This window comes from Tenrec ecaudatus, chromosome 12 (genome assembly GCF_050624435.1).
Source record: "Tenrec ecaudatus isolate mTenEca1 chromosome 12, mTenEca1.hap1, whole genome shotgun sequence".
In the NCBI taxonomy this organism is placed as follows: Eukaryota; Metazoa; Chordata; class Mammalia; order Afrosoricida; family Tenrecidae; genus Tenrec; species Tenrec ecaudatus.
This window is the reverse complement of record NC_134541.1, coordinates 55,380,345-55,452,433: the sequence shown is the minus strand read 5'-3', so window position 1 is coordinate 55,452,433 and position 72,089 is coordinate 55,380,345. Positions and strand designations below refer to the sequence as shown.

At 38.4% G+C, this 72,089-nt stretch overlaps 4 protein-coding genes and 1 pseudogene across 4 annotated transcripts; 1 reads left to right on the top strand and 4 right to left on the bottom strand.

The window, feature by feature from the left end:
• Nucleotides 1-17,466: 17,466 nt before the first annotated feature.
• On the top strand, nucleotides 17,467-18,432 carry LOC142422495 (olfactory receptor 8D2-like). Its single transcript, XM_075527864.1, has one exon. The coding sequence runs from the start codon at nucleotides 17,497-17,499 to the stop codon at nucleotides 18,430-18,432; it is 936 nt and encodes a 311-aa protein (XP_075383979.1). The 5' UTR covers nucleotides 17,467-17,496.
• Nucleotides 18,433-34,974: 16,542 nt separating this feature from the next.
• Nucleotides 34,975-37,448, bottom strand: LOC142422680 (olfactory receptor 8A1-like). Its single transcript, XM_075527989.1, has 2 exons — nucleotides 36,561-37,448; nucleotides 34,975-35,007 (listed from the first exon to the last, which is right to left on the bottom strand). Exons 1-2 carry the CDS (start codon nucleotides 37,446-37,448, stop codon nucleotides 34,975-34,977), a joined length of 921 nt encoding a protein of 306 aa, XP_075384104.1.
• A 13,471-nt stretch (nucleotides 37,449-50,919) lies between these two features.
• Nucleotides 50,920-51,867, bottom strand: LOC142422679 (olfactory receptor 8G3-like). The gene has a single exon (XM_075527987.1). The coding sequence runs from the start codon at nucleotides 51,865-51,867 to the stop codon at nucleotides 50,920-50,922; it is 948 nt and encodes a 315-aa protein (XP_075384102.1).
• A 1,097-nt stretch (nucleotides 51,868-52,964) lies between these two features.
• LOC142423501 (U2 spliceosomal RNA) lies at nucleotides 52,965-53,121 on the bottom strand (annotated as a pseudogene).
• An 11,320-nt stretch (nucleotides 53,122-64,441) lies between these two features.
• Nucleotides 64,442-65,410, bottom strand: LOC142422678 (olfactory receptor 8G5-like). Its single transcript, XM_075527986.1, has one exon. The coding sequence runs from the start codon at nucleotides 65,378-65,380 to the stop codon at nucleotides 64,442-64,444; it is 939 nt and encodes a 312-aa protein (XP_075384101.1). The 5' UTR covers nucleotides 65,381-65,410.
• Between the last annotated feature and the right edge of the window lie 6,679 nt (nucleotides 65,411-72,089).

The window sequence follows — 72,089 nt, the reverse complement described above, 5'->3', positions numbered from 1 at the left end:
TTCCAAGTTACTGGTCCATGTCCAGATGTTGGTGAGACAACCAGGAGACCAGAGGATGGCAAGTGAGGATGAACAGTCTGCAGAAGAGATTCCAGGTTGGCTAGTGTGTCAGTCTGGGTAGACTAGAGAAACAAATTCATAGACACATATGTATATAAGGGAAAGTATTATATAAAGGGTAATTGTACATTAAGAAAGCATCCCAACCCAGTCCAGTCCAAGCCCTTATGTCTGATATTAGCCCATATGCCCAATCCCAATTTATAAAGTCCTCTTCAGACTCAAAAAACACACACAATGACGTCGAATGCAGAACCGTCACAGGCCAGTGGGTAGAAAGTCTTTGGACCCAGTGGTGTTGTAAGCATATGAGCACTGCCAGGGGCCTCCACTTGACTTCTTCATGCACCTAGGGCTGCAACAGGGGTCCCCATGTGGCTTCTCCTTAGTGATGTCTCACAGGGAGTCGGCAGAGAGGTGTCTCTCTAGACTTCCCAGAATTCTCAGGAGAAGGCCATACCCACACATAGACCTCATTGGCTATGACCCGATTGACAGACTACATTCCACCCCTTCACTCTTAATCCTCTCAAGTCCCAAATTGACACCAGATTATGTAACTACCACAGCCAGTGTGTTTCATGCGGGGTAGCTAACCTATGTGCTCAGTGTCTGTAGATTATCACACGTGTACCAGCACCCCCCCTAAAATGCCAGACTGTAAAATACAGGTATGGGAGAATGTGTGGTTTTCTAAGCTCAGAGGAAAGTAGTAGCAGCGGGGAAAGTGGCTGCATCTCTGGACAATTCAGCGAGCCATCAACACCCGATGAATCTCTGAAGTACATAATAAGATCACTCCAGGAGGGACTACAGTTGGGAAGGAATATGACAGTTTTGGGTGCCCCCGACTGACATTTTGAATAGCCATTTTCATAAGCAGGGCTGAGCAGCTAAAGAAGCTCAGCTGCACAAGCGAATTAAAAAAATAATTAAAAGGAAATGAGAAAGAAACTAGATCAGGGATGTTGAGCAATAAGCTAAAACTATGAATACAGAGTGAGGAAGCCCAGCTACCTGCCGGTCTGCTTCCACCACCACTTTTTTATGAGTTGGAACCCCAGTGAAGATGTGTTGTTTTGCCCTAGACTCACCCTAATTTTAAACTCCTTCAGCCACTGCAAGTAAGCAAAGGGGAAGGGAAGCAAGTGCCAGAAGAAAGTGGCTTGACCTAGCAAGCAATTGTGCATGGCACGTTTCAGTTGAGGAAGCCTTTGCCCATCTTTTTTGGTTTCTCCTTCCCTACTTCCTGGCTTGCTCATGGAATAGCACTGTGTTGGCATCTATGGCCAAACTCAGTAAAAATGAATTCCACTTCTACCATGATGGAGCTAGACAATGAATGAATTTATACAGGAATGAAAGCGGAAATCTTAGAGGACATCCCACCCTCTAACAGTGAGTATACACGGTTCAGGATAGTCAACCTAAATTACAATGAGATTGTTAAAGAGAAGGTGATGTGAGCCCTGAAAGACAAAGTACTTCTCTCTCTCTCTCTCTCTCTCTCTCTCTCTCTCTCTCTCTCTCTCTCTCTCTCTCTCTCTCTCTGTCTACTGAAGCATTGTAGAACTTTAAACCAGAGCAACAATGCTGTGCTCTGGAACAGGCTGTTCCCTTCTAGGAGAATGTGACCCTTTCCCTGGTGAAAGATAATGGATCTGCAGGCTAATGCAAACTGCTACCTTAGCAGAATGCACGCTTACATGTGGGAACCCTAAGTGATTTCAAGGGCTCTCCCTGAAGCAATGGACATTCTAGAGGTGGATGCCCTTGTGGGATAGTTTTTGATCTTCTGTGTGGGAAATTCCAAGTGCTGGTAAAAATAATGATAATCGTCCTGAAGTGGGAAACAGCATGGGAACCAGTAACCCTGATGCCAACATGAAGAGACATAAACATCAGACAACATAAAGGAGCTTTAAAAAGATCATGGCAGTTTCCATCTACTTGAATTTCATTTTCTATGAACTTTTTTACAACCCCCTCATATAAGCTCACAGGAAAGCCGTGTCTCAGGGTTGTATCCTCACCATATTTATTCATTCTGTTAGCTGAGAAAACAATCAGAGATGTCTGGTTACATGAGGACAAATGTGGCATTCAGGTTGAAGGCAGGCTTATTAACAAGGTGTGTTAAACAGATGACAAGATTGTTTGCTGAAAGCAAGAAAGACTTAAAGCTTGCTGATGAAGATCAAGGATCGCAGTCTTCTGTAAGGATTACAACTCAATATAAAGAAGAGCCAAATCCTCACATCCAGACCAATAGGTAACATTATAATAAATGGAGAAAACTTAGAAAGTGTAAAACATTTGTTTTGCTTGGATCCAGAATCAATGCTCATGGAAGCAGCAGTCAGTAGAGATTTAGCCATGGCATTGAGTAAATCTTCTGCAAAAGACTTTAAAGTATTGAACAACAAGGATCTTACTTTCTGGACTAATGTGTACCTGACCCAACCCATGCTATTTTTAATGCCTTATGCATGTGGAAGCCAGATATTGAATAAGAAGGATAATTTGTACATTTGAATTATTGCGCTGATGAAGAATATTTAAAGACTGCGAAAAGAACAAACAGATCTGTCTTGGAAGAAGGATAGCCAGAGTGCTTCTTAGACTCTTGTATGTGGACACTGTATCAGGAGCGACAAGTCCCTGGAGAAAGACATCATGTTTGCTAAAGTAGAGGAGCCGTAAACAAAAAGGAACAGTTACAACCAGATGGACTGACAGGCTGTATCGGGCTTAAACAGAAGTACAATTGTGAGGCTGGGACAGGACCTGGCAGTGTTTGGTTCTGTTGTACATAGGGTCGCTATCAGTCAGAACCAACTCCATGGCACTTGACTAAGCAACTATTGTTATGGTATGTTGAGGCTTATTTCCCCTAAAATGGCACACTGACATGGCTGTGTGAGCATTGTCATGGTGGCAAAACCAGGTCCCCATCTGCCACAAATCAGGCCTTTTTTTGTTGCACACTGTTATGCAATTTTCTCAGGACCTCTAAATAAAAAGCTTGATTAACAGTATGACCTGGTTGGACAAAATCCAAATGCATGATCTCCTTCACATCAAAAAACAAAACAAATCATCTTGAGCATCGTTTTGATCTTTGATTTCACTTGATGTGCTTTTTTATGAATGAGGCGATGATTCCATCTTTCACTGGCTTGATTAATGCTTGATTTGGGGTTCATAGAATAGCACACCGTCTCATTGCAAATAATGACTGTGGGGAAAATATCTGGGTCACCTTGGAGTTATTCTTTCAAATCACAGCATGTTTCCATTAGATGTTCTTTTTGCTTGTCAGTAAGAACCTGAGGCACACATTTTACAGCAACCATTCGTATCCCTATATATTCTGGTAAAATTTGCTGCACCAAGCTCTAAGATAGTCCAGATAACTTCCTCATCTCTTCAATGGTCCAACATTTGTCAATATTTTCTCCTGTTCAGGAAGTTGATGGATGTCCAGAATGAAGTTTGCCATTGTGGTGGTTACATAATCTGGTGTCACTTTTGGACTTGAGAGGATTAAGAGTGAAGGAGTAGAGTCTAGTCTGTCAATCTGGTTTCAGCCAAAAAGGTCTCTGTAGGCATGGCCTTCCCCTGAGAATTCTGGGAAAACTCTGGAATTACCTCCTTGTAGGTGGGACACACAATCTCTCTCTGCTCACTTTCTGCAAGACATACCTGTGGATAATCCACATGGACCTACCCTGATGCAGCCTTTGGAAATGGATAAGCTACATAGAGACCCCTGTCAGCACTGAGATGCATACACCACTGGATCCAATGACTTTCTATCCACTAGCCAGTGATCATCCTGAGTTTAGCATCATTGCATGTGTTTCATGACTCTGAAGAGGAATTTATAGATTGGTATCTGACATATGGCCTAATATTGGACTTACTGGCTTGGACTGGACTGAGTTGAGATGCTTCCTTAATGTACAATTACCCTTGACACAAAACTCTGTCTTATACACATGTGTCTCTGAATTTGTGTCTCTAGTCTAACTGGACTAACACAGTCATCAATCGACATTTCACCTTGATTGAAATGAGAAACCCACTCATACATTTGAGCTTTGCCAATAGTACTGTTCTTGTAAACTGTTCAGCATCACAAGAGTTTCTGTAGCATTTTTCCTGAGTAGGAAACAAATTTTCACAGCCAATGCTATTCTCTTAAATTGGGCATGAAAAAATGAGGGTTGAGTAAAATTGGTTTCACAAAAAAAAATCACTGACCAGAGACAAACTTCCCAGGAGATGCCACTAAGAGCACTAATTCAGAGCAAGCTGTTCAAAGCTTGCCTAGTGGGGAAACATGCATACTACAACAGTTTTGCTCCACCCAGCGCAAATCCAGATTTTGGGGGTACCCCTTGTACTACTTAAAACAACTGAGTAATCAATTAAATAAGGGATGAAATTAAGAAATTCCTTGAAACAAACAATAATAATAGCACATCATACATTAGGGACAAAGAAAAAGCAGTTATCAGATAACAATCAACATACATATGGTAAAAAGAGGAGAGACCCAAGTAAACATTTTAACATAACTTTATAACCATGAGAACAAGGGCAACAACATAAAACCTCCAAAAGCAGAAGAAAAGTAATCATAAATATCAGAGCAGATGTAAATGAGGTAAAAAAGAGGAAACTATGAAAAAATCAACAAGAAGTTATATTTAAAAAGGGTTAACAAAATTAACAAATCACTGGAACAATTAGAAAAGGAAAAAAAAAGAGAAGATGCAAATATCTAGAATTAGAGATGAAAAGGGTGATTTAACAACAGATCCAAATGAAATAAAAAGAAAATAACACAGTACTTATAAAAACTGTAGTCCAGCAAATTTGATAATCTAGAACAGCGATTCTCAACCTCTGGGTCATAACCCCTTTGGGGGTCCAATGATTCTTTTACAGGTGTCACCCAATTTATAACCATAGAAAAATTACAGTTATGAAATAGCAACAAAGATAATTTTATGGTTAGGATGGTGTCACCACAAAAGGACTGTATTAAAGGGTCACGGCATTAGGAAGGTTGAGAACCACTGATCTAGAAGAAATGGACAAATACCAAGAAATACATCATCTACCCAAGTAACTCAGATGGATGTAGAAAACCTGTACAAACCCAGAACAAGTTAAGAAATTTAGAAGACCATCAAGAAATTCCAATCAAGATGGCTCCAGGATATTCTAAAACAACACATAAACAGCAACCAGTCCTAACAGTTTCAACAAAAAAGCAGGAGAAACAGACGACAATGTCAGAAGTCATGAACTTAATGATGTAAATAGAAGAAGCAGATATTGATCTGCCACAAAAAGAAATTTTCAGAATGCTGTTTGGAGTCATACAGGATATGAAGGAAGCAATGCATAAAAAAGGATAAAATGATAGAGAATTTAAAGGCAACACACTAAAGAGAAATACAAGACTTAAGGGATGAAATAACAAAATCCAGCGGCAAATAGACTGTACCAACAGACTTGATGAGGCAGAGAACCACACTGGCGACCTAGAGGACAACAAAGTAGACCTCAGTAAACAGGAAAAGCAGTCAAATGAGACAATCAGAGAAGCTGAAGAAAACTTGAGAGCCATGTTTGATGCTATGAAGAGGAATAATATTAGAATAATTGGGCTACCAGAACAAGACCCAACAAAGAAGTAAAGAGATGTGTGGTGGGGGAATAGGACACTGGCCCACCCAAGGGGAGGGTATTGTTTGTGTCTCCACACGGAAAGAGGGACCAGAATTAAATCCAGTGTTCTGGGATCCAAATGCAGCATGCTGGCATGGAGAGGTGAGCCAGTGGAGGGGCCTGAGGGTCCAGCCTCAGTACCAGTTACGTGGACAACTGCCTCTACCCACCGAAGAAATTACTTTAGCGGATGGCCCTAAAGCTGCAGCTAGCGGAGAGGGACATGTCTTATCAGAGCACAAAGGAGCAAATGAAGGGGAAGGAAGAGAGAGTGGAGCACATCCTGGTCCACCAGGTCTGGAGGATGATATCCCTGCTTTGAAAAGCCAATGCATAGAGTGGACCATATGGCTGATCCCATTATGAGACACTCCATCCCTTGCTGGCCCAGGGCCCTATGGGGGACAACACTGGAGACTCAGTGTCTGGACTGGCCTGGACTGATCCTGCAACACTGAGGCAAAACACTAAAGGTGTGCGGCAGAGCAACAGGGGAACAGAGCAGGGAGCTTCTGAGGTAGTGCAGAGGATAGAATCTGGGGTCAGAGGGTGGCAGCCCATTGAACGTGACTGGAGGACATACCTAGAGGTCAAATATCAGACCTTGATCCATTTATAGATTTTTCTCTTTTTTAAAATTTTCATTCTTTTTAAAATTAATTTAATCTTATATGGGTCATTGGTTGTTTTTTTTTTTCAAAACATTTTATTAGGGGCTCATACAACTCATCACAATCCATACATATACATACATCAATTGTATAAAGCACATCTGCACATTCTCTGCCCCAATCATTCTCAAAGCATTTGCTCTCCACTTAAGCCCTTTGCATCAGTTCCTCTTCTTTTCCCCCTCCCTCCCCGCTCCCCCTCCCTCATGTGCCCTTGGTAATTTATACATTGTTATTTTGTCATATCTTGCCCTATCCAGAGTCTCCCACCCCCCTTCTCTGCCGTCCATCTCCCAGTGAGGAGGTCACATGTGGATCCTTGTAATCAGTTCCCCCTTTCCAACCCACTCACCCTCCACTCTCCCAGCATCGCCCCTCACACCCTTGGTCCTGAAGGTATCATCCACCCTAGATTCCCTGTGCCTCCAGCCCCTATATGTACCAGTGTACAACCTCTTCCCTATCCAGCCCTGTAAGGTAGAATTTGGATCATGGTAGTTGGCGGGAGGAAGCATCCAGGATCTGGGGGAAAGCTGTGTTCATCGGTACTACCTCGCACCCTGTCTGACCCATCTTCTCTCCTAAACCCCTCTATGAGGGGATCTCCAGTGGCCGACACTTGGGCCTTGGGTCTCCACTCTGCACTTCCCCCTTCATTCAATATGGTATGTGTATATATATATATATATATATATATATATATATATATATATATATATATATATATATGGTATGTGTATATATATATATATATATAAAAGATATGTATATATATATGTGTATATATATATATATACACACACATATATATATATACATATCTTTTTTTTTTCATGATGCCTTATACCTGGTCCCTTTGGCACCTTGTGATAGCTCTGGCTGGTGTGCTTCTTCCATGTGGGCTTTTTTGCTTCTGAGCTAGATGGCCGCTTGTTCACCTTTAAGCCTTTAAGGCCCCAGACACTATCTCTTTTGATAGCCGGGCACCATCAGCTTGCTTCATCAAATTTCTTATGTACTCATTTGTCTTCAGCGATCCTGTCATGGAGGTGTGCAGCCAATGATATGATTTTTTGTTCTTTGATGCCTGATAACTGATCCCTTCAGGACCACTTGATCACACAGGCTGGTGTGTTCTTCCATGTGGACTTTGTTGCTTCTGAGCTAGGAGTCAAAGGGCATTTATGGAGGTCTAGACAAAGACATGTACATGCAAATATATATATGAGGATGGGGAAATAGATCTATGTGCCTATATTTATAGGTTAAGTATTAAGGTGGCAGAAGGACCTTGGGCCTCTACTCAAACACTCCCTCAATGCATGAATACTTTCTTTTATTAAATTGGAACTCTATGATGCTCACTCTCCCGACACAACTGCTGACGCCAAAGTGGGTGAACAAGTAAGTGTGGTGAAGAAAGCTGATGGTGCCCGGCTATCAAAAGAGATAATGTCTGGTTTGCTTTTTTGTTGTCATCGTTGTGTTCTTTTTTTTATCACTTTGTCTTGCTATGCCTTGTTTTTAGTGCATATTATTATATCTGAAGCTCTATCTAGATGAGATAGGCTGGACGAACAGTCTAGAGGAGTAAACAACGGGACCAATGGTTGTGGAGGGACATGGGAGAGGTGGAGGTGGGGGTAAGGTGGTGGTGTTGACCAACCCAGGGACAGGGGAACAACATGTGATCCAAAATTAGTGGCAAGAAGGGTGTGAGAGATGTGGTAGGAATTCAGCAAGGGCAATGTAATAGAGAGAAATTATTGAAACCCAAATGAAGGCTGAGCATGATGGTGGGACAAGAGGAAAGTGAAAGGAATTAGAGGAAAGAACTAGGAGACAAAGGGTATTTATAGAGGTCTTAACACAGGAATGTACATATGCAAATATATTTATATAGGATGGTGGGGAAATAGATCTGTGTGCATATATATATATATATATATATATATGTTTAGTATTAAGGCAGCAGATGGACATTATACCACCACTCAAGTACTCACTCAATGAAGAAGAGTTTGTTCAATTAAATTGGCATTCCATGATGTACACCTTCCCGACACAATCACTGAAGACAAATGTATGCATAAGCTAATGTGGTGAAGAAAGCTGATGGTGCCCAGCTATCAAAAGATATAGCATCTGGGCTCTTGAAGGCTTGAAGTAAAACACGTGGCCATCTAGCTCAGAAGCAACAAAGCCCACATGGAAGAAGCACATCAGCCTGTGTGACCATGAGGTGTCGAAGGGATCAAGTATCAGACATCAAAGAAAAAAAATTCATATCAGTGGGTGCCTACCTTCCCGATATGATCAATGAAGACAAACATGTGCATAAGCAAATGTGTAGAATAAAGCTGATGGTGCCCGGTAATAAAAAATATATAGCGTCTAGGATGTTAATGGATTGAAGAACAAAAAATTATATAGTTGTAAATGACAATGAGGGAGAGTGGAGACCTAAAGCTCATCTGTAGGCAACTGGACACCCCCTTATTGTAGGGTTGTGGGGAGGAGATGAGCCAGTCAGGGTGCACAGTAGTAATGATGAAACATACAACTTTCCTTTAATTCTTAAATGCTTCCTCTCTGCCTCCCTCCCTCCCCCCCTATCATGATCCCAATTCTACCCTACAAATCTTGCTAGACCAGAGGATGTACATTGGTACATATAGGAACTGGAGACTCAGGGAATCCGTGACAGATGACCCCTTCAGGACCAGTGATGAGAGTGGCGATACCTGGAGGGTGGAGGGAAGGTGGGGAAGAAAGGGGGAACTGATAACAAGGATCTACATATAACCTCCTCCCTGGGGGATGGACAACAGAAAAGTGGGTGAAGGGAGACGTTGGACAGTGTAAGATATGACAAAGTAATAATAATTTATGAATTATGGACGGTTCATGAGTGAGGGGGGAGTGGGGAGGGAAGGGGAAAAATAAGGACTGATATTAGGGACTCAAATGGAAAGCAAATGTTTAAGTATGATGATGGCAACAAATGTACAAATGTGCTTGACACAGTGGATATATGTATGGATTGTGATAAGAATTGTACGAGCCCCCAATAAAATGATTTACAAAAAAGAAATAGGAGGAGATTCATAGTTCACGGAAGGAGAAAAGATTGCAGTTTTAAAAAGAACAAAAGAAAAGACACTAAGAAAAGCCTCTGGGACTACAAATTATAGTACAATATCTGGAATTAAAAGTGAACAAAAGGATAGAAGTATGGGACATTTCCCAGAGATAAATGAAAAACAGAGTCAAGATAATAAGAAAATCAGAGATGGAAGTAAAGGAATAAGGCAATGAAAAAAGGGCTAGAGCCTCCCATTACTTCTAAGAGTGTCAACAGTGATATCTAAATGTACTTCGGTAATATTGATTGTCTAACTGTATTCTTTAGAAAAAAGGGTCATCAGATAAAAAAGGACCTTTGGAAAGCAAAATGCAAGTGGGGAAAGTAGTAGAGCAGTGGCTTGCTAATTTTCATGTTTTTTGTGAGATTTTATTTTCAAATCTTTGCATATATATTACTTGGATAAAAATAAAATTTAAAAAGTTTATTCATCTCCTGCTTTAAAAAAAAGAAAGAAATTCCAATCAAGAAATGTGCAAGACCAGATGGCTTCATAGGATAATTCTACCATATATTCAGGGAAGATCTTTCACCAACTCTACACAGACTATTCCAGAATACAGAAATGGACAGGAAACTCACAAACTCACACTATGAAGTCAGCATTACCCTGAAGCCAAAACTATACAAAGACCTCACAAAGACAGAATGTCCCTATGAATATAGATGCAAAATTTCTCAACAAAATTCTAGCCAATAGAATCCAACAATATATCAAAAAAAATTTCATGATGACCAAGTGAGATTCATACCAGGGATGCAAGGATCATTCAACTTTTGAGAACAACTTGATGTAATTCATCATATAAATAAGACAAGTATGAACCATGTGATCATATCAACATGCAGGAAACGCATTTGACAATATCCTAACCCATTTCTTATAAAAGACACCCAATAAGATAGGAATATAAAGGAAACCCTTCAATGTAATAAAGGCCATATACAAAAAAACCAATGTTCAATATCACACTCAGTAGGGAAACACTGAAAACACTTCCCCTGAAATAGGAACTAGGCAAGGGTGTCATTTATCACTACTCTTATTCAACATTGTGCTGGACACCCTCTCCAAAAATATTAGAAAACAAAAAAGAAATGAAGGGGATACAATTGGGCAAAGACATGATGAAGATGATATGATTTTATAGAGAGAAAATTGCAAGGACTCCACAAAAAAGAACTTTTAGAAACAATTTAAGGCTTTGGTAAAGACGCAGGAGGCAAAATCAATAAAAAGAAATCGATTAAATACCTATATCCTGCTTATGAGATCTCTGATAAAGACATCAAGACAACAATACCATTTGCAATAGCCACATAAAAGGTGAAATAAGTATTGTGTTAGTCTGGGTACTTTAGAGAAACAAATCCTTAGAAATTCATACGCATAAGAGAGAGTTTTATATAAAGCATAAGTGGACATCAAGAAAACACCCCAGTGCTGCCCAAGTCCACAAGTCCAACATTAGCCCATAAGTCCGACACCAATCCACAAAGTCCTCCTCCATCTCACAAACCACACACAATGAAGCCGACTGCGGGAGGAAAGCTGAATCAGTGACTGTGTAAGCATCTCAGTGCGTACAGGGGTCTCCACACAGCTGTTCCAGCACCCAGGGCTGCATTGGGATAGGTCCATGTGGCTTCTCCTTGGGGATGTCTTGCAGGAAGTGAGCCTTGTCAGCTGTAGCAGGGAACTGGCTAAGGCAGCTGCACCTTGATCCGACCATCACAAAGCTAGAGACCCAAGAACTAGAAAGGTGAGGCTTACTGAGCCACTGCTCTCTCTGCCCTTCAATTAACCTCACATATGCTTATCGGCCAGGTTGGCACTATAAACATTAACTAGCTCAACTAGGAATAAACTTAATTTTAAAGACCTGTACAAAGAAAACTATAGAACATTATTACAATAAATGAAAAGCGACCTACACAATTAGAAAAAGATCCTGTATTCGTGCATACAAAGACTTAATCTTGTGAAAATGTCAGTGCTAACCTAAAGCAATCTACAAATGCAACACAATTCTGATCAAAACCCCAACATCATTCTTTAAAGAAATGGAAAAGCAAATTAGCAATTTAATACGGAGTAGGAAGATAACTAGGATAAGCAAAGAACTTCTCAACATAGAAAACAGCAAACAAAAGCACTCAGTTACAGACAACTGATTTTTGACAAAGGACAAGAAAACTTTAATGATATGCAAGTTATATGCCAATAATACTGTTGGAAAATATATATTTTTGCCTCCATTCTAGCCTATGTTAAAAATTTAATATGGAAACTAAGTAGAAGTGTTTTCTATGGCTGAGCAAGAAGAACATTTTCTTGTAGAATGGTTGTTTCTAATTGGAGTTTTCCTGAAGAATAACTAGGACTGCTAATGTATGTATCTATTCCAAAAATTACTAGAGTGAACTTCCTGATAGAACCAAAATGACATGGACCAAACAACTGTAAATTATGATTTTGTCTATTATTGATTAGGAATATTATTACTGGGAAGTTACTTAAACAACGTTACAATCATTTTTAAATAATACCTTTTTTATGTTGAATTTTCACATGGTGTTTTAGAAGCCTCAAAAGAATTATTTTTCTTTAGCAGAGCAGTTTATACATTCGAAAGTATAATTTAAAGATGTAATATATGTTATGCTGTATTTTTCCTAACAGGGACAAAAACCCACGGGTGATTAAATCATACTGAGAACATGTGAAACCCTAATTTGCTTTTTCATAATTGTGCAATGTACACGAGGCCAAATCCTGAGAGATTTATAGTCTTTTGGGAATTATCAGTTGTGTATATATATATAAGCTTTCAGCATTACAAAATAAGGTCAAAATCCCAGTTTATTTTAAGGTAAGTTAACCTCACCTTCTCACTAAATCATAGAAGAAATATTACATGACTTTTTGGATAGTTTTATATAAACACTGTAATTTTTCATTAACCATTCAAGGTATTAAAGCAATAATAACATGCAACCCTTATGTAACTTATGTAACACTTAACAGATCCCAATTTTTAGCCACCATTATCTCATTTGGTGCTTTGAAATCCTATGAGATAAATATCAAAAATAAAGATGAGTCAGACGTCATATTTTTGGTCAGAAGCCACATTTGAACTATGACAGCTTGTAGCTCAAGAGCAGGAAAAGCAAAATAAACCTCCCTCGATAGAGAAACATGGAAATCATGTTTAGTTATCTTCTAAAGGAGTGTCAAAGAAAATGTTCCAAGAACTGGCAACTTGTTTGAAATAATTTGCCTGGGTAGAGGTAATTCTGAATATTTGACATTTCAGTTTGTATATACCTTCAATTGCAATTTATTTCATTTGTTTTCCCATTCCCTTGTTTTTTTGATTTAGTATTTCTTCTTAGAACCACCAATTAAACAACAGCAAGTGCTCTAGAGCCCCCAAATCAGTTTCTATTTGTCCTGAAACATATCTGGTTTTCTGCCAGCAGGCTTCAGTTAATTAGTGTCCAATCAAAGTCACAAATGTCAAGGGCAGTCCTACATTTTCAAACTTAATTTACAACTACGGAGCCTTGCTAGCATAATGGGTTATGAATTTGGTTGCTAACTGCAAGATTAGCAGTTCAAACCCAACCGCTGCTCCAAGGGTAAAAGATGAACTATTTGCTCCTGCAAAGATTTCAGCCTCAGAGACCTTCCGTGGTGTCTCTATGAGTTGGAATTGACCTGATGGCAGTTTTTCTGTTGGTTTGTTTTTGTTTATTTTAATGGGCTATTATCACATCCATAAATTTAAATCATAATATCATATGTATTTATATCCTTGTATTCCACCCAGCTTTTCACAATTCTTTACAAAAACCCACTGCTGTTCAGTCGATTCCCACATGTTGTGATCTTGTAAGAGAAAGGAGAACGTTCACTTTGGGTTTGGGAGGCTGTACATCTTTATGTGAATAGACAGCCTCGTCTTTCTCCTGCAGGGAAAGCGGGGTTCCACCTGTTACCCCTGCAGGTAGCAGCCCCGCTCATAACTTACGACGCCAGGGGGCCTCCTTTTAGGGATCTAGGCACCACCACCATCCAAAAAAATGCCTGATTATGTGCTTTCAAAAGGCTACTTGTTATGCATTTTTAAATTTCCCATTTGAAACAGAATATTCTGCATTATAAGAGCCATATAAAAACAATGCTTTTCTTCTGATATCAATGTAAATACTAACCAACTTTCTTATTCTAACGCCTGGGTAATGAGTTCTGTCACTTGGGGGATCTTGTGAATAAGGCAGAAAATACCCTTAGAAAGTATATTATAAATATAAAACATACTACAATAATAACAAATAGACATGTGTGGTTTACAGTTTGCAAAACTTTATAGGGATGTTTTTGCTCTGCATGACTACTGTTTTATAGATGAAGAAATAATGAATCAGGGAGAGGAGCTGATTTGCTGTAATCACAAAGTCTTTGCACTAAGGAGTAAAGTCACACTTTCAGTCCATATCTTCTGACCCCAAATGCAAAGCCTCTCTTTCAATGTCATGATACAGTCATACAGGAAAATATTTGAAGAGAGATTTTATTCTGACAGAATTCACAGAGACATATTACATTTACCTTGTTTATGTAAAAAACATAAAACTATCACCTTTCCAGAACCTTAACATCTGATGAAACCTTAAACATTATGCTCTAGCAATAAGATTAAACTTTATGAAGTCAATTTTCTTGGCCACAGCATCAGCTTTATCAGATTTCGAAATGACTGCTGTGTTCCCAATTGTGTTTCAGATGTCTAATCAATTTTTTATTGTCTCCTGCATGAAGTTACAAGAAACAAAAATATTTCACCAGTAAATATAGCACTGTATTACAGGGTGAAAAACACATTAGTTTAGTTGGCTTTTAATAAATCTTCCTACTCAAAGACAAGAATAAACTAGTATTTTCAACCCACAGTTCTATGCTTAAAAAGTTGGGTTTGAAATTACCTTAGTATTGAATGTCTCTGTTAAATAAAAGAAGAAGCATTCTAGAGCATTACATGGGTACACTAATTTTCCACACATATATTTTATTCATATAAATAAGGATATTTCACGGACACCTCAAAAAAGTTTCTAGTGGACACTGTTATCTCCTCATATCCTTGATAGTACAGGAAAACTTACCCCCTGGGGTTATTATAAAGTCATAAAAGCAATAGTATTGTAAATCACTAGACAATAGAGAAAAAACTGGAAGGAAAATGCCTTTTTCTTTTCCCACTGAAAAAAACATTAGCTCAATTTTCTTATGGGGTCTGAGATTTTCTATTATTGGGTCATATCTACATAGGGAATTTTACTTCTTTGCCAATTTAGATGTCTTGAATTTCTCTTTCTTGCCTTTTAGCTTAGGCTAAGACTTGCAACACAATAATGTGTTGGAATGATAAAGGGCATCTTTACCTTGTTCCTGTTCGCACGGAGAATGCTTTCAGGTTCTCTCTGAGACTAATGTCAGCCGTTGGTTTTGAACATATGCCTTTTATTTCCCTTCTATTCCAAATTTGTTAACTGTTGTTGTTGTTGTTTGCAGTATTGGGTGTTGATTTTGTCCAGTGCCTTTTCTACATTAATTAATATAATCACAATTCTTTTCTTCATTTTATTTATGTGTTGGATTACATTGATTTTTTCCAAGGTTGAAAACCCCTTGCAAATCTGATATAAATCACAGTCATAATATGTTATTATTTTAAAATATATTTTAGATTATACAGACAAAAATTTTATTTGGAATTTTTGTTTATATTCATGAGGGATATTGGGCTATACATCTTTAAAGTCACGCTGGTTTAATTTTGTTATCAAAGTATGTTCACATCGTAAAATAAATGCAGTATTTTCCCATCCCTTTATATACTTTGGAATAGCTAAAGTTGAATGGATATCAGGTTGCCACTACATGTTTCATAAACTCACCAATGAAGTGCTGGACCTGAGCTACATTTTTGTTGGGATTTTTTAAATTACTGAATTTCTTATTACTATTATTGCTTTCTGAAGATTTTCTACTTTAATCTATTTTGGTTTGGTACATAGTGTGTTTCTAGAAATTTTTCATTTTTCTAAGTTTTCAAATTTATTGGCACGTAGCTCTTCATAATATTATATTACTATTCATCTTAATTCAATTAGCTATATCATAATTTAACATCACACACTTCATTTCTTATTTGCATTCTCTGCCTTTATTTCCTTCAGCAGTCCCTGGTGGCACGGTGGGTTGGGTGGTCAATTACAAACTACTAGCTAACTGTCTACAGGAGAAGATGAGGTGTTGGCTCCCCCAAATAATTAAAGTCTTGGAAACAGTATACAGATTCGTTATGAGTAGGAATTCACTCAACCACAATGGATTTGAAATGGGGTGGGAGGGCGATTATTCAGCCTTTTCCCCCAATGGGTTTCAAGAAGTGTAGACTTCTATAAAGTGTCAGATCTCGTTCCTATTGCTATTATTAGCTGGAAAAGTTCACAGTATTGATCTGGAGTTGGTATACTCAAGCAGTTATTACTAAAGGGACTAATTAACATTGTATCCTGGATACTTTGACTCCTTTTATCTTTAGAATTATATCTAATTCCATGAATCCACAAATATTTTCTTTTTTATACATTCTTGCAGATAACTATACCTATACAATTCAGTCTTTAAATGAACACACCACATAGATTAAACATCCTTAAAATTATTGAAGGTATAGATAAAAATACATAGTGCAATAGATTTTCATGTCACTTTGCTTATAACCATAGAAAATTATCACATGCTGAATGAAAATCAAAAGCAAGTTTTGTGTCATCCTGTGCATATAATTTTACTTCCTTTCATATTTAAACAGTTTGGGAAAATGTAATACAAATTCATAACAAGGTTTAATTCTCAAATATTGTGTGTGTTGTCTATAAAGTGTATCATAAATCAAAGAAAGACTATGTGTAAAATTATAGACTTATCTCCTTAAGTAATACGTAATGTATAACTAAAAGTAGTAAATACTTTTCCCACAATTTTTCGCTTGTTCTTTAGGCTAGCAAAGTCAGTAAATGAGATTTCCTCCACTTGTGATACAACAACTTGGAGAGAGAAAGATCAGTAGGATTGTGGCTTATAAGGATGAGCAGAGGCGAGGGGTATTCATGTTGGCTGGTAGTTCTGGTACCACACTACCTGAATTGCTTTGTCTTTCCTGAGATGGGAAAAAGTAATGGCCTAAGAACAGGCTTTAGCCCCTCATTTACTCTCAGCTCCATCGACATTGAAAAGAAGGACATTTTGGCCTATTCAAGTTTTCTATCAAGAGAACATAAAGGAGAAAGTGAGAATTTAAATTAATTAGGGCTATTTGTAAGAGTTTTTATTTCATCTACAGAGTCTCTTTATATACTTATATGGATCTAAATACCCACTTTTAGAAAGTGCTGATTATGTTGATTCATGGAGATGGGTTAATGAAGTGAAATGGACTACTTTTATGTCATCTCAGTTAGATTTGAAACCATATAGCAGCAGAGCCTGCTCTAGTTAAAGAAAAAATTAAGCATGTCTGAACATTTTGGACTTTGTCCAAAGTGAGGTAGTAATTGGCTTAAGATTTGAAATGAAAAGATGCTGACTTCAAGAGGAATCATTCAGCTTTAAGAGATTGAACAAAGACCAGGTGACATTCAGAGTTTTTGTGAAAAGCATAGAGTTTTAGGATAGGAGAGACTAGCAGGGAAGAAATCGTCTAAGGCAGGGTGTGGCATTCTGAATTAAGAATTAGAGACTCATTTGATTGCACCTTTTTTCTCTTATTTCTTTCTACAGATAATACATTCCAAGAAATGGCCGCTTCAAACCATTCCTCACTAACTGCATTTGTCCTTGAAGGGTTAACGAAATGCCCAGAGCTCCAACTGCCACTCTTTCTTCTCTTTCTTGGAATATATGTGATCACAGTGGTTGGGAACCTGGGCATGATCACATTAATTACTGTCAGTTCTCAACTTCATTCTCCAATGTATTATTTTCTCAGTCATTTGTCATTCATTGATCTCTGTTACTCCTCTGTCATTACCCCTAAGATGCTAGTGAACTTTGTGTCAGAAAAGAACATTATCTCCTTCCAGGAGTGTATGGCTCAGCTTTATTTCTTCCTTATTTTTGTAATTGCCGAAGGCTACCTTCTTACAGCCATGGCCTATGACCGCTATGTTGCTATCTGTAGCCCACTGCATTATAATACCATTATGTCTCACAGGGTCTGTTCTATAATGATGGGGATAGTATATTCACTGGGTTTTTTGGGGGCCACAGTCCATACTACTCGCATGTCAATGTTGTCCTTTTGTGGGTCTCACATTATCAGTCACTATTTTTGTGATATCCTTCCTCTGTTGACTCTCTCTTGTTCCAGCACCTACATTAATGAGATTTTGCTATTTATTATTGGAGGTGTTAATACTTTAGCGCCCACCCTGGCTGTACTCATTTCTTATGCTTTCATTCTCTCCAGTATCCTTCGGATTCATTCCACTGAAGGCCGATCCAAAGCCTTTGGAACTTGCAGCTCCCATCTCATGGCCGTGGGGATCTTTTTTGGGTCTATCACGTTCATGTACTTTAAGCCTCCTTCTAGCAATCATATGGAACAGGAGAAAGTATCCTCAGTGTTTTACACTACAGTGATCCCCATGCTAAATCCCTTGATCTACAGCCTGAAGAACAAGAATGTGAAGGATGCACTGAGGAAAGTAGTTGGGGGAAGGGAGTCATCCTGACAATTGGAACTTTTAAAGGGAACTGACGAAAATGAGCCAAGAGAAAAGTAGTCATGGACGCTATGTAATTTTATTTATGTTCCAAATGAATATATTGCTTTTATAAAATATCTATTTTTACTTGAGAGTGATTGAAACATTTTGGAGCTAATAAGAATTTCTGAAATTCAATATAATCTCAGAAATATTTCATGTACTGATGGGACATGATTTTGCAGGAAGGGAAGGACAAATAAACCAAGAATATATTTAAAAAGGCAGTTCCCACATGATGAACTTTCATTCTTCAGTCTATTTTTAATTTAAATTTTTACATAAATCAGAAGAGCTGGGTATGTTTTGCATCTCACTTAAGGTAGCCAAATATTTGTCTTAATATGTAATGTACCGTTGTAACGTCATACCTGTTTGTTATTGCAATTCATTGTACATAGCTCAAATTTTTAATACAATCTACTTTATGGAGATTGGTTGTCTACTATATTTGTAAAATGAATATTAATAAGCTGGAAAATGCCTGAATAGTAATTTTGAAAATGCTCTAAGGATAAGGGGTTGAACAAGGGTTGTATTTGAGAAGGTATAATGTTCATTAAATGAAAATTCCTACATATTTGACACTTTTTGAGTTTCCAGACTCCAAACTTTCAGAATATTGAAATGGGGCTGAGAAAGGTGTAATACTCAATGTTTTTTTAAAAAAAAGAAGAAAGAAAGAAAAGGGAAAATGCTTATTGGTGGATTGTGGCTTACATGTATTTCTATGGAACTGAAAAAGTGAACCAATTTAGGGGATTAAACCCATAAAAACAGTTTCTAGTAAGGGATCCCTATCCTGGTGAGCAATAAACAATTCATAAAATCAATGACAAGTGAAGGCATGGTGGAGCACCAGTCCTACAGAGTTGCATCAGGAGACAGACTTGCAGACTGTCAAATCAAAATGGATAATCTCTTGAAACAGTCCAACCATTAGTTTCTATTTTGTCCAGATAAATTCTTCTTTGGACTCGGTACAATTGGCATAACCCCTTAGCATTCTAACAGAGAAAAGTTTCGCATGTTGATGCATGATATTGAGAGGCAGTGGGGAGCTGGGGCTAAAGGCGAAACCTACGGTAAAAAAAGAAAATAGAGGACAAAGGCAGATAACTATCTTGAAATCCTCATTGTACCTCTTTGGGTGTCTTCATTTAGGCGGTGATTAACAGTGTCTTGCAGAGTGTGCCTACAATGAATTAATTCCTTGATTTTGTATTAGGATAACCGTTGTTATGAAGCCAGAGCTGTCTCACGGTTTCCATCAGTGCTGTCCCAGTTAGATAAAGATTGTGTCAGCTCCGGCTTTGTTCACCTTGTAACTTTATCTATAGCCAAAATTTCTTTTTGGTGGAGATCCCACCCTTGGAGAAAACATGAATGAAATCCTCCTGGTGAGTTCACGTTTGGGGACATCGCTCCAGGCATTGTCCCATTGCCATTGAGTCCATGCTGATTCCAAGTGACCCCATAGGAACACGTAGAACTGCCGAGATTGCAGATGTCTATGAGAGTAGAAAGCCTCAGCTTTCTCTTGAGGACAAGCTGGTGGCTTCAACTGCTGACCTTTTGGGGCAGCAACCCAGTCCTGGTGAAACAGTGGTTAAGCACTGGGCTGCTAACTTCAAGAGAAGCATTTCAAAAGCACCAGCTGGCTGATGAATAAAGAAGAGACTTTCTAATTCGGTCAAAAGGACAGTCTTGGTAACTCACAGGGCAGTTCTCACCATGTCCCACAGGATCATTATACAGCAATATCCCTATGGCAGTGAGAGTTAGTGAGTTCCCAACGTCAAGACAGAGCCCCTTTTCACTCTACTAAATGTGGAACTCTGTACTGGAGCTATATGTTCGAGGTATCTGAATTTGTAAATGATTTTAATGAGCATATTAGAGATGTTTGAATCAGATTTTCACATGATGTGAAGTTGTAAGTGCAATTAATGCAACAGATTTCAGAATTATGATAAACAAAGAACCCTAGAGGTCAGTAACATTGTTATATTTAATGAAATTATTTTTCCTGGGTAATGAGAACATCTATATTTCTGGTAAAAATAAGTAGTGGGAGAGATATTCATTAACTGCAGATAATTACGAGTTTTTGTTAATAATATAATAACCCCCTGACTGTGTACCATCAAGAAGATTGTGACTCAAGGGAATCCTATAACTATCTGAATGTTAATAGTACCGTGTCTGCACCAGCTGCCTTTCAGTATTTAGCATGAAAAGAAGAGGAAATTGGTATTTTGTCATGTACTTGGAGGAGTATGACAACAAGGGAGAAGAGTTTGGCAATGATACATTCATTTATCCACTATAATTTTAGATATTCATCTAATAGCATTGTTTTGAATGTCTAATACATGGCTGGGCGTATTCCCCAGCCTGGTCATAAAGAGATTAACATAGCTATAAATTTCTTGCCTTTGTTGGATTTAGGACTTAGTCACATATGAAATATCGTCTCAAATCATTAAGTGCTTTATAAAGAAAGGTGTGGGCTAGACTTTCATTACAGATATTGGGGAAAGATGAGTACCTAGTAGGGCTGAAGCCTCGCTGTATAAATTTTGGTGTGTTTTTTCACAAGGAACAACTAGGTTTAATCAGAGAAAGCTTTGCGGAGGCGGAGTTTTTCTCAACTTACGTAAGAGTATGTCAATAGAATCATACAGAAAATAACCAATTATCTTATGAAATTCTGACTTATCAGCAATAAAGGGTTTAGACTAAGTAACTCCCTGTTTGGGATATTGCTTTGGAAACGTTCATATTGGCTGTGGATATAACCAAATTGATCTACTGTTTTCTTCCAACACTGAAATATACTGATGCATTCTACTCCCATACCTTGCCCTCCTTTCATTTCCCATCCCTTCCCTTCCCCTTTTCCCTTCTTTTAGTGTGGATTATTTTGTTATGCCTCCATGCCTTTCTTTCATCTCTCCTTTTTGCCTCTTTCTCTTCTCACCATGGTACAAATTATTCTAGGTCAAAGCTTATTTCTTAACTACGTTTCCCTTTAAAGCCTTTAGGTGCTAGCCAATAAGTGGGTTTGTTTCCATTTTTAAAATAAAAGGTAGTTGAATTGAAATAATACTTACTTATACCTAAAATGAATAAATGATTTTTATTTTACTTCACACATAATAAAAGATGATGCCAACAATTACATATCTTGAGTTGTACATATTCTGGTACTTGGGATAGTTAGATTTTGTATCAGCTTGGCTGGGCCAGAATTCTCAGTAGTTTGGCAGTTTCTTTCTTCCTTTATCACCCCCTTTTTTTTCTTTCTTCTCTCTTTTCTCTATTGTATTCTTTAATTTTACTTCTTCTACTCATATGCGTGTTTATGTTATATATAAAGCCCCTGTGAAGAGTTAAACTTATTCATAGTGGTAATGAAGAATTTGAAGAGCTCTATCAACTTCTTCAGTCTGAAATTGTTCAACTTACATTGATAACTACTAGATATTGCAATGCAACATATTTTTAAAGGAAAAATGATAGTTAAAAAGTAAGGTGCTAGTGATTTGTGCCCCTAGATATTTCATAATAGAATTTTGTAAGGCGAAAAACTTATTCATTGCAAATACAACAAGATAAAATATGTCTCTACTTTGTCAGATTAAATTCACAGTAATAAAATTCGCAAGCCATCAAAAGAAACAATAGAGAAACTCAATATCATTAGCCAAAATATGACCAAGAACTGACTGTGGAACAAAACATTGATTTCTTACAGGCAAGTGAAAGTTGAAGCTGAAGAAACTTTAAACAACTTCACGAGCCAAAATGCAAGTTTGAATATATTCCACCTGAATTTAGAGACCATATCAAGAATAGATTTGACAAGTTGAACACAAATGACTGAAAAGCAGATTGATGGGTGGTGACATTATGAACATTATGCATGAAGACAGGAAAAAAAGAAAATAGCAAATTGGCAGCATTTTATGAAAGATGAAAGTCTTCCCTTGGTCCAGTATCTGGTGGTTTCTTTTGAACTGCTGATCTTGTGATTAGCAGCCCAATGAATAACTGATTATTCACCAGTGCTCCTTTGCTGAAAGCCAATCGGATTTGAATTCCTACATATGAAGATAAAACACTACAGCCTTTATCTTAAATTAGAACTCAATATAAAGACAAAAAATGGAGCGTTTAACATGATTTTGTTGTTGATTTAAATTCTGTTTCTTTTTTTTTAATCCCTCCATATTCCTTATAGCTCAAACTGAACCAAGAAATAACATCATGATATATAGAGAAAAGATTCTGATTTGTTGTCATTCAGTGCCATCAAGTTGGCTCCAAACCATAGCGACCCTATGCACAACAGAATACAAAACTGCCTGGTCCTGCCCCGTACTTGCAATTATTCCTATGTCTGAACCCATCATTACAGCCAGAGTGCCAATCCATCTTGTTGAATGCCTTCCCTATTTTTCACTGCCCATCCATTTAACCAAGCATGACGTCCTTCTCCAGGGACTAGTCTGTCCTGAAAACATGTCCGAAGTATGTAAGATGAAGTCTTGCTATCCTTGAGCACTATGATCATACTTCTTCCAAAACAGATCTGTTTGTCATTTCAGCAGTCCATGGTACTTTCAATATTCTTCTCCAGCACCACAATTCAAATGCATTGATTCTTCTACGTCTTCCTTGCTCAGTGTCCAACTTTCACATGCATATGAAGCAATTGAAAATTGAGTGAAGCTCACATTAGCCTTCAAAATAACACCCTTGCTTTTCAATAGTCTAATGGGGTCTTGTGCAGCAAATTTACCTAATGCAATGTTTTTTCTTGACTTGATATTTCTTGTATCTTGACTGCTGCTTCCATGAGCATTGATTGCGTATCCACGAAAGACACAAATCCTTGACAACATCAACCTTTTATTCCTTTATCATATGTTATCTTTTGGTCCAGTTGTGAGGACTACCTTGAGTTGTAACCCATAGTGAAAGATGCAATGCTTGATCTTCATCAGCAAGTGTTTCAAGTCCTTCTCGCTTTCAGCAAGCAAGGATGTGTCATCCGCATATCTAAGCTTGTTAAAAAGCCTTCCTCCAATCCGGATGCCACATCCTTCTACACATAAACCAGCTTCTCTGATGATTTTCTCCACATGCACATTGAGCAAGTATGTGTGGTGGGGAGGGTGCAAATAATGCACCTTATCCTTTCCTGATTTTCAATCATGCGGCATTCCCTTGTTCTGTTCACACCACTGCCTCTTGATCCATGGACAAGTTCTGCATGACACAATGAAATGTCCTGGAAGTTCCATTCTTTTCAAGGGTATCCATAATGTATTATGCTCCACACAGTAGAATGCCTTTGCATAGGGAATAACACGCAAGCAAACATCTTACTGGTATTCTAGCTTTGAGCCAAGATTCATTTAACATCAGCAATAATATCCCTTGTTGGACCCCCTCTTCTGTCCTTTCTATAATGGAACAAACTCTGCATGGCTGTGTGTTTTTCTCCTAAGTGTTGCTTATCTTTGAGCCCATTGTTTCGGTCATTAAGTCTAATCGTTTGAACTTTTGGAAGGTCCCTGTCAATGCACAGCTGCAAACATTGTTGGATGATCTTAAGCAACATTTTATTTTCAAGCAATATCAATCATATCATCCTACAGTTTTAGCTTTCTGTTGGGTCCCTTTTGTTTGGAATGGACACAAATATGGATCTCTTACAGTCAGTTGGTCAAGTAGTAAACTTCTAAATTTCCTGTCATCTTGCTTATGAAAATACATTTCAATTGGTATTCCAGCAATTCCTGGGGACTTGTTTTGGATGAATGCTTTCAGTACAGTATGAACTTTTTTTTCAGCTCCATTGATTCTTCTTCATATGCTACCTCTTGAAATGGAATTTCAACTACCGTATATACTCCAGTATAAGATGAGGTTTTCAGCACATTTTTTAATGCAGTTTTTTGTGGTAAAATTAGGTGCCTCGGCGTATATTCGGGTCAGATTATACTCGAGTATATACGGTAGTTCTTTTTGAAACAGTGACTGTGAGTCAGGTAAAACCAGTATCAGTCCATTTCAGCTCACTAATGCCTAGGATATTGATCTTGATGCATTCCATTTCTGACAACTTTCAAGTTACCTAGATTCACACTTCTAACATTCCAAATTTCAATCATTAGCAGATTTTATAGTTGTTTCTCCTATCTCAAATCATGCTGCAGCAGCAAATGAAGATCACAAAGACTCCACTCCCACGGGCTTTACCTGACTCACCATGGGTGATCCCCCTTGGAGAAATCAGCTCAGTCACAATTCAAGTGCCTTCAGACTTTAGTAACCCACTCTCTGGCATTATCTCTGACAAGGCTCTGCTTCCATTCAGTAGGCCTTCAATATCTGACAGTGTTTTTAAGCTATGCATAAAGTTTTCAGTAGCTCCTTCCTTCAAAGTAGGGAACAAAGTATTTCTTCATTATCTGTTCTTTGTCTGGAAGCTCTATTGAAACCTGTTTAATTTGAGAGACCCTGCTGGCATGTGGCTACCAGTGACATAAATTCCAGTGTCACAGCAGCATACAAGCCACCGCAGCATGACAAATGGACAAAGGGGTGCATTCTGCTACAGTGACCTCTTGTTCTTTTATTTTGTTTTCATTTTTATTCTCCTTCTATTATGATTACAAAACTAAAGCATTCTTTGTAATCACTTGATTTCCTAAGCATATTTGATTCTTAGAAACAGAGTCTACAAATAATGATTTTTAAACTACTTTTATTCTTTTTTCTTACAATTATTTTGTTGAGGCATTTCTCCTCAATAATATAAGGCTTAATTTGCAAAGTATGATAAATATACTCATTTATAATATTTTAGATATTTTTAATTTTTAAATCGTTCTATTGGGGGCTCATACAACTCATCACAATAAATACATCCATCCATTATGTCAAGCACATTTGTACACATGTTGCTATCATCATTTTCAAAACATATGCTTTCTACTTGAGCCTTCGCTATCAATCAGCTCCTCATTCCATCCCCCAAACCCCCATGAACCGGTGATAATTTATAAATTATTATTTTTGTCATTTCTTACACTGTCTGACATCTGCCTTCACCCACTCTTCTGTTGTCCATCCCTCAGTGAGGGGATTATATATATCTCCTTGTAATCAGTTCCCCCTTTTTACCCCACCGTACCTTCACTCTCCCAGTATCGCCACTCTCACCACTGGGCCTGAAGGGTTCATCTGTCCTGGATTCCCTGTGTTTCCAGTTTCTATCTGTACCAGTGTACATCCTCTGGTCTAGCTGGATTTGTAAGGTAGAACTGGGATCATGATAGTGAGGGGGGCTGGGCAGGGAGGAAGCATTTAAGAACTGGAAGAAAGTTGTATGTTTCATCATTGCTACACTGTACCCTGACTGGCTCATCTCCTTCCCGTGACACTTCTATAAGGGGATGTCCAGTTTCCTACAGATGGGCTTTGGGTCCCACTTTGCAGTCCCCTCATTTTTTTGTTCTTTGATGCCCGTTACCTGATACCTTCAACACCTAGTGATCACACAGGCTGGTGTGCTTCTTCCATGTGGGCTTTGTTGCTTCTCAGTTAGATGGTCGATTGTTTACCTTCAAGCCTTTAAGATCCCAGATGCTATATCTTTTAATAGCCAGGCACCATCAGCTTTCTTCACCACAATTGATTATGCACCCATTTGTCTTCAGCAATTGTGTCGGGAAGGTGAGCATCATGGGATGCCAGTTTAATAGAACAAAGTGTTCTTGCATTGAGGGTGTACTTGAGTAGAGGTCCATTGTCCATCTGCTACCCTAGATCGATGTGCATATATTTATAGGTTTAGTATTATTTCCCCATCATCGTATATAAATATATTTACATATGTACATGCCTTTATTTAGACCTCTATAAATGCCCTTTGCCTCCTGGTTCTTTCCTCTATTTCTTTTTACTTTCCTCTTGTCCCACTATCATGCTCACCCTTCATTTGGGTTTTGGTAAATCCTCTCTGTTATATTACCATTGATCAAGCCCTACCAGGCCCCTTACACCCTCCTTCCCACCTATTTTGAATCACTTGTTGTTCCCTTGTCCATGGGTTTGTCAACACCACACGTTTCCCCCACCTCTCCCTTTCCAATATCCCCCAAGAACCATCATTCCTGTTGTTTCTCCTCCAGATTGTTTATCCAGCCTATCTTATCTAGATAGACCTGAAGAGATAATAACATGCACAAAAACAAGACAGAACATGACAAAGCAAAAAATGAAACAAAACAACAACAACAACAAAAATGACAAAAAAAGAGAGAAAAGCCTGTAAATAGTTCAAGGTCTGTTTGTTGACCTTTGGTATTTTTGGTACTCCCTCAGGACTTCCTTGCTCTGCTCACCTTGCTTTTCTGCTGCATGTCCTTAGTGATTTGCCTTGGTGTGGTGGGATCAGATAGGATGCAATTCTCATATTGTGTCTCCAGTGTTGAGTCAGTAAGAGATGTCGTATCTGGTAGTGAAGCCAGCCATATGGTCCTCTCTGTGCATTGGCTGCTCTGAGCAGGAATATCATCCTCAATGCTTGGTGGGCCAGGATGTGCTCCACTCTCTCTTCCTCCCCATTCATTTACTCCCATGTGCTCTGATCAGACATGTCCCTCTCCCAGTGCTGTCCTCTGAAGTAAATTCTTCTGGGGAGGGGCGCCTGTCATGTAGCTGGGATTGGAGCTGGCCCCTCAGACCTCTCTACTGGTTCCCTGCTTCATGTCATTATGCTGCATTCACATTTTGGAGTTCCAGGTTGAATTCTGGTGCCCCTTTCCCTATGGAGACATAAACAATACTTTCCCCTTGGGTGGGTTAGTGCCCTGTTCCCCCGCTACCCATTTTTTTTTCTTTCCAACCCCCCCCCCCATTTTAGTTGGCTACCAAATGTATCTCTGGATTAGGTCTGGTCTCTGTCATACTACTTGGACCTCACCCCAGAAATGTTTGTATACAGTAACTTTTTTCCTTAATTCTCTTGTGAATTTTTTAAAGCTTACATCAGTGGACTCATGTTGTACTTTTCCTTTTGCTTGGCTTACTTGCTTAGCATAATTTCCTCTACTTCTTCTCATGCAGCGATGTGCTTCATGCATTCATCACTGCTCTTTTTTTGGGGATGTGTAGTACACCATTGTATGTATGTACCACAGTTTCTTAATCCACGTGCCTGTTGATGAAAATTTGGGTTGTTTCCAACTCCTTGAAATTGTGGATTGTGCTGTAATAAATACTGGAGCACAGATGTCTGGCTGAGATTTGTTTCTTGCCTCTTCTGCATATATGCCCAGTAGGAGGATTGCTGGGTCATATGGTAGCTCAATTTCCATCTGTTTTAGATATCACCAAATCAATTTCCACAGTGGCTGTACATGCCTACAGGTCCACCAGCAGTGGATGAATGTTCCGATCTCACCACAGCCCCTCTAACATTTGTTGCTGTCTGATTTTTTGAATTGGGCTATCTTTGAGGGTGTTAGGTGGTATCTCATTGTTGTTTTAATTTGCATTTCTTTTATGGCTAATGATTGGGAACATTTTCTCATATGTTTATTGACTATTCGGATTTCTGCCCTTGGGAAACTTCTGTCAGGTCCTTTGTCCACCTCCTCAGAGGGCAATTAGGTTTTTTTTCTCTTTGGAAGCTAGCAGAGTATTATAGATTTTAGTAATAAGGCCTTTGTCTCTGATGTGTCATTGCTAAAGATGTTTTCCCAGTCCATGGATTTTCTTATTACCCTCTTGGTGAATTCTTTTCATGTACACAGGTGTTTTATCTACAGTATATCCCACTGATCAGTGTGTGTCTCCTCTTTGTTTGTGTCTTTCCCTATTTCTGATAGCCTGTGTATTCCCTGTGCCAAAATTCTCAAGTTGGTCCCAATTCCTTCATTGATGGGCCTAATAGTTTGGGATTTTACTTCAAGGTTGTGATTCACCTTGAGTTTATGCTTGTGCATGGAGTGAGACAAGGATATTGCTTCATTTTTCTGTAGGTAGATATCCATTTTTTAGCACCACTTGAAGAGGGCATCTGCTTCCCATTGGATATTTTTTGTGCCCTTATCAAAGATCACTTGTCTGTATGCTTATGATTTTTTTCTGGGTATTCAGTTCTTTGCAATTGGTCTGAGTATCTGTCATTATGTCAATACCATGCAGTTTTGACCACTGTAACTATATTATATGTACTAAAATCAGGTAAACCAAGCCCTCCAACTGTGTCCTTCTTCTTGGGGAGTTCCCTGCTAATTTGGGGCTTCTTCACTCTCCATATGAAGTTGGTAATGATTTTTCCCCATCCTTTAAAGAAAGATGAGGATAGTTGTATCAGTACTGAATTAAACTTATATAGTGCCTTGGGCAGAACTGACATCTCTACTATATTGAGTCTTCCAATCCACAAGCATGAGATATCCTTCCATTTATTGAGTTCACTCTTGGTTTCTTGTAATAGCGTTCTGTAGTTTTTGTCATTTAATTTTTTTTTATTCTTTTAGTCTGGTATTTCCCTAGATATTTCAATTTCTGCTTGTTTATTGTGAAGAGTACCACCTTTTTGATCTCCTCTTCTGGGGTCTTATCCAGTGTGTATAGCAGTCTGGTAGACTTCTGTTTGTTTGTTTATATCTTGCCACACTACCGTACTCCTCTATTGCTTCCAGTACCCCCCTTGTGGAGCTTTTGGGATTTCCATATACACAATCCTATCATCTGCAAATAACGATAATTTCACCTTTTCCTTCCTCAGGCAAATACCTTTGATATCTTTGACTTATGCTGTTAGGTAAAATCTCCAGTATGATGTAAATAATAGTGGGGACAAGGGGCATCTTTGTCTGGTCCCATTTTTCAGTCAGATTGGGTTGGTCTTTTCTCCATTGACTACCACATTGGCTGTCATTTTTCATATATAGCTTGTATTATCTTGAGAAATCTTGTTCCATTCCTATCTTCTTGATTGTCTTAAACAGGATTAGTGATGGATGTTGTTGAATGCTTTTTCTACATCTATCAATATTATTATGTGGTTCTTACAGTTTTTCATATCAATGTGGCTAATGATACAAATGGTCTTTTGTATGGTGAACCATCACTGCATCCCTGGAATGAATCCCGCTTGGTGATGGTGAATTTTTTTTATATGCTTTTGTATTGGCCAGTATTTTGTTAAGGATTTTGCCATATGGCACAGTGGTCAGAGAAAGATGTCTGTATTATATCAATGTGCTTAAATTTATGCAGATTTGACTTATGCCCCAGCATGTGGTCTATCTTTGAATATGTGCCAATTGGACTTGAAAAGAATGTGATTTTTTTTGTATTTGGATAAAAGACTGTAAATATAAATCAGGTCAAACAGTCTAATTGCATTGTTTAAATTTCTAGCCTCCTTGTTGAATTTCTTTCCCTTTGATCTCTCTTTCTCAGAGAGTGGTGTATTGAAGCCACCTACTATGATTGTTGATACTGTGATTTATTTTTTCATCTTTTGGAGCTTTTGGTTGATCTATTCAGCCGGTCTTTCATTCAGGAAATATATGTTTAAAGTGCTTAGTGGTTGTTTGTCTACCATTCCCTTGAGCATTATATAGTGTGCCTCCTTATCTCTTTTTATGGTTTGCACTTTGAGGTCAACTTTTTCTGAGATTAGGATAGCAATCCCTGCTTTTTTTGAATTGCTATTTGTTTGGTATACCTTTCTCTAGCCTTTGGTTCTCAAACTATTTTTGTCTGTTGGCTGGAGATGTGTCTCTTGTAGGCAGCAGATTTATGGGTTGTGTTTCCTAAGCCAGTCTCCTAGACTTAGTCTCTTAATGCCTGAGTTCAGTCCATTGAAATTTAGGGTTATTATCTCCCTCTGTGGACTCTATGGTTTCATCTTATACCTTTTGTGTTGGATGTTTTTCTACCTCCCTTTCTTATCAGTGTGTCGTGCACATTTGTGTGTGTGGTTAATTATTGACTTCTTTCCACCCTTAAGACAATGCTATCTTGGGGATTGTTTTCTTTGTTCCCCATGGGTTGGGGTTGTTCTATGTGATGGTCTCTTATTTATGCTTGGCGAGTGCTGTTTTTCTGCCCATATTGAGTCAGCAAGGATCTTTTGTAGGCCTGGGTTTCTTCTAATGTATTCTTTGAGTTTTTCCTTCTATGGAAGACTCTTCTCCATCTATCTTGATAGATAATTTGGCTGGGTAGAGAATTCTTGGGATTGCGTTCTTTTCCTTCAATTTTTGGAAAATGTTACTCCACTCTCGCCTCTTCATAGTGTCCACTGATAGGTCTGAGCATATTCTTAATTGGGAACTTTATATGTAACTACTTGCTTTTCCCTAGTTGCTCTCATGATTTTCTTCTTTTCCTCAAAGTTGGATAGTTTAATTATTATGTGCCTTGGTGACTTCTTGGGATTCAGTCTAGTTGGTGTTCTTTCAGCTTCCTGAATGGTTGCCTGGTTTTCATTCATTAATCTGGGGAAGTTTTCCTCCAAGAATTCTCTCACTATTGTTGCAGATAACTTCTTTGTTGTGTCTTCTTCTGGTAATTCAATTATTCTGATGTTGTTCCTTTTCATAGCATCAGACATAGCCCTTAGGTTTTCTTTAGCTTCTCTGATGATATTATTAGATTTTTGTTTGTGTTTGTTAAAGTCTACTTGGTCATTGGTATGGTTCTGTGTCTCCTCTAGTTGTTTGGCAAAGTCCGTGAGTCTGCTACTGATTTTTGTTATCTCGACCCTAAGCTCTTGTATTTCCCTTTGGTGTATGGACTTTATCTCCTCTATAATTTAATCCTTTTTCTGTATTGTTTCCCTCGCATCCTGTATGAATCCAAGCAGCATTCTGAAAATTTCTTTCTGTGGCTGATCAATGTCTGCTTCTTCCATGCATGCCATTAGGTTCAGGATATCTTCTGCCATTGCCTTTTGTTTCTCATATTTTTTCGTTGAGTCCATTGTGCCTGATTGCTGTTTGCATTGCATTGTTTAAGAGGCGTCAGTGTACCACTTTATCTTCCTGTGGCTTCACTCTTTCCCTAGTCAACCAGTATTCTGTTATTTGGAAGGAAAGTTGGATAGTCCTCTCTGGGGACGCTGGTTGGGTTGTTGTGGACCCATGAGGATGGTGCTTCACTTGGTTATCTCACAAGAAGCCATGATATTGTGGCCCACAGCAGCTTGAGACACTGCAGAGGGCATGTGGGTTTGCCTGCTGCAATGGGAGTGCCACAGAAGAATGGTAGGGTGACCACTTTGGTGTAGAGTACCACAAATGGTGAGCAGAATTTCCCTGATCAGTTAGATCAGTGCAGAGGTTGGACAGAGGTTCCCGCAGCAGTGTGGAATGTTGGTGAGTGTTGGCCGAGTTGCTTTAGGCTGTATGAGGCAGGAGGGAGGAAGTTACCTCAGTCACATGGGACAACAGAGGAGGGATAGGAGCTCCTCTAGCCAGGCAAGCAGGATTACAGGATTTTCCCAGCCAAGTGTTAAGCTCTGCGGGAGCAGACCGGCAGAAATTCCCTGGGAAGAAGTTGGGCAGGATATCCCCCTTGTGGAGGGTGGGCAGATTTTCCCTGCTTTGGGTTATGCTGCAGAGGGTGGAGCACTCCCAGCTGTTTGGAGGGCAGGTGCAAATTTCCTAGGTAAAGGGGAGTGGTCTGGAGGTCAGTAGTGGCGTGTGAAAATGGAAGAGAAAAAGAAAAATAATAAAACACCAAGCTTGCTGAGACTGTTGGGCAATAGAGTGAAGTGAGGGAAACAATAGTAACAATATAGCTGAGCCCTGATCCCTGACCATGGGCTGGGTGGGGTGGGGTTATTTCCTGTTCCTAGGTGGCTGCAGGCTATGGCTCTGTTAAGATAAAGCATCTGTGTCAGCTCCAAATGATTCTATCTCTAGCCAAAACATTGGCTGGGCTAAGGTAAAGTCCTAGCTGGCCTCCACTGTGGTAAGCCAAAAGCCCTCTCATCCCCTCAAAACCTAGTGGATCTGTGCCTACTTATCTTTATGATGTTCCTCCTGTGACCCAGCAGTGTGAAATTCCCTTCCTAGTAACTCTCTTGTGTTGATTTCTGTGGGGTCCCTCTGGTATGTGTTACTCAGTTGCCATCTTCCCAGAAGTCTCCCTCTCATGTTTTATTAATATTTCCTAATTTAAGATTGAGCTTCAATTAAGTTGGCAGAAATTTAAATTCCTCTTCAGCACTTAAGTATTAAACAAATCCAGAGGCCATTGTATCCACTTTGAGGAAATGTCATCTTGATTCAGTAGACAAGTCACAAGAGTCTAAGGTTAAGCTCTCTGGTGCTTACGGCCATTGAAAACATGATAAAACAATAACACAACTAAGATCATACTAGTCCTGAGGTGGAATATTTCTTGAAAATATGATTTAAAGTCAAGTGAAAACAATAAATTTTTGTTAAAGTTTGTCCAGTAAGTCCCAACTCATCGTAACCATTCATAAAATTTACTGAAACACTGCCCATTCTTACTGCATCCTCACAATCACCATTATTTGGACCTATTGGTGCAGATACTCATCAATTCATCTTTGAAGGTCTTTCTCTTTTTTTGATGAACCCCTATTTTACCAAATCTGATTTGGTATTTTACCAAATCTGATGTACATTATAGGTCAGATACCTACTTTAAGTAAGATTATTTTTTGTGCTATTTAATTGAGTCCATTGTTGGTGGAAATTTGGTCGTTTCCTTGTAATTTTTTAACAGATGATTTAAAATGTGATTTAAAGAGACAAAAATTTTTTTTTAACATTTTATTAGGGGCTCATACAACTCTTATCACAATCCATGCATATACATACATCAATTGTATAAAACACATCTGTACATTCTTTGCCCTAATCATTTTCTTTTTTTTTCTTTTCTTTTTTTACATTTTATTAGGGGTTCATACAACTCGTATCACAATCCACACATATACATACATCAATTGTATAAAGCACATCCGTATATTCTTTTTTTGAGGTCTTAAAGGCTTGTATTTTTTAAACAATTTATTAGGGGCTCATACAACTCTTATCACAGTTCATACATATACATACATCAGTTATATAAAGCACATCTGTACATTATTTGCCCTAATCATTTTTTTTCTCCTCTTTTCTTTTTTTACATTTTATTAGGGACTTATACAACTCTTACCACAATCCATACATATACATACATCAATTGTATAAAGCACATCCATACATTCCCTGCCCCAATCATTCTCAAAGCATTTGCTCTCCACTTAAGCCCTTTGCATCAGGTCCTCTTTTTTTTCCCCTCCCTCCCCTCTCCCCCCTCCCTCATGTGCCCTTGGTAATTTATACATCGTTATTTTGTCATATCTTGCCCTATCCGGAGTCTCCCTTCCCCCCTTCTCTGCTGTCCCTCTCCCAGGGAAGAGGTCACATGTAGATCCTTGTAATCAGTTCCCCCTTTCTAACCCACTCACCCTCCACTCTCCCAGCATCGCCCCTCACACCCTTGGTCCTGAAGGTATCATCCACCCTGAATTCCCTGTGCCTCCAGCCCTCATATGTACCAGTGTACAGCCTCTGCCCTATCCAGTCCTGCAAGGTAGAATTTGGATCATGGTAGTTGGCGGGAGGAAGCATCCAGGATCTGGGGGAAAGCTGTGTTCTTCATCGGTACTACCTCGCACCCTAATTAACCCATCTCCTCTCCTAAACCCCTCTATGAGGGGATCTCCATTGGCCGACACTTGGGCCTCGGGTCTCCACTCTGCACTTCCCCCTTCTTTTAATATGGTGTGTATATATATATATATATCTATATATATATACACATACACACACACATATACATATACACACATATACACATACATACACACACATATATATACCTACACACACATATATCTTTCTCTTTTTTTTGCATGATGCCTTATACCTGGTCCCTTGGCACCTCATGATCGCACTGGCCGGTGTTAAAGAGACAAAAATTTAAGCTGTCACAGTAGTAGAGATTACAAATTAGATAGTTTATTCCTCCAAACATTTACTGAACATTAGCTACAAGATCAGATGGTTCATTCCTCCAAACATATACTGAATATTAACTGTTAGCAGAATGATGTTTTCTTGGACGGCTTTAGGGTAGGATCTTTCCTTGGTTCTTCCAAGCTTCTAGTGTTTAGGTATCCTTCACCTTGTAGCAGCATAAATCCACCCTATTCTTTCCTCAACATATGATGTTCTCTAAGTAGCAGTCTTCCATATCTCAATTTTCTTCATCTAAAGTACCAACAATATTTGGGCTCATCAATATTCAGCATGATTATATCTGCAAAACCTCTCTTTCCAGATAACGTGAAATTCACAAGTTCCATGTGGACATAAGTTTTGTTGGGAGCACAATTAAGTCCAGTACACCTTGCTTGAGAAACAGTTCCCTCTGCATAGTTCAATTGTAAGCTGCATCAATACTCAGATGAATCTTGAATGGTTTGGACAATTGCTAAGATAGTTTTTATCTACCCTAACTGAGACTTAATAAGGACCATGGAACCAAATGCCTTGTTGAATCTAATTTAGCTCAAAAATGCTCAGAGGATTTAGCCTTTGCTGAGTTATAAATTGTTTCTTAAGATCCTGAAGTAGCATCTTCACTTTCAATGAAATGAATGTATAGCTACATAAAATCATTCACTCACCTCTGAAAAAGCTTGCTATATATTTAATATACTGAGGTTTAAATTTTCCACAATGTATGAGGATAATATCAATAGCCACCTACATGAATCTCAATAGTTAAAAGCTATGTATAAGCTCTAAACTTAAAATAATACAAAACTAGAAAAACATCATAGCATTGTGGTTAAAAATCATTCCACCCATCAAAAGAATGAAAAATTTTAATTATTTTCTTTGTTTAAAGATATAATTATCCTGTTAACTTATTAATAGTCCTGGTGTAATACAGCAGATATCACTTATTTCAAGAAATAAGACAAAGAATACTTGTTCTGAACCCGTTGAGAAAATAAATTGTTAAGCGGAGACCAATATATCTTTATTGTTCCTTTATTACAGGTTTATGATTTGTAAAGCCATAGCTTGAGGCAAGTGGGCACATTAATTAGAGCTCTATTTTAGGAAAACTTGCCACTCTAATATAGAGTCTACTGGTCCCAGTAAGCATCACCTTCAGAGGTACAAATCCACAGACAAGAGTAAATGGGAGTTCTTTCTTTCTGACAAAAATGATATGTTTAAAATAAACAATAAAATGAAGTGAAGCTCAACAGTGTTATATCACTTCATCTACTCAGAAGAAAGGTTGAGTGTGAAGTAGAGACTGTGGTGTTAGAGTAGTAGACATGTCTACACATGAAAGAAAATATCAGGAATGAAGATTAGATGATTCATTCCTCCAAACATATATTGAACATTGGGTAAAATAAAAAACTAGACTTTGAGCTGCCCTGTATAAGCTAATAACAATTCCAAAAGACTGAGAATGTTACTGTGGTCCACCATTCAGGGTAGGGGTTTAGGAAGCTAAAATGACCAATGTAATTAATCTAATTAAATCCCCTATTGATGAAAATAATCAATGGAAATATAGCACAAGTCCCTCTAACAATTGATAAATTGAATCCATGAAGCATTTCTTGAAACTTCTTCTTTAATTGCAAATTAATTTTTAATATGAAACTATCCACATTCAACTGATAATATGTTTAAAAATAAATACACCTGAGTCTCATCACAGACTGTCAAATCACACTGGATTTTCATATTATGGGTCACTTTCTCAGGTTTAGATGTATGTGCTTCTATGGGTGCGTGAGTGTGTGCAAAGAGACTCCCAAAAGATATACGTAGTCAAATGATTGATAATGGACTGTTCATTCGAAGAAACAAAAAGACAAACTGTTTTAGGAAAAAGAAGGAAGCAGACTATTGCTATGGCATTTAATGGTCATGACCACGAACCTGGGATGATCGACACTTCATGCCCATAACATTCCAGAGAACATTTTTTACATCCTTGTTCCTCAAGCTGTAGATCAGAGGGTTAAGCATAGGAATCACTGTGGTATAAAACACAGACGCCACTTTCTCTTGGGACATGTTACTGCTAGATGCTGGCTTAAAATACATGAATATGATGGATCCATAAAAAACCCCAACAGCTGTAAGATGAGAGCCACAAGTACCAAAAGCTTTAGACCTGCCCTCAGCTGATGGGATTCGAAGAATATTGGAAAGTATAAACGCATAAGAGATAATAATGGGCACAGTTGTTGTCAACACATTGAATCCACCTACGAGCATCACCAAGAGTTCATTGGCGTGTGTACTGGAACATGACAGCTTTAGGAGAGGACTGATGTCACAAAAGTAATGATGGATGACATTGTCCCCACAGAAAGAAAGTCTGGTCATACAGATGGTGTGAGCCATGGCTGCAAAAAGTGCTATGGTATAGACCCCAGCCACCAGCAAATTGCAGACCATTTGGGACATGGTGACATTGTAGAGCAGTGGACTGCAGATAGCCACATACCTGTCATATGCCATGGCCGTCAGCATGTAGCACTCGGCAATGGCAAAAACACAAAAGAAAAAAAGCTGAGTCATACATCCATTATAAGAAATAACATTTTTATCCCACAAAAAGTTCTCCAGGAGTTTAGGGGTAATAACGGAGGAGTAAAAGAGATCGAGGGATGACAAATTACTGAGGAAAAAGTACATGGGAGATTGAAGTTTAGAATTGAATGTGATGAGGAGGATCATTCCCATGTTCCCCACTACAGTGACCCCATAGATTCCTTGGAACAGCAGGAAGAGGGGCAGCTGCAGTTCCGGTTTATCTGTCAATCCCTCAAGGACAAACTCATTTACTGTAGAATCATTTTGCTTGGTCATTTTCTTCTGGAAAGAGGGGGAGTGAAACTAGGAAAAGTAGAAATGACAGAAAGTAAGACATTATTTCAGCATGATTACTAATAATTCTAGCCAGTTTATGATAGCCTGCACTCCTTTAAAAACAACAGCAAACAAATTTTAAAATTTGGAAGTGAAAAAGTCTGATGTTCTGATGTGCATCTGATTAGTTCAAACTCATATTGATAAGATTGAGTATGACACCTTGATAGCTTTTACTAAGCTGTGTACTCTTAATGGGAATAGATGGTTAATGGGTTGCTTCCAATCACCGTTTCTGTTAGCAGTTGAGCACTTAACTGTTGTACTGTTTAAGTGTTGTCAGCATTTTAAGTGTTGTCAGCAGTAATACCCCAAAATTGCCTATTTATGCCTAAATTGTGCTACTTTTACCCAAAGAAATTAATAATCTCTAAAGAAAAAGAAAAGATATGAGGTGATCTTTAAAGTTCTTAGGTAATTTTTCAGCAGGGCCAAGATGCCATAACTATAACCTTCTGGAGTTGTATGTGTGTGGGCATCAAAGAGGGATTCAGTGATTATGCTTTAAACTGAAAGAACTGGAAGGTCAAGGTCGCCTTCAGTCTTTAAGAAGTAATTTCAGGTTATGTTTTGTGTGCAGTAGGATTTTGTTGCCCACAGATTATGGAGTAGTCTTTAAGGAGAAATTAGTAAGGGAGTGAACATTTCATGGCAAAACTCCTATGTCTTAGAAGGAAGCAAAAGGGCTCTGGTATTCTAAATTAAGCAGCTTCTAATGTTGGAGATGTTTTATTCAAATTTGTTGGTAGTTTACATTTCTCTTTCAGAAGATTTTGAGAGCTCTTATGAATCTACTTTAGAAATTAATGCAATAGGAAGTAAGAGAAGACATGATGTTCTGTATTTTCATTAGCTGTACACCCAGCAGGCACCACCAGAATATTATTTTCTGACAGTCCGTTGTATTGTTTTAAGTGACAGTCACATAGACTGGTCACAGGTCTTCTAAGGGTACAATTTTATATTCTATCTAATTATTATATTTCACTATAAATGCTTTGTAAATGCATACTCAGAAATTTGTACTTACTCGAATGTGGTTAGCAGTAGAAATATTGTTGCTCCTATGAAATTTAAGTTTTCTCCCTTGTAGTGTGAGATAAATTCACGTAGCTTCATGGGAAACATTACCTGTCTGGAGTCTTGTTGATCCTGTTTAGGGTCTGATGTTTTAGCACCTAACCCCAAGAAATCAAACCACAACTGCTGGAAATGGAAACCAAATGAGTCTCTCTGACAAGGCAAAGCTGTGTTCCTGTTCTAGCTGTGCCATCAATTCTTCACGAGACGTCTCAGAAGCTGCTTCATCTTTTGTCTACTGTAAAGGGATGGTGCCGAGCCGAAGATACTGAATTTACGTTCACCTCCAAGATTTAAGAATCTTCTGATTTTACTTTGAGATAGCAATAAGAAGATCTCCTTGGGCTTACAGTGTCCCAGTAGCCTTTTAAGAGCAAAGGAACATGATGACTTGTTTTGTGCAGGTCTTTGAACCCTAAGGAGATGACATACAGCAATCTCCTAGGCCCAACAGTCCAGGGGACATTCTCATGGGTAAAGCTCCCCTAAGAAGAAACAACGCAATTACTGAATTATGTTTGAACAGGGAACAATGGTGGCCCAGGGATAGCAACATTTTTAATGTTAAATGTGAACGTTTTGATCTTACTATTTGAAAGGAGAAAATTATGCAGCAGTAGAAAAAGGCTCAGCAGCATTTTAATGAAGAGATTCTCACTTTTAAGAATCTTTTTTTTAATCATTCTATTGGGGGCTCTTACAACTCTTGTTAAAAACCATACATCAATCGTATCCAACATATTCGTACATATATTCCATCGTTCTTTTCTAGACATTTACTTTCCATTGATCCCTTGGGATCAGCCCCTCTTTTTTCCCCTCCCCACACCCATCCCTCGTGGCCCCATGATAGATTGTAGATTGTGAACCCAAGAACAGGTATGGTAATAGAGATACCAAAAGGGTAGGGGGAAAAGGGGAGAAGGGGAGGGAGGGGGGCACCAATCTCAATGAATGGCACAGAACCACACCCCCCCAGCCAGGGGAAGAACAACACAAAGCAGAGGGAAGGGAGACAGCGGTCGGTGTGAGATTTAAAAGTGTTGTTTTTTTATTTCTAATTCTCTGTACTGTAAACCAAAAACCAAATTCACTGCCATCTATTGATCCAGACTCATTAAGATCAATCAATAATTGTTTCTTGGGAAAGTTCTTGCAGTGTTACTGATAACCTAAGAGGATGATCCACTTCCCACCTAATATAATCCTTAAGAATTTTGCAGGTTTGAGAGCACTTTTGTAAGTTTTTAAGCTTCTGCTTATTTCTCTAAAAGCAAAAGTGTACACTTAAAAGATACAAGATTTGCCTACTTTCTTAGAGGTAATCTAATGCTTACACACTTTGGTCTTAGGACTCTTAGTTTCAAATTCAATTCACTTCTGTGTGCTCTCTTTCCTTCACTTCTTCACTTAGGAATGCTTTCAGAAAAATAAAGTACCAGCTCTGACATACCAATAATGTATCTTTAATATAAATGCTTTCAGAAAAATAAAGTACCTGCTCTGACATACTAATAATGTATCTTTAATACAATCTCAAATAATAAAGGAAACAAACATGTGCTTCTAGTGAGATAAGAGAAAATCATAGCTTTCTTCCTGTGTCTCCTGCTTACAAGTTCTCTGAAAAGAATTTGAAAGTTTTATAACCTGTCTTGATTTCTATAACTGTTAGTTTGCATCCCTTACGAAGCAATGGCAGTGTGAATCACTTAATTAATTTTCATTATTTGTTAATGTAGTCAAATGAGAAATTATTTTAAATAGATAACAATCTATGAAGAGAGTGTTGATTAGTTCATAAGGGAGGATTTAAATAACAAATGAGAGATTATTGCACTGTAGAGAACTGTTTTACTTAACCTTTTTGTCTATTTCTGCTCCTCTTTATATAAATCATAGAGCATATAGATTATAGTCATTATTTGGACAGTTACTTACATATGTTCACAGAAAGCGAAATAGTGACTTTTAGACTCTTTGAAACAATATTTCTTTCTAAGTAATTTTCTGGCAAATAGGACCTAAATATTGAAACCATTTCAATATTTATCTGCCAACTTTTAGAAATATTTTAGTCTTGAATTCAATCAGACTCACAATGTGAGCTTTCTGAAAACTCTCACTTCGGAACAATTTTAACACTCAGCTGTGTAAGAAATGTTTTGATTCTTCAATGTTCAGGTCAATATGCTAGCACTCACAATAAAATTTTGATATTAACACCTCCTAAAATGAGGCAGAAAGAGCCCTGGTGACATAGTGCTTGTGCATTAGACTGCCGACACCATGATCCGCAGGTGGAAACCGTCAGTCTCTCTCAAGGAGATCGACGAGCTTTTCCACGCCCCACAGAATTGCAGTCTCAAGAACCTACGGCAGCACTTCTACCTTAGCCTATAGTAAGACACTGGAAGTCAGAATCGGCTGCATGGCAGGGAGTTTGGTTTTTTAGAAGATTAAAGAGCAGCATTTGAATGTTTATCAAATATATATACATTTATGACTTGTATATGTATATATTTCTAACTTGAAATTATTTATATATTTATGTAGCATTTAATTTACATATGTAAATGAAATTAATGACTGTTCTTTCATTTTTCTCTTTGTAGAGTTTATATTAGCATTTTGATGTTGCTATAAGTATTTAATTTTCATATATTTTCCATGCTTGGCAAGAATGAATTAATGAAGGAATATGCGGTACTCTAAAGACATGCTACAGCTCACTCTTAAAAAATTCAAACTTCTACATTTGGATGTGTAATTCTGATTAGAATTCTTTAGTTATTTTAGACATTCTCACTTTTCTGATATGTAGATTTAAATTTATATTCAAAATCATCCATTTCAAATGTACATAGCATTCCCCAATATAATTTCCACTTTTTCAGATATTTTTGGTTGTATTTTGAGATATTTGTTCATTTCTTCATCTTATCAAACTTGTTGGAGAACAGTCTTTCATGGTAATGTGTTCTTGTTTTTATTTCATTTGGATCTATTGAGATGTTAATTTTTCATCTAATTTGGAGTATTTACATATTCTCTATCTTTTCCTATGTTAGGTGCACCAGCAGTTTATTAATGTTGTTAATTCTTTCAAAGAATCAACTTCTTGTTTCTTCTATCTTTTCCTTTATTTTTTGAAAAATTATTGCTTTTGTAGTTGTTGGAAATGTTGTGCTAGGTGTTGATTTTGGATTACTCCTCGTTACATGTGTGCGTTGATTGTTAAAATTGTTCTCTGATACCTACTATCAGTGAATCCCAAAGTTTTGGGTATGTTGTGTTATTCTTCTCATTTGGTTCAATAAATTCCTCCTCTTATTTGGTTATTACCCTTAGAAGCCCCATGCACAGCATAATAAAATACTCGCTGGACCTCACAGTTGTTCCTGTGCTTGAGCCCATTTTTTGCAGTTCTTGTGTCAGTCCATCTCATTGAGGGTCTTTCGCTCTCTCTCTTAAAAAAATATTTTATTGGGGGCTTGTACAACTCTTATCACCATCCATCCTGTTAGGCACTTTTGTACATCTGTTTCCCTCATCATTCTCAAAACGTTTGCTTCTACTTAAGTCCTTGGTATCAGCTCCTCATGTTGTCCCCTCCCTCCACCTCCCCCATGAACCCTTGATAATTTATAAATTATTATTATTTTGTCATATCTTATACCGTCCGACGTCTTCCTTCACTCATTTCTCCACTGTCCATCCCCCAGGGAGGAGGTTATATGTAGATCCTTGTAATCTGTTCCCCCTTTCTCCCTCACCTTCCCTCCATCCTCTGATATCTCCACTCTCACTGCTGGTCCTGAGGGGTTCATCTGTCCTGGATTCTCTGTGTTTCCAGTTCCCATCTGTACCAGTGTGCATCCTCCGGTCTGATCGCTGAAGACAAAGCAGGTGCATAAGCAAATGAGGTGAAGAAAGCTGATGGTGCCCAGCTGTCAAAAGATATAAAATCTGGGGTCCTATAGGCTGCAAGATAAACAAGTGGCCATCTAAATGAGAAACAACAAAGTCCACATGGAAGAAACACACCAGCCTGTGAGATCACAAGGCATTGAAGGGATCAGGTATCAGGCATCAAAGACCAAAATAATAATAATAATAATTATTATTATTATTATAGCATTGTGAATGAGGGTGAGTGTGGAGTAGGGACCCAGGGCCCATCTGTGGGATATTGGACATCCCCTTGCAGAAGGGCCATGGGGAGGAGACGAGCCAGTCAGGGTGCAGTGCAGCGATGAGGGTCTTTCTCTTTAATGCTGTCTTTCCATGTTACCAAGTAGGATGTTCTCCAGGGACATCTCTTTTGACAGTATGTTCAAAATATATAAAACAAATTCTCAGCTGACTTGTATTTAAGGAGCAGTCTGGCCATAATTCTTCCAAGACAGATTTGTTTGTAATTTGGGCAGGCCATGGCCCTTCAATATTTCTTTGCCAACACTAAAATTCAAATGCATCAAATTTGTCAGTCTTCATTATTCAATGTCCAACTTTCATATACATAAAGGCAATTGAAAAATATCATGGCTTTTGTCAGGTGCACCTTATTCCTAGATATAGCCTCCCTGCTTTTCAACACTCTAAAGAGATCTTATGCAGCAGATTTAAACAATGCAATGCTTTGCTTGATCTCTTGACTGCTATTTCCATGAGAGTATTGATTGTGAATGCAAGCATGACAAAATCCTCGATAACTTCAATCTTTTCTCCATTTATCATGATGTTACCAATTAGTCCAGTTGTGAGAATTTTGGTTTTCTTTACACTGTGTTGTCACCCATATTGATCCAGGCTGCCATCCTTGATCTTCAAAAGCAAATGCTTCAAGTTTTTCCTCATTTTCTACACGCAAGGTTTTGTCATCTGCATATCCTAGGTTGTTAATAAGCCCTTCTCTAATTCTGATGTCAAATTTTCGTCATGTAATCCAGCTTCCCCGGTTATTTGCTCAATTTATAGATTGAATAAATTTGGTCAGAGTCTACAACCCTAAGGCATGCTTCTCCTGGTTTTAAACATCCCTGTGTTCTATTTACACAATTGCCTCTTGATTCACACACAGGTTCAGCATGAGCACAGTGAAATATACCGGGATTCCCATTCTTCTAATTTTGCCACTCCTGCTTTATAATGCTCGCCGTTGGATTGGTAAAGATTGCTCCATCCTTTGATTTTTAGTCATTTTTGTCATTGAGCTGAAGATGTGTACTTTATGGGCAGCAAATAGCTGTGACTTGTTTTGTAATCCTATCTACCACTGTCTATGTCTTGATTGGTGCATTGAATCCATTGCCATTCAGGGTGGCTATTGACCTATGCAGATCTGTTTCTGTCATCGGATTCTGTGTGCTTTTATTGGTGCATCTGTTACTCCTCTGCTTCGGTGTTGTTTGGATGCTTTGCCCATTGTATTAGTTCTTGGTAGGATCCCTGGTGGGGCAATGGTTTCATGTTGGGATGCGACCCGCACAGTCAGCAGTGCAAAACCACCAGCAGCTCTGTGAGATAAAGTCTGGGGCTTCCTTTCTACTCTGGATAGAAGTAAGAAAGCAGCTGGTTGCAGCTGGTTGAGGTGGAGTGTGGGGGAGAAAAGAGGCACCTGATGAAGGTCAGTGAATGTCTACTCGTGCGTTCATGCCGGGAGAGGGGAAGTGCACAGAGGTGATGTGGGCTGCTGGTTAGTGATGAAGGGAAAAGGTGACAGCCAACGGGGCTGCTAATCTTCATATGGGACTGCACTGCCTCCTCCCCCTGCTCCTATTATTCCCACAAGCACTGACTTTGGTGTACTTAACTTTCAAATCGTTTGCTGGCTTCCAGGAAGAGTAAGCTTCCCTCTTGGTGGGATTATTTTGGTAGTACTTGAAGAGATCTCCCTTTGCGGGTTATCTGGAGGCCATATGCCTAGAAACTCACACATATATTTTAAATTAATATAACAATATCAGTGAAAAATTGCCTTGCATTGTAATTTTAAATAGTTTAAAATAATTTTAAATAAATTTTTTTAGTCCAAACTAACAAAAATAAAACAAAAAGTCTAAAACAACTATTAAACTGGATAGGATTTTTTTTTTTTTTGCCTTGCTGTGGGTTAGCAAATGTTGCATATCAGGCATGCCCGCGGCCATGTTAAGAAAACTACTCATTAAGGACATGCTAATAAATTTAATCACTAAAAGAAATAAATTAAGTAGTTAAAATTAAATGAAAAACAGTGACTACATTGAGTGTTGAAGCAGCACACAACTAGCATTCTTAAAAACGGATGAGACTATTGAAGGCACAATCATGTTACAAAACGGTTTGCGACCCAAATAAAGCTAAATGCCTACCTGCTATGTTGCTGTTGGATGCCATTGAGCTATTGACACTTTATGTGGCAGATTAGAAGTCCTTCATAGGATTTGAAAAAAAAAAACCCACAGCATTATATTGGGGGCTCTTACAGCTCTAATCACAATCCATACATTCATCCATTGTGTCGAGCACATTTGTATATATGCTGTCATCATCATTTTCAAAACATTTTCTCTCTACTTGAGCCCTTGGTATTAACTCATTTCCCCCTACCCTACCCTCTCTCCCTCATGACCCCCTGATAATTTATAAATTATTATTTTATTGATGTCGTACATCGACCACTGTCTCCCTTCACACACTTTTCTGTTGTCCATCCCCCTGGAAGAGGGTTATATGTCTATCATTGTGATTGATTCCCCCTTTCTCCCCCGACCTTCCCCTTACGCTCTTGGTGTTGCTACTCTCATTATTGGTCCTGAGGGGTTCATCTGTCCTGGATTCCCTGTGTTTCAAACTCTTCTCTGTACCAGTGTACATGCTGTGGTCTAGCCTGATTTGTAAATTAGAATTGGGATGATGATAGTGGGGGAAGGAAGGGAGCATTATAAAACTAGAGGAAAGTTGTATGTTTTGTCCGTGCTGTACTGGACCCTAACTGGCTCATCTCTTCCCTGTAATCCCTCTGTGAGGGCATGTCCAAAATCTACAGATGGGCATTGAGTCTCCACTCCATGTCCTTCACCCCATTCACATTGAGTATGATTTTGTTCAGGGTCTTAGATGTCTAATACCTGATCCTATCGATACCTCATGATCACACAGGTTGGTGTGCCTCTTCCTTGTGGGCTTTGTTGCTTCTCAGCTATATGGCTGCTTGCTTATCTACAAGACTTTAAGACCACAGATGCTATATCTATTGATAGCCAGGCACTATCAGCTTTCTTCGCCACATTTGCTTATGCACCTGATTTGTCTTTAGCGATCATGCCAAGAAGGTGAGCCGCAAGCATTTTTCTGTAGAGAGAGTGAAAGTTCTTTGCCAATTTGGACCCTTTTGGTTTCTTTCTGTTGTCTAACAGCTCTGGTTAAGACTTCCAACACAATATTGAATGAGAGTGTTTGTAAAGATCATCCTTGGAGAGATCCTGTTCTAAAGTGGAATGCTTTTTGTACATGTGGCCTTTATTATGTTGAGGAATTTCTCTTTTATTCTTATTTTGTTGAATATTTTTCTCAGGAATTGGTGCTGGGTTTTGGCAAATGATTTTTCTTGCATCAACTAAAATGATCATGTTGCTATTTTCTTTTGTTTTAATTATATAATGGAATACATTGATCTTATTACTTCATAATGACATATTTTCTTGCTATTTCTTGCATTATATAAAGTAGAATTTTGTTGATAATTTTCCTTTTATGTTTATAACAACTATTGATTTATAATTTTCTATTCTGGCTATATTTCAAATTATTCAAATTATTCTTTTAACTGTATAATGCCTGAATTTTGATATCAGGAAAAATGTGTTTTTATTCTTTACTTTGATAATTATTGATATATATTAATATATACATAATTAAATGTTATGAAAATGTCATGCTCGTTAACTGACTTATATTGTAGGAGAATTACATAAGCTAATTTCCAAATCACAAATTTAGTCTTCTGACACATTTGTTTTTGCAGCTCCTCAACTGTATATAATTCTAAGAAATTTTATCAATATATGTAGATCCATGTAAACACCGCCACAATCAAGGTATAGAACAGCCTAGCATCCTGAAGAAAGTTCTTTTTCTGCATTTCTATAGATTTATATCAACCACCCTGCTTATTTTGTAACCCTAATCCCTGAAAACGACTATTTTCCTCCCCTGGTCTATGCCTTATAATTTCGTCATTTCTAGAATGTTATATAAATGGAATCAGATCATGCATCATCTTTCGAGATTGGATTTTCTTTCCCACTCAGCTTAATGCACTTGCTGCATAGCCAAGTTGTTAAGGCCAGAAATAGTCAATTTCCCTGTATTGCCAAGAAGGTTTTTTTTCATTTAGATACACCATCGCACCGTCGTTTGTTTAACCATTGATCCGTTGAAGAACACTGGTGTGTTTCCAGCCTTTGTCCATTACTACTAAAGCTGGGCTGAACTCATGTGTCAAGTTTTCAAGTATTTCTCTAATCTAGACTGTGTCCAGGGCTGCAATGTGTGAGCTGTTATTGAACTTCTATCCGTGCTTATTAGTCATAATCCTTTTAATATTAATTACCTTTAACTTTCTTAATTCAAATTTAAAATACCCCTTCTGATGATTCTTTGTATATTTCAGATACAACTCTCTTGAAAGCTATTTTTGTGAATATATTGTAAATAATTTTGGAATTTTTTTGTAAATATTGTTTCAACCCAGAGCTTATCTTTTCCCCATCTCTTAATAGCACTTTCCTAAAGCAAACTTTTTTCATTTTTCTTAAGTATTGTTTATTAATTTTTATATGGATTATGTTTGAGTACTGTGGCTAAAAAAAAATCTTTGCTTAGCCTGAAATCCTAAAGTATTTTGCTTATAATGTTCACTAAAAATTTTATTTTATGTTTTCTATTTAAATTTGTGATTCATTTAGATAACTTTGGAATAAGTTGTTAGGTTAATTTGGAGATGCACAGTGGCTGTACCATTTGAGGGATGCAGCCATCCATCATGACACTGTATCCCTAAACACTTCAGTAGGTATCTCCTACAAATACAGGCATTTTCCTACAAAATCACTATATACCTATCAGAGAGGGAATCTAACATTGAAACAGTTAGGTAATTGAGGATATAATCCATATTCAAATTTCTTCACTTGCCTCAATAATATGCATTTTTAAAGCCAGGATTTAATCAAGGTGCTGTGCCCTTTAAAATTATATTGATCTAGAAATATCCCAAGATGGTTTTGTTTACTGTCTTTTGTGACACTGACATTCAGAAGAACCGAGCTAATTGTTTTGCTGATGTCTTTCATTTTGTATGTGTCATGTTTTATTTATCATTAGATTCAATCACGACGACAGCTAAAAATGTAAGCATTGAAATATAGATATTAATAACATTTAAATAACTTAATTAATTAAAATTATTTGATATCTTGAAAATGTAGTTTACCAGGAAAAGGAGAGAGAGGAGAATTAAGAAGTAGGTGGGTAGTAGAAAAGTATAAGGCAATAATCTGATCAGTAGAAAAGTATATCTATGTGGATGTGTGTGTAGCATTAGATTTAATTCATTTGATATAATATATATTATATGTATCTTATATATGTTATGTTGTACTGCAGTATAATATACACTATGATAAATATCATATATAATATATCTGTATGTGTTCAGAAGTAGAATCAAAGAAAAAAGAAAAAAGGCTCTCAGGAGATGGCTTGACACAGTGACTGCTTCACTGGCCTCCGACATAGAAATCATTCTGATGGTGGCACAGGGCGTGCAATGTTTGATTCTGTTGTACAAACATTTATTATGGGTTGGAGCCAACTCAATAGCACCTAACAACAACAATGCTCACCTTGAATTTTCGTATTCCACCTCGGAATCTACCATTTTCCTATGATGCCCTAGCTTCCTTTACTGGAGAATGGTATTTAGAAACCAAATGTCATTTGGCAATAGGTATGGTTTTAATGCCTGAATTCCATTGTTTCTATTGGATTACACATTAATAAGATCAGGTCACTCTACTATCCAAGCCATCCACTGGTGTCGTTTTTCACTTACAGTAACAAAGATGTTATATTTTTCCAAAAGGAAGACTATAAAACCTCACCCAATGATCCTTCCAATATCCTCACCTATCTCCTTCCTCTGGGCTCTCTGCTTGATTTCTATTTCTTAAGTATGACTAATGCTCCAGAGCTAGTGGCAAACTTCTGTTGCCCCAGGATTCCAGGCTCCTTCCTGGATTAGTTTATTTCATTATGCTTACAATCATTGGCTATATAAAAACACCCACTTCGATCATGTCAATTCTGACTCATAATAAATCCTTACAGAATCAGACAGCTTCCGTTTTCTCCAGAGTAGCAGCAGGTGGGTTTGAACCATCAATCTTGTGACTAGAGGAACAGTGCTTACAGAACTGCCCCACCGGGGCTCCTACCACCAACAGAGCTTTGTAGGCCCTGGAAATTTTATTTTAACATACGACGAGTCTTCAAAAAGATAACGGATTTTAAGGTGAACTTTTTGAATTCCTCTCATTTGTTTATTGTTCATTTATTCACTATTTACCACCTATGAGCCAAGAGATGGTTCTCTGATTTCCTCCATTACTGTATTCAGAACATCTTGAGCAGTGCCTGGCACACAGTTATCTAATGATGACTTATTAAATGAATAAATTTATTTTAATGATTCACTAAAGATCAACAAAGTTTAAGTAATAGACAAGAACATTTTTTCTTGAGGAAGTGGTCTTGAAACTCCATTTACAAGAGGTAATATTTGGCAAGAGATACAACTTGGAAAATATGTCAAATAAAAATGACAAGTTGAACCAAAAAATTATTTTGCTATTGAGACCACACGGACTATGGAAGTTGTTGAGCTTGGTGGAAAATTGAAGGTGAGATCCAGGGACTTACGAGGACGGGACTGCGGCTGGGACAGAGGAATGCGAGGGGGTTTCTGGGCAACAGACGACTCAAACAGCAGAACTGAGGGCAGCTTACAAAGCAGTTGAACAAGAAGTCAAGATATGGACAGACTCATCATTAAAACCGATGGCACATCTGTCATCACACGTGTGACAGAAGGAGTTGGTAACTAGAAACAAAATGGATGGAAAAATAGTTTCTGGAAGAGATGTCAGCAGAAGTGACTTTGAGAAAATGGATCAAGCTCCCAAAGCATGGAGATTCAGTGGCAATATGTTCCTGGCCATCGAGGCATCTAAGGCATTGAATTGGCCGCAAAGTGAGCTAGAAAATAAGACTTCATTTCTATCATAGGTTGTTAACCTTCTCTTTTGGAGTTATATTTGTTGATGTCAAATTCTAAGGTTTTTCTTCCCTTTTTCTCAGCCATTTCCTTTTTAAGCAGTTTTCTCCATTTTGTTTCTACCTTTTCGTAACAATTGACATTAATATCTTTCTAAAGTTAAAAAATACACTTTCCATAATATATGTATAATTTGCCTCTTTTTGTTATCAAATACCTCAGTCTGAACTTCATTTCACAGCTGCCCAAGGCAGATCTGATTTTCAGTAGTTAGTACAGTGTCTGGATGTCTAATGAAATACTGGGGGTTTTCTTGTTTACTACAATTGAATTGAATTTCATTTTTAATTATTAATTCCAGAACCCTATTTTATATTAAAATGGAAATATCTCTGACAAGATCTACATATTCACTCACTATTACCTCTTAAAATCTTAATCAATATTTGAGCAAGAATTTTCATTTAAAGACAACCATACAAAGGAAATGCTATAAAGGAGGGGAAAGAAGTAAAGAAACAAACAGAAAAAGAAAAGAAAGATAGAAGACATAAGATTTGGCCCCTGTGTAAGAGAGGGGGAAAGTAGGAAGTAGGCAGACTCTTCTAGAAGTGATTCAGACTAAGGGCAATGAACGAGACTGTGTGTTGGAAGTGAGAAGAGTGCATAAGGAAATGGTGAGGAGCCCTGGTCGTGTAGTAGTTGTGCACCGGACTGCTTATTGAAAGGTCAGCAGTTTGAAACTAGCAGGCCACTACAAGAGAGAAACAAGGAGCTTTCTACTCTTCTAGAGTCACAGTTGGAAACATGAGTCTAGTTCTATCTTGTCCTATCAGGTTACTATGTGTCCACATCAACTGGATGGTGATGAGTTTGAATGTTTTTGTTTTTATGATGAGAAGAATGGTATACATATTGAAGTTTATAATTATGAATCATCTTGAAACTGATTAGTTACTCATAAATAATCATAAACAAAAGACAAGATAAAAGTATTTATTAATAGTATTATTTTTTAACAAATCTGGAGAATACTCCACTATTCACAACTTTTTTTAGTGCTTCTTTGACATCCTTGTTTCTAAGGCTGTAAATCATGGGATTAAGCATGGGAATCACTGTAGTATAAAATACAGAGGCCACCTTCTCCTGGGTTGTGTCACTGACAGATGATGGTTTGAAATACATAAAGATGATAGAGCCATAAAAGACCCCAACGGCTGCAAGGTGGGAGCTGCAGGTACTGAAGGCTTTGGACCTGCCTTCAGCTGAGTGGATACGCAGGATACTGGAAACAATGAAGGCATATGAGATTAAGATGGCTATAGCGCATGCAAATACATTGAATGAAACTAAAATCATCACCAAAAGCTCTTTGGTGTAGTCTCTTGAGCAAGAGATATTTAAAAGGGGAAGGATGTCACAGAAGTAATGGTGGATGATGTTTGTTCCACAGAAAAATCGACCAGATATGTAGCTGGTGTGAACCAAAGCTCCCACAATTCCCACTACGTACACACCAGTGACAAGCAGAAAACAGACTCTGTGGGACATGGTGACACTGTACAGCAGGGGGTTACAGATGGCGACATAACGATCATACGCCATAACTGTCAGCATGTAAGAGTCATTGATACCAAAGAAGCAGAAGAAAAAGAGCTGGGTCATGCACTCCGGAAAAGTGGTCAAATTCTTTTCTGACACGAAGTTCACCAACATCTTGGGAATTATGACAGAAGAGAAGCAGAGATCGATGAAGGATAAGTTACTGAGAAAATAATACATGGGGGTATGAAGCTGAGAACTGATTCTAATTAAAAAAACTAGCCCCAAGTTTCCTACCATGGAGGCAACGTAGATGAAGAGGAACAGGAAGAAGAGGGGAAGTTGCAGAACTGCCTCATCCGTTAGCCCCTGAAGAACAAACTCAGCCACAGAATGATTGCCTGGATCCATTTCGTCAGACCAACAGTCATTTGATAGGAATTGAAGAGCCGATGAATGGCATAATTTTCAGCTGGCAGCGAATTTCAAATGTCTGAAACCAAGAAGCTAAAATCTACTTTAATTGCAGTTATTTCAAAATGATGATGCTTCCCTTGGCTGTGATTTTTATCACGTGCATTTGTAGAAATGATTGTTTCCACAAAATGAAGGTTAAATTCTGCTACAAAAAAAACAAACAAATACATGCTTTTAGAAAAACTTCATAGAGCAGTTTCCTTTTTCTATCTGCAACCATTTCTTTCCTCTTCTGATGACCCAACAATTAATCTCTTAAAGCTCTTCCTTGAAGGTCACCTTCTAGCTTTGAACATCTTTATTACGTTCACCCAGCACCTGATTCCAATGTTCCAGCTCCCCTCTGAGTTGCTGGTTTTAAATTCCCTTTATCTTGCGTCTACTCATGCTGTCCTTCAGATGCAAGACGGAGAATGCCATACTTGAGACAGTGGGAAGATAGCAGAAGGGCCGATTGTTGTGCTAAAGAAACTAAGGAAGAAAAATAATAACAAGAGAAGAGACTGCTTTCACTGACCACTTGTTTTCTGTCAGGCACAATGTTAAAATGTATACATATATACATGTATATCCTAGGGTAGAGTGAAGAGTTAAGTGTTTGACCACTAACTGAGCTTTGAAACTACCAGAAGTGTCTTGGACAACAAACATGGAAACTTGCTTTTGAAAGGTAACCCCGTGGAACAGTTGCACTGTGCACACCTGGTGTCACCATGACTCATAATCCACTCAGCAATGGCCAATAGTAATGATGTGTGCATGTGTAAGCAGCTCAAGCAGGAAGCCAAATGAAGTTGGCACATATAAATAAGTATAAGAAGAAATGTGTGTACAGATAAAATTATTATAAATACAGAAACAAGATTATAGATATATAAATGAGTGTATAGAGAGAGGAGTGCAAATGTATAAATAGTAAATATTAAGTTATTTTTATGAAGAGATAACCTCAAGAAATATTGTTCTATTTTCGTAGAATGCACATATTCTAAAGTAACATGATGAGTAACAGAAGAGATGGATATTGAGTAAATACTTGCTCTAAAGTACAAATCTATGAAGATAATATTTAATCAAACACACAAGCCAGTTGAGATCAAGTCATTTTGACTCATATGGATTAAAATAGGATTGTACTCCACAGGATTTTCACTACACTTGATCTTAGCCAAAAGGCCGAGAAGCGATCTCTCCACAGGATTTTCAATAGCTGATTTTTTAAAAAGTATATTTCCAGTTACATAATTCAAGATTCCTCTGGGTGGAAGTGAACTGCCAACAAATATTTTGGTTAATGAGTTTATGTAAAATTTTCAAAGTCATATATATTTTTAAGCAAATTTCATATTATTTTCTAGTTGATTGATAATATTGTACCCTATAAACTATTTTTTCTTTGGAATCTGAACTGTCATGGCATTTGCTATGTATCTTTATTATGTTACCTTTATTAATATTATTATTAAATAAATTTCTCCATATCTTTCATCTTATAAGTGTAGTAGTATGAAAGAATTATATTCTACATTTTAATGATTCCTGAAAGTACTTTAAACAGGGGGGTTCCCACCCAAATGGAATTTATTTATTTTCTCCCCCAAAGATGTGTATTTAATTTTTTAATACGAAACAACTGTATCTATCACCTGCAAAGTACTCTCCAATACACTTAACACATTTGTGAAGTCTGCAATTCCATTCTTGGAAACATTTTCAAACTCATCTGTTTGTTTGACAGCACCTCCCTCATTATTTTCTTCACTTCTGTGTCGTCAAATCGCTGTCATTTCACGTCCATCTTCATTCACAGAAACAAAAAGAAGTTGCATGGAGCAAGGTTAGGTGAGTCCGGTGCATGGGGAAAGAGGCATGCTGTTTTGGGGTTGTTTTTTTTTGCCCCAAAACTGATGCATTTAAAGATGGTTGTGTGAGCAGGTGCATTGTCGTGGTAGCAAAACCAGTTCCCTATCTGCCACAAATCAGACCTTTTTTGTCACACACTGTTGCGAATCTTTTCAGAACCTCTAACTAGAAAGCTTGATTAACAGTCTGATCTGGTGGAAAGAACTCCAAATACACTATCCCCCTCATATCACATCTGGTTTTGGGTGTGGCACCCCTCGTATTTCTGCAAAACTAAAGAAAAAATGAACGTATGCACATTTGAATACATGTAAGTTGTCCTGTGGAAAAAATAATACTCCCAGCATCCAATTATTACTGACTTATCAAATAAGCAATGGGCTTCCATCATAGTCACCACTGCATCCCAAGCAGAAACAATTGCGTATGCCAGCTCATTCTTTCGGCTCTTCAGTTTTGATATACATATAATAAGATAGGAAACATTTCTTCTTTGATGAGAGTAAGAATTATCGTAAGAAAATTGGTCTCCAGTTAGTTACAAGAGCTGAGATGAAATAAAACTGAGAGTATCAAGATGAGGTGTAATCATGGATACAACAAAAACTTGGATAAAGGACTTATGAATGATAATTTAGTATTTTATGTTTCTTGGATATGATGTTGACTACCTTATTCGCTACCATTTTCAAAACATTTCCAGTTCTTCTCAAAGCAGAAGTATCAAAAATTCTAGACTCCCTCCTCTCTCTCTCTATTATTTTTGCTTATTATCCTATATGTCTTCTCCTTGAAACATTTTTAAAGCCATTTAAAACTCTTACCCTTTTCCCTTCCTCCAAAAACACTTTTGAAATTCCCTAGATTACATATCATTTAAAAATATATATTATAATTGTGTTTTACGTATTGTGGAATACTAAAAAGCAGGGTTTTGAAAGCAATTAAACCATTTATTTTCAGACTAAATGTCTTGCCTTGCTTATATCCATTTTAAAATTCAGATATAAGAGGTAGAATATTACCCTGAATATGTGACTTCTAGCTGTATGTTTCTGAATATGTTGCTTCTCCTGGACAACCCCATATCTCATCTATAAAAGTGATAAGGATCCCTATTGTATATAGGCTTTATAATGAATCATATTTATTCACTCAACAGCTACCTACTTAGAATTTTCTATAGCAGAAGAAATAATATTGAAAGAAAAAAACATTTTCTAAACAACAATTAGATAAATGTAAGATTTCAAACCAACTAGTGAGAAATACTATGGTGGGGTGGGGAGTTGGGGGTAGGGATGCCCTGCAAAAGCAGATTGATAATTAGGGAGAGTGGTTAACAGATGACATTTAACCTGAGTCCTGAACTGATCTAAATGAATGAGGGATACAATCATGGTGATATCCGATAAAAAGGTAATCCCAGATAGAAAAATACGGAGTGCAAGGACTTTGAGATAGAACATGTTTGATGTGGTTGAGGGAAAGCCAGGAAGCCAGTGTGATGGAACTAGAGAAAGCAAGGGATTGAGTCTACAGACAGAGCTATGAGCTGGGAGTATTGGGAAATTTCTGAATCTAATTTTAGGTGTAAAGGGTCCTGAAAAAAAGATGCCTGATAACTTAGTGATTCAGGACTCAACTGCTAACCATAAGCAGGCAATTGGAACTCACCAGCCACTCTGTGGGAGAAATAGTTCAGCCTTGAGAGCCCGATGGGGCAGTTCTACAGTTCTAAACAGTCATTATGCATCAGAAGCAGCCAGAACACAAAAGATCAGATTTTGGTTTAGATGGAGTCTCAACTGAAATGTTGCTGGTTTGAACTCATCCAGTAGCTGAGCTGGAGAATGACCCAGCTACCTGCTCTCACGAAGTTTACAGTCTAGAAAAAAAACGAACTCGTAGCTCTGTGCCATGGGGGTGCTTAAAATCTGCTCAACAGCGCCCACGGCAACATTCTAGTTGTGATAAAATGCTGTTAAACTTTATATTTAAGTATCACTCAGGACCTGTAAGTGATATCCATTACAGAGTTAGGGATAGATTTAGTGAGATCAGATAGGAGACTAAATTTCATCACTTGAAAGATGATGTTACCTTGGGTTAGATTCATAAGGGTGAAGACCAGAGGACTGCCGATTCATTTGGAGAGGATGGCATTTGTTGAGACATTATGGTGTCTGATAAAGACTAGCAAGGAAAAGAACTAGGATTGGGGACTGGGACTGGCACTGGGTTAATTGTGGCACTAGAGGATTGGGTTTAGAAGCATTTTTCTGCTTTGCACATGTTGCATTTCCTGTAAAATGACTAACTAGATAGGTAGCATAGAAATTCTGATATAGAAGACTAGAATCCATGGAAGGTGTCTGGATAAGCCATAATTACCTGAGTCTTTGGAACACGTGTGTTATGCAAAACCATGGATCTCTTTTATCAGTTGTTTAAACTGATGAATACAAAGTTGATGATCTGAAATGAACTCCAACTTAATGTTTAATTAATTAAAACCATGGGCCGCTGTGTTTCAATAAATAGTTCTACAAGCAGGGTAAATTTTAAATAAAAATGGTGTTCTAATTTTATATTAAAAATCATATTGCTCTGTGCTCCATGACATTAACAAAATGTGGCTGATATTTCTTCCCATAATAAGTTGTTAAAGACAAGATGTCTATATCAACCCAGAGTAAAACACCTCTGAGGAGCATGGATGTTGAAAGAAGTAAGTTTTGGAGTCAGTGTGTTCAAGTCTCAAAATTTTTTTTGATATTTTTTATTAGAAGAAGCTGACTTACTTAAAGTTTTGAGAGATATTTCTCAGCCCAAAATTACAAACAGAGGAAAAGAGACAGAGCGAAATTTAACTAGTTGGGAAAAAATTATTAGAGTCACTGTGTGGATATTTTTCCTTTAATTATATGTTAATTTTGATGGTCCTTCTAAATTCATTGTTGAGAAAGCAGTAAGTGGGAAAAGGTATCAATTCTCACTCTAAAGATAGTAGTTTTTGAGGTCAAATAGAAATCAGGATTTGTTATGCTTATTCATATATAAGCTCCTGACTAAATAAAAATGTTGGTAGTCGGTAACCTTAAGTAAAAGAGAAATTTCATATCTGACTTTTTGCTGTGCATTTTAATGCTTTATTATGTAATCCATATGAGAGTGTTCTATAATCTAAAATTATAATACAGCTGGGATATATTTTTATCATACATAGATTTATCATGAGGATAAACGCTAAGAAGTTGAGAGAACAGATATCAAACCAGTGAAAGCAGAAAGGCGTTCCTGCCTCTACGTGCTCAGTTTTGTCCATTGGACAAAATAATAGTTACATCAATCAAAGCAACAGACAGATTTAAGCACTTCACCACAGTCGATTTCTACCGCAAAATTCTGTAAAGGCAGGTAGACTTTTGTAACATACCTCAATAATCTCAGCAGGAAAAGTGTTTCTGATTCTTCATGGCTTTTTCTGGGGTCTCATCTAGGACATGATTGCAAGATATGTTTATCATAAAATACTAACAGCCTTGCATCATGCTGATCTAGTAAACATTTGAACTTCATAATGGTTTCAGACCAATCCGAGCCCCAACAGTAATCCTGCTTACCTCAGTCCACTACTGGGAAAGGAAAGATGTAGTCTGATATATTGGAGCCTGCAAGAGATGATTATGAGCAGAAATACACCTTAGGGTCTCTTCATCCCAGTAGATGGACCCTACAGGGAAGAAGTAATTACAAAGTCATGTTTGTTGGCTGTATAGTGACATTCCCTTGGGTGATGTCTGGGGTACTTAAAACAAGCAACTTTTTCCCTTGAAAGTTAGGGATATTAGTGTCCCTGCTAAGTCAGACAGTTAGGACCATGGTGATACTTTTGCTCAAAGTAGGCCGCTTCCCACCAATCATATTGTTGTCCTTTTAGATTTCCATATTATATTGCTTTCAGAGTATGAATTACTAGGATAATCTCTCTGCTTTTGCCTCGTCACTTTTAAAATTCAATTTCTTTTTCTCTTCATTGTGAAATATGGCACGTGTATTACAATTTTCCCTGTAGTATATTAAATATTGAACATGCCATAGACTGTTAAAATGACAAACAAATCTGTCTTGGAAGTGTGGCCAGAGTGCTCTTCAGAAGCAAGGATGGTGAAACCGTTTCATGTACTTTGCACATGTGGTCAGGAAAGGCCAGTCCCTGAAGAAGAACACTGTGGTAATTAGATCATTTTATGTAAACTTGATTTTTTTCCCCAAACCATTTTTTGGGAGATAATACATCATCACGTAGTCCAATCACATCAAGCAGTGTTGCGCAATTGCTACAATCAGTTTCAAAACATTCTCTTCTTTCTTGAACTCCTGGACACCAGCTCCCTCTCCCCCACCTTCCCCACTGCACCCTCCAGAAAACCTGATTCCACCTGCTGTCTGTATAGAGTCACCAACCCTGGGTTTCATATGCTGAAAAACACAAAACCAATATTCAAAAGAGTTACCCCATTGACAAAACAGACCTGAGGTAAACCCCAGTATGCAAACACACACACACACACACACACACACACACACAATGTTGAAAACCAGATCAGGCCCAATGTGTATCTGAGGGTGGGGTGGGGACAATCAACTAAAAAGGTTCTAAACTGTTCAAATCAGCTTTATCATTTTGATCTCCTGTAGTCATAGCTCCAATACACTCAGTTTTATAACCAGTTTTATAATTATCTATTATAAATCAAGAGAAATCACCAAAAATTTATTTCCTGTGTAGATCTCACAAGTGTCTCATTGGTTTCCGCTTTCCCAATAGCCTCTGCAAACCAAGAACTCACAACTTAGGTTCTGATGGTAATTCCCTTCTTCGGCTTCGGGTTATATGATTTACAGTCCTATGGTCACTGATGTTGGTGTGCTGTTTCCACGTGGATTTAGTTGACATCTCACTTAGATAGCTGCTTGTTGGAAATAAGCCTTTAAAATCCCAGATGCTATTTTACCTGTTAGCTGGACGCCATCTAATTTCCTCACCACATTTTGTTATAGCATCCATATCTTCTGTGTTCCCTTCCTAAGGGCAAGTATTGAGCAGGGCCAAAACCCATTCCTGGATCATGTGAGTCTTTGGCTCACTTTAGAAATCTCCTTGTTAATTTATGGTAGAGAGTTCTATCAATCATCACCCTGGAGCATAAAGATCTTAAGTTAATATTGTCATTGGCTAGCCAGTGGTACTAATTTTTTAAAATCATTTTATTAGGGGTTCATACAACTCATATCACAATCCATACATACATCAATTGTGTAAAGCACATTTGTACATTCATTGCCCGCATCAGTCTCAAAATATTTTCTCTCCACTTAAGCCCCTGGCATCAGGTACTAATTTTTAAAAACACTGTTGACAGAGGGATATTGGGGCAATGTAGGCTGACTTCATACTGCAATACCTGAACTATTCACTTGCATATTGTACAGAATACATCCTTTCATGTCCTGGCGGTATTTACATAAACAATAGCAGTCTGTTGTCAGGGATAATTTACAATAATAGTCACTGAGAATGTGAATTGCAGATTTGCTGGAATGATATATATCTTAATAAAGCATATAAGGTATTGATGTTCCAGCCTGTACTGTACAGTTCTACTGCGTGCTGTAGAGACTTTCCCGAGTGTTTCCATGCTGGCTATCACCTTCCGGAGGACAGTAGAGGCGTCATCTAGCGTAATGCTTGTGTCCTTATGAATCAGAATGGACTCCATGGTGGTGGGCGTAGTTTTACGATGGTCATCTCCATTTTAGGATCTGATGTAGTCATTCTCAATTTTCACCTTAAATTAATTTTCACATAATGAGTTAGTCTCCTGACTCTATGCTGAGAAGGAATGACTGATTGAAGCTTATCCTCCCTCCTTTACCTAGAATCTCAAATCTAGATCATCTGATAGGCAAACACAAAGTAGGTCTCTAGCCTTCCACCCAGCTGCAGTAGTAATGATATCTTTTGAAATTTAAATATAGTAATCATGGCATGATTAAAAAATTAGCAACTTTGGCAGAAAAAACGTTTGGGAATACTTTGGTCTTCATTTTTTATGATTAATATTTGCTCTCATGGAGAATAAAATCTAATATCAAAGTAAGATATGTGGTATGCATTTTTGTCTTTGGTAATATGAAAAGAGGATAAAAAGAGAAACATTTCAGTGGTGAGCCCTCTCAGCTTCATCTGGGTAACCAATTCGTATTAAAGCTTAAATTCTGAAGATCGCCTTTGCAGAAGACTGGGGATGGCAGTGAAATCCCAAAATCCATGTGCAGAATCCCCACTTAGATTTAGTCTCCACTGAATTTCTTCTGTTCGTTAATCAAGGATGTAGAGAGTCTCGCCCTCAGTAGTCTGCCCAGCCAACACAAGGGGGGATTTACTTGCTTGAGTCTTTGATGGAGATCACCTTATTGAGGACAGGACAGGGGGTGACCTAACATAATGTATATGCCCCAGTCATGGACCTGCTCCCACTTCTGTAGTTTCACTTGTAAATGTGATGAATTGATCTGCCATGAATCAAGAATATGTTACAGTTTCCTTTCTTCCATGCTTTATTTAACTAGCACCCTGAATTTCAATCCTTTGACACCATTATGACATAATTCTAATGGGTTGATTTGTTTGTCTATGTGTTCCATTTGTCCCTCTTAAGACTTAATAAATCTTCTCCTTACATGATACTTAAGGTTGGGATCTCTTTTGTACCTTAAAACAGGGTTTGCACCGCCATAAAGTAGACTGGAAGTCGATCAGAGATACTTACCTAAAAAATAATGCAAAGAAAAACAATCCGTATAAAATCTCAGGCAGCAGTAAAAATGTGCTTATATTGCAATATTGAAACACTCTCACTTTGTAAGTCCAAATAGCAAATGATTTCCTCTATGCCAATTTGTTCTTGCTAGCTGCTGCACCATTTTCAAGACAGAAGCAGATCACCAGGCCTGTCCTGCAAGATGCATCTGAACAGGTTTGAATCACCACCATTTCAGCTAGTAAAAGAACCCTAAACACTTTATTGGGAACAATTTTCAAATTATTTTTCTGATTTATTTTCAAATATAATTAATACGGTTTGGTTCTCTTGTGATGCATATGAATATATGAGGTTGCCTTGGACAGGGGGACAGCCCTATCAGAGGGATGAGGGCTACCGATGGGGAAAACAGAGCAGGAGAGGGCAAAGGGAGCCAACGTGACGGGGGGACACAAACGCATACCTGTTGGTAGGAAAAGAGAGAGGGCAGACCTCTGGGTGGGGAGAGAAATGACTGAAAATGCTTTTGGGGACCCTGAGGGGGGTGTGTCTTTGGTGGTATATACCAAATGGGCCACATTGACTAGGGCTTCGGGGTGCATCCTGGGGATCCAGCCGGGTGCCATTGTGTGGGAAACTAACACTGAGGAAAATATAATGGGGACTATATTCGCTGACTTATAACAGAAGGAATCTGGAAAGCTGGTATTCCACAGTAGGAAAGCCTCCACTTTGGTAAGTTAGAGGTAAAGACCAAGAACATTGTCCTGCTTTAAATATCATTCCCACAGATTCTCCCCTAACAGCTCTGCTGCCTTAAAGGGAGCACCTGGTTGATTAGATCTCCCTATAGAGGGAGACATTATCCTTTTGCTATCTCTTCCCACCACATCACCCAACCCCCCTCATACCTTCCCCCAATGCAGGTATTAGATTTCCTCACCCATGAAGTCAGGGACCTTACTGTAGATACCATCTACCTTGTGACCCATGTAACTGCTGAATATGCATGCCTTATGGCTATCTATAAATGTCCCAAGATAGCAAAGGTTCGCTCTCTCTTCTCCCTTCTCCACTTGAACCATGAAGAAGGGCTGAAGTGAGCATGCTACTATAAAATGTGTCTGACTCCTTTATGTTCTTCTTTCTCCTATCTTTCTATCCTCTATGAATTTACTATCATCTTTATATATTTTTGCCATACAATTGTGCCTACTGGCTCTTTGGTTGGTAGAGGCTGGTTTCCTCTGACACCATGGAATGCGGGGACGTTGAATCCTAGATCTTCAAGATTCACAGCATGCTCCAGAGACTGCATCAGTGAGATCCCATGTGGAAACTCTACTGTATGAACTGGACTCTTCCTGAGACATCCTTGTCAACTGAGGACTGCCATCAGAAAAAGCGGAAGACAGCTGTACCAAGACTGTTAACTCATTTTAGGTGGACAAATGTGGTCTTGCTACATCAATATCCTAGATGCTGTATGGAGATATGTATTATTATATGATAACACATATAAGATATGTATTATCCGGTAAATATGTGATGGGCATTCTGTTTATTTTGTTTTTGTTAGTTCATTTTATAGTGTATTTCAGAGGTGCTATGTCATTGGGGATCACACTCTTGAAGTTTTGTTATATGTTTTTTGATAAATGAACCCCAGGATTGATGAGCCTATAGGAACAGCAAGTAGAATAAGGGTTAGGAAGGGGTGGGGTATGGGTATACGTGTAGAGATCATGTCAAGGAGTCTGGGAAGAAAACGTATTTAAAAAACTGATTGTGGTAGCAAATTGACAATTCTTCTTGTTGTGATTGAAATATAGAATGATATATGTTTAACTACCAATAAATAATAAATAAATAAACATAGATCCAGTAATGGGTTTTGGGTTTGCGCTAAATCCTAGCTCCAACTCAAGAATAATTATTTCTTACATTATGACCCAGCTCAATTAATGTTCTCAGGAAGGGAAAACAGAAGATATTGGTGCTATAGCAAAATGTGGTGAAGAAATTCGATGGTGCCCGGCTATCAGACAAAATAGTATCAGAATCTTATAGGTTTGTCTCCAAACAAGCTGCCATCTAAGTGAGTTGTCAACTAAGTCCACATGGAAGGAGCACCACAATCAGTCACCAAAGGATTGTAAATCATATAATCCGAAGTCAAAGGAGGGATTAGTTTCAGAGCCTCAATCGTGAGAATCTGAATTGAGGAAGGCCATGGATGACAGTGGGAGCACAGGATTCATTTGTGGGAGCTACATAGGAATAAGCCTCCGGTGAACTCCTCTATCCAGAACTGAGGGACGAGAGGAAAGCAGTCAGTAAACAATAGGCATTGGAGAGATGAGTATAGAAGATCAAAGGCGTAAATCTGACTTGAACACTTAAAACATTGTCAGTTGATCCCCCTCCTGATGCACGCTGGACCTCATCTGGTTTTCAACAGTCTCTGTATTTTGCTTTGTTTATTCATATTAGGGTGTATCTCAGAGGTGTATGTCACTGAAGGTCACCCTGAGGAAATTGTGTCTTATGTTTTTTCTGGGGTTTCGTATATGAAACCCAGGATTGATGAACCTATAGGGACAGAAAGTAGACTAAGGGTTTCAGGGGGTGGGGACTAAAGAAGTGGGGGTGGTGGGATAGTAAAAGAGAGACGATGTCAAAGAGTCCAGGAAGAAAAGAATGAATATTTGGAAACTGGTTGTGGCAGCAATTGCACAATTCTGCTTGATGTGATTGAACGCCCAATTAATAAATATTTTAAACTCCCAATCAATAATACATTTGTTTTTAAAAAATAAACAAAATAATAATAAATGAGGCTTGCCTCAGGTATTTCTGTTAACAGGATTTAATAATTTAAGAGGGAAATATTAACAAATCATTCCAACTCTACTTGGATTTGCAACAGAAAAAGCTCAAACCTAACACTTCTAAGTTCTTGCACAGAAAGAGCTCAGGATGCCATCAGTCAAAGGTCCCTGAAGAACTCTCCAAGCATACATTTCACTTAGTTGTAAATAGCATTTTGAAGGGTAAATGAGTGAAAGCACTAGGTACTTCCTTGTTTTCCTGTGATACATTATGGGAAGAAATAAGGAACTATTAAGACTATACTTATGGCTATCTACTGAGATTGTGACAGTGAGCCAGATGTACAAGGGGCTACCTTCATGAATATTAAAAACCAGTGCCTACCGGTAATTACAGAGTAGAATTATAAGTGGCATAGCAAGTGCTATAATGGATTGGGAACTATCTCAGCATCTGAATGAGTTTGTAACCTATGGGAAAGTTCGGATGATGCCTTCTGAATGAAGAGATGGAGAAAATCCACCAAAGAAAGCAAGTGGAGGCATAAAACAATAAAGTGATTGGTTTATGCTAGACACGTGCAACCTGCTGGAAATTGCTATCACCATGTTGCTGCGATTTGTGTTCTTTGTTGACTGAATAGAAGAAATGGAGCAGGCAGTCAGTATTGTTGATCATATTTTCCATGTGGCTGAAGACTGATTTTCTTTATCAGTTATAGGGAAGGGGAGAAGGAGTCACTATATCCCTGGCATCCTTAAGATTTCTTTAACAAGTGTTTCAATGACTCCCTGAGAAAAAATAGCTCAGATGAAAACATGGCCAAAAAAAGGTTATGAAGGGGAGGAGATTAAACATTTTTCAATAAGCCCTACTGGATGAGGAAACATTTTGACACATGGACAAATATGAAGTACATCCACTCATGCAAAATAATAGGCCAAGACTTGAATCTAATGAAACCATTCTTAAGTTATTTCTCATCCTAACAGTGCTCTTTTCTCCAGCATTTTCTTCAGGGCAACATTCACATCCTTATTCCTCAGGCTGTAGATCAGAGGGTTCAGCATTGGTACGACAATGGTATAAAACACGGAGGACACTTTGCCTTGGTCCATGTTGCTAAGAGATGCTGGTTGCAGGTACATGAAGGCTGCAGAACCATAGAAGATTGAAACAGCTGAAATATGGGAACTGCATGTGCTGAAGGCTTTGGTTCTGCCTTCAGAGGAGTGAATGCGGAGAATACTGGCAACAATAAAGATATATGAGCCAAGGATGGTCAGGCTAGGGGCAAGAATGTTAAATGCACTAAAGATTAGAATCAATAATTCATTAACATCGGTACTAGAGCATGAAAGGCTTAAGAGAGAAAGAAGATCACAAAAATAATGATTGATCACATCAAATTTGCAGAAATGGACCTTAAATATGCAGCCTGTGTGAGCTGATGCACAAATCAGGCCTATAAGATACACCCCCAAAATCAGATAGAAACAGGCTTTGGGGGACATAATGGCATAATAAAGCAAGGGGCTACAGATGGCCACATAGCGGTCATATGCCATTGCAGCCAGCATGTGGCACTCTGCAATAGCAAAAATTAGGAAGAAAAAGAGCTGAGTCATGCATTCAGGGTAGGAGATGATATTCTTCTCTGTCACAAAGTTCACTAGCATTTTGGGGGTAATGACAGTGGACTGGCAGAGGTCAATGAAGGACAAACTGCTGAGGAAATAGTACATGGGGGTGTGCAAGTGAGAACTGAGTCCAATTAGTATGATCATGCCCAGATTCCCCACCACTGTGACCACATAGATTCCGAAGAAGAGGAGGAAGAGGGGAAGCTGAAGGTTTGATTTGTCTGTTAACCCAGCAAGGACGAACTTTGTCATGGTGGAATGGTTCCCTGGCACCATTTCCTTCTGGGCAGTCTCTGGAATGAAGAAAGAAAGGCATGGTTGAGAGAGGAACTTCATTATTCGTTCCTATATGTAGGATGCTCAAAATGAATGGTTAAGGGCTTGGGCTCCCCTTAGTCAATATTGTTGCTACAGTTAAGTGCCTGCAGAAAGATTTAATGAATACAGTGGTGAGGTCGTTAGTTTATTGTGCCAACCTGACTAATAAGCACATGTGGAGTTAATTGTAGGGCGGAGGGATAAATGGCTCGGTAAGCCTTGCATTTCTAGTTCTGGGGTCTCTTGCTTTGTGAAGGTTGGACCAGGGTGCAGCTGCCTTAGCCAGTTCCCTGCATCAGCTGGCAAGGCTCACTTCCTGCAAGACATCTTCAAGGAGAAGACACATGGACCTACCCTGATGTAGCAATGGGTGCTGGAAAAGCCATCTGGAAACCCCTGCCAGCACTGAGCTGCTTACACATTCACTGACTCTGCTTTCCTCCTGCAGTCGGCATCATTGTATCTGTTTTGTGAGATGGAGGAGGACTTTGTGAATTGGTGTCGGACTTTTGAGCTAATGTTGGACTTGTGAGCATGGACAGCACTGGGTTGGGATGTTTTCTTCCTATACACTTACCCTTTATAGAAAACTCTCGTATCCATGAGTTCCTGTGGATTTGTTTCTCTAAAGTACCCTGACTTACACAAGTGGCTTATAAAGGGATCGACTGTGCCAGTTAAGTTCAAGACTGAGAGGTCAGTACTGAAGGTTCTGGTAACTTATTTGGAATTCCAAAGGGTAATTATTGATAGCGTTCTCTGGAAGGCAATCGCGTGGGGATTTTTATGAATTTTTCGGAAAATTGAAAACTATGTTAGTGAAAATAAGGCCAGAAAAGTTGCACCTGGGTTTGTTTGCTTGTTTGTTTCTATCAAGACAACACACCTGCTTGTTCTTTGAGGCTAGCAAGGCTGTGCTATGAAAATGTGTTAGAGGAACCATCTCTCTCCCGGAGGCTGAAGCTGCTGTTTGAAGTGGTCGAGCAAAAGAGCGCAAGATTCTCTGGGAACGTGTTACAGAGGTAGGAATGGCACCATCGTGCACAGAGGGAGGGTAAGTCACGGAATAATAGCTTCACATGGTGACGTTTTAAATAAACAATTCTATGACCATATTTTAAGTACCCTCTAAAATGAAATCAGAACCTACACTTTAATGAGTTCATAAGATGATTCTTACGGAGATCTCCTTAAATTGTGGATTCTGATGAAACATATGGGGTTAAAATGTAAATGCTCTGCAGAAGGTTGAACAGGAATGAATAGGTTCTGGTTATGAGCCCTGATTCGGGGAGGGAAAATAGAGATATAAACGTGATCTTCTCAGTAAATAAATAATTTGTTATTATGTACAGATATAAAAGCCCAAATGAAATGAATCATACATCTGAGAATAAAGGCTAAACTATTAAAATTGTTGAAGAACACACTAAAAAGTATTTTCAAGATCTTGCATTATCATAGTATTTCTTTGAAAACACACATGCACAGAATAATAACAACAAACAGACCTGAAACAAAACAAATAAAAACCTAATCATAAAGGGTGGTTTGTACTTTAGCAAACGTAAAAACTACTTCTCAAAAGATACCAGTAAGAAAACAGAAAGCCTAAACAAAAACAATACAGATACCTATATACTTGAGTATAAGTCGACCTGAATATCAGCCGAGGCACCTAATTTTATCACAAAATCTGCATTTAAAATGTGCTGAAAAACTCGGCTTATACACGAGTATATACGGTATCTGTCAAGGATGAGGGGCATGAAGATAACCAAAAGGAAGTAATACAGTTTGAATATATACCTCCCAGAAGGAAATATATAAATAGTAAATAAACATAATAAAATACACTCAGTTCCATGAGTCATCAAGGAAATTCATACTAAAAATGTAGCAGGGTACTTTCACACACCCACAACTGAATGGGTGAGAAACGAACAGCAGTAATGACAATTAAAGGTGTTGAGAAGGACAAGGGCAAATGGACTTGTCATACATGGCTAGGAGTTGGAGTAATGGTTAAATGGCTTTGGAAAGTAGCTGAACAACTTCTTAAATTTTTAAGTGGGCACTTAAAATAAAAACCAAAAATTCTCCTCATTATTCACTCACAAAAATGGTAAACCTATATCTATAAAAAGATGCACAAAGATGTGCACAGCTGCATTATTTATGGCAGTCCCAAACTCAAAATAGTACAAATATTTATATGGAGAGATAAATACATGGGAACATATGATAGGATATTATTAAACATCCAAAATTAATAAATCACATATACAATAGAAATTTCCAAACATTATATTGTGTAAATTAATACAGACACTAAGAGTGCACATTCCATAATTGACTGATTGACTACCATGAGATGTGTGGGATTGAAAGAGAAAAGATAAAAGAACATTTTGAAAGGACAATAAAATTATTTAAATGAAGTTGAAAATAAGTGAAAAAATTTATTTACATGAACTGTGTGCCTAAAATGTGTGCATTATATTATTATGCATATTGTATCTAAATAAGTAAAACTAGAAGAAAAACCAACAAAGAATATATGAAAGCTGGATTATACTTTATCTATCATCTATTTATCATCTCACATATATGCAATGAACATTCTTTTCAAGAGCACATGAAGCTAACAAAATTATTCATATGTGGTTGGTTATAAAGCAAGTGGCAATATTTTCATATTTAAGGAAGATATAACATTAATATTTTATGGGATATCTTCTGAGATACAACAAACGGCATCTGCTAGGTCCAGCTGAATGTAGAGCAGTGCCTGGCCATCATGAGTGTCTCCTGCACATGATTCTTGCTGACACTCTTCACCCCCACACCTTCCCACACATGCCAACCCCTCTCCTGAATGGCAGAGGCCACATCAGCTCGCTTCCTGCCAATCAGGAGGATATGGGGGATTTCCTAACCCCAGTCACAAATTCCCACCTCCAGCAGTATGATTGCTGTGCTCAGGGCTATCAGGTGCGCTCCCAATAAAGCCTCCTATTCATAGCACATTGGCTCTGTTCTTGTTTCCATCATATGGTGACAAAACCCAGGTGGGAATAGCTCCGTAGTGGCAAAGACACACTCTTGGGTCGATTGCCTTCCTGGACTTCCCTCCAGGACCTGCTGGAGCCGGTATCTCCAGGAACATTTTTGCCATTAGAGACCCTGCGTCCACACACAGGCTGATTCTGGATGAGTGCATACTTGAGGTGCTCCACCCGTCTCTACTGACTTTAAAGGTCCCTCTCAAACATCCTGCTACCAGCTGAGAGACACTCTAAGCCCCTGGGGCATGGGCACAATCAAGGGTGCTGCCTTTCTGATTTGCTGCCCCCACTGCTCACGTTTATGGGATATCAGGTCTAGAGCGATTTTACAGGATGCTCTGTGAATCTGTTAAACTTTTCAGGAGCTCAAATGTTACTAATTTTTCTCTGTAATAAAATCTGGTCTCAATACAAATTAAACAATAACTCAAAATGGTCACATGATGGCACTCTGGATTTAAAGGTCATGCATAACCACAATAACTTCTGCAAGCCTAAGAGCAAATTTTTAGAAGTTCCCTATGTGAAGACTTTCTTCCTCCTTCACTCGCATCCTCGTCTGTCTAAATTTTCCCACATTCAAATTCCTGCTGGTTCAGTATAAAACATCTCTCCCTGTAAAACTTTTTTTTTTAATCCCTCCAACAATGTTGCTCTGCCTAAAGCAGCCCCTTTCACCTTCCCCTCTGTCTGTCTCCAGCTTTCTCTCCTCCATACAAACTTCTTCCTGTCTCGGCCTTAACTCCACCAGCTCCTGCCACCTCCTCCAATCTGACACCCTCTAATCCACCCTCTTCTTTTCCTTTATCTCCTGCCTCCTCCCATCCGCTATTCTCTGGTTCACCATTTTCTCTCACATCATCTCCTCTCCCTTCTTTTTCATCATCATAGTTCCTCCCACCACATCATAGTTCCTAACCCCATCGTCCACGCAAACTCCTCTCTCCCCTCTGCCACTTTTGTCCCTTCCCCACATTCCGTCACACTCAGTCCTTCCCAGCTCAAAACCACCTTCTATATTCCACCTTCAAACCCTGCTCCTGTTCTTCCTCTGCATAAGGTGGCAGGAGCTGAGGGATTAATTAAAGTACATATTCCTTTTTCTCTTTCTGACTTATCTGCTCTAGAGAAACACCTGGGAGCTTTTCCTTCTAATCCAGACACTTTTATTAAATAGTTCAAATATCTCACTCAGTCTTACAAGCTTACCTGGCATGATATTTATATTATTCTTACAACGACCTGATCCCCTGAAGACAGGGAGAGAGTCTGGCTAGACGCTCAGCAGAGAGTCGATGAAAGTCATACCCAGGAGAGGGACATGGCATTTTGGGATGACTAGAAAGTGGTGTGAGAATTAGCACCCCCCGCTATTGTAGGAGTCTCATGTCGAGTATAACAGCCCTTCATTACAGAATTACTTTATGTAGGCTTTAAAATGTACAATTCACACACCAGTTTCTAGTCATCCCCAAAGGCCATGTCCTTGCTAGATTCAAAATAGTAGTAACTTTTCATTTACCAGGGCTCCAAACTTGTTGCTTCTCTTACACGTGGCAGGAGATATTCTTCCTGTCTCCATTCACCCCCTCTACCCCAAAATAAATCTAATGTCCTGACATCCCCCACCAATTCCTTTTCTTTACCACCTGCTCTAGTTAACCCACGCATTTGGGATGCCATTCAACTCTCTATTGCTAGGCACCACCAACCCATTTACATCAGATTAAAAGACCCCTTTGAAGCTCCCCAGTGCTCCTCAATATCCTACAGCTCTCCACCACGTAAAAGGCCTTAAACCCATAATTTCAAAACTCTTTAAAGTCAACTGATTAAGGCCTACCCAATTTCTACAACACATCAGCCATCCTGCCGGTTATTAAACTCGATGGCAGATATTTACTTGTTCAATATCTCAGAGACATAAACTCTGCTGTCTTGCCAGCTGTGACATAGTTCCCATAGTTCTCATACTCTTTTCTCCTCGTCCTACCCAATACTGTTCATTACACAGTTTAGGCTTTAAAAGATGCCTTCCGTACTATCCCTATCGATAAAAGGTCTTAAGACCTTTTTTGCTTTTACCTAGACAGATCCTAACCCACTACATTCTCAACTACTATGTTGGGGTGTTTTACCTCAGGGGTTCACAAATAGTTGTCATCTATTTAGTCACGCCCTAGCAACTGACCTCTCTTCTTTAGAATTTTCCCCCAGCTTTCTCCTGCTATGTGTCCCCTCCCTTCCGGACTCACAACATCATACCAATGTTCTTCCAAACCTTCTAGCAGATAAAGGGTACTGAGTGTCCCCCACCAAAGTCTATCTGGGGGGTCCCACTCTCCAAACACTCCAGAGAGATTACAATATACAGGACGCAGCTTCTTCCTCAACTTCCAACTCTCTCTTCAAAATACACTCCTTTCTAGGCCTTGCTGGCTATTTCAGGCCTGGGATGCTCAAGTTCAGGGTGTTAGCTAAACCCCTCTATGAAGTGACAAAAGGAGATCTCATTTAACATCTAGAACCAACAAAATATATTGAAAAATCATACTAAATATTCTGCCCTGATTTCAGTTTCTGCTCTTTCTCTCCCTAATCTAATTCTTTCCTTCCCAATAAGTGTAACTGAAACTCATGGTATGGCCATGGGAGTTCTGGGCCAGGGCATAAGGACTCTCCTTCACTCCTGTAGCCTATCTGTCTTGACAGTTAGATTCGACTGTCAGGGGATGGTACCCATGCCTATGGGCCCTGGCCCAAGAAAGCTTAACAATTACTTTGGGCCAAGATACTGTCATTAGGTCCCTTCATCATTTATGCAACTATTCTCTCACCACGCGATATTAGCCCTTACACCTTCTTATCTACAACGATTTCACTTCTCCTTGATTGAAAACTCAAATTTTACATTTCAGCCCTGCTTGCCACTAAATCCAGCTAATCTAGTTCCCATTTCTTCATCTGCATTCCAACACTCCTGTACTGAAGCCCTTGATCTCTTTGCCACTCCACTACCTCACATGTCTGCCTCACCCCTGCTCGACCCACCCCTGCTCAACCCAGAACCACATGGTTCATAGATGGCAGCTCAACTCTCATCTCCAAGGGTGTATACCAGGCTGGCTATGCCATAGTCAGCTCCTCAGGTACAGTCGAGGCAGGCCCTCTCCCCAATAAGACTATCTTTCAAAGAGCAGAGTTAATCACAATGACACGAGCCTTAACGTTAGCCAAAGACAAAGAAGTGAACATTTCTGCAGATTCAAAATACTCTTTTCATATTTTACATTCTCATTCTGCTATCGGGAGGGGAAAAGGATGTATGACAATGAAGGGAGCACCAATGGGAACCTAATTCAACAGTTTTGCAGGCTGTCCTGCTCCCACAGTAGGCGGCTATTCTTCACTACAGGGGACACCAACATTCCACTGATCCGATAGCAATGGGAAATACCAGAGCAGGCTGACACTGAGGCCAAGAAAGCCACCCCACAAACCCCACCTGATCTCCAAACAGTTGCCATCCCTTCAATTTCTCTAACCACTCCCCTATGGAAAAACAAGAACTTCTTTCTAAAGGGACTCAATTCAATGAT

Coding starts and splice junctions, on each gene's coding strand:
- LOC142422680 (XM_075527989.1), bottom strand. CDS start 37,448: ATGACCAAGCAAAATGATTCTACAGTAAATGAGTTTGTCCTTGAGGGA. Junction 35,008..36,560: donor ACAGCTTGAGGAACAAGGAT/GTAAAAAATGTT, acceptor AAACCATTCAAG/ATTCATCTGAGTATTGATGC.
- LOC142422679 (XM_075527987.1), bottom strand. CDS start 51,867: ATGGATCCAGGCAATCATTCTGTGGCTGAGTTTGTTCTTCAGGGGCTA.
- LOC142422495 (XM_075527864.1), top strand. CDS start 17,497: ATGGCCGCTTCAAACCATTCCTCACTAACTGCATTTGTCCTTGAAGGG.
- LOC142422678 (XM_075527986.1), bottom strand. CDS start 65,380: ATGGTGCCAGGGAACCATTCCACCATGACAAAGTTCGTCCTTGCTGGG.